Here is a 55,951-nt window from a genome sequence, read left to right as displayed (position 1 = left end):
AAAAAAAAAAAAAAAAAAAACAAGATAAATAATAATTCCAATACTTCTACCGAAATGATAAATATTCGTACTCACATGCTAAAAAATTTCTGGGGACAGCTCTTTCCATTGGAGAAAATAAAACAGAATATAAAAGAGGAGAAAAAGAAAGACAAAATAATCCAAACTATATATATACGTTTTATCCTCAACTAGACACATTATACGTCTAGAATATGTAGCGTAAAAATGGAAGGTGAGTTCGCCATTCGAGTCAGATAACACGTTGGCTGAATTGTAAAAAAGGCAAAAGTCGTTAGCCAAATTGCTACTCGTGTTATCTCGTTTCATATAAGCTGTTTTGTTGCTCTATATGCGGCCGAAAAGAAGCCACGATTAAAAATCGGTTTTCTAAATTTAAATAAAAAAAGGAAAAAGGAGATTTTTTACAGTTGTATGTCTCACCTGTCAACGGATATCATACAAAGATTGAGAATGCTCGCTGCACAACTGAGAACATCAAAGCTCACCCACAGATCACATAGAAATTGTCCAAATGACCAGGTGCCCAATATCTCGTATAGCAGTGCCATTGGCATCACCAAAAGGGCAACACAGAGATCACTCACTGCTAGACTCACGAGTAAGTAGTTACAGGGTTGTCGTAATTTTCGAACTAAACATACCGCCACACACACTAGTATGTTTCCTATTACGGTGCCTATTACGATGCTTCCAAGTACCAATGCAACCACTATTGCCTAAAATTATAATATATATCTTTCTTTATCTTCTTTATCTGCAATTATGATGATATGTTTTCGAGAAATTAGTGTGATTACCTGGGTTGTTGTGTAGGAGGAAGTTTTGCCAGGAAAACCCCCGAAAAAGTTGTTTGTATCCTCTACAACTGTAATCGGCGTGACATTTAGATGCCAAGTATTTTCCGTACTTCCTTCCTTCCCCTCCATCCGATCTTAACCGATAATCCGGAGCATCCCAAGCGCCCCACTCCCACACGACTAGGTCATCCTCTCTTGTATATCGGCCTTCTGCCCACCCCACTTTATCTTGCAATCCCGGCAGCCCGGGCATCTATACTCTTTTCACGTTTGTTCTTTCTCTTCCTTCTCCCCCAAAGAGCCCACCATAAAAACCTTTCTATCACTTTTCACTGCCCACTTCTGCACATTGTCCTGCTACACTTGCTCTATAATAAAATCAAAATTTATCAATTAATTATTTGCTAATCAATACTAAGACAATAATGATTTTTACATTTTTAATTTTCTGCATATCTAGGCAAAAAAAATTCTTCAACAATATGAATTTCTATACAATATATGTATATACCGATTTATGACATATTAAAAATGAATGATGGGATGTTTTGAACGCGAATAATTCCATTTTTCAATGATTTTCAAAACACCCTCGACAGATACAAATGAGAATAATAATGAAAAAATTCTTTGTGCAACTCACCCGTGGTAAAAGAGATTTTTTTTAGCGCCATTTGATTATTCAAAGAAAGCACTAGACAAACAGAAAGCTGGACAGAATACATTTTCATGTCCTCAACGAAGAATCCCTTTTGTTTTTATTACCTACAAAAAATACATGAACAGTGTTATTTCACTGTTTTTTCTTACACTCCAGTTACTCTTCAATTACTTTTGGCAGATAACTGTACGCAGAAACTCTGCTACACTTAGAGTTTCGTCATCACATATACTCCAACAGCCGAGAATGAGAAAATATTGTTGATATGATGTTTATTATTTCAAATAATTATATAGCAATGACAAATGAAATAGCGGTTGTTTCTCATTTTTCATCAACTGTTAGAGATAATTGTCAAATAACGAATAATATCCAAATTTATTCACATACGACGCATAGAAAAAAGACTATATTGGCAACTATATTGCCAATGGGCAAGACTATATTGTCTCATGTATAGACAGATAGCAAGTTGTTTCACTACCTCGTTTCGTGTGGCGGTGGCGGCGGTGGTGGCAGCGGGAAAACTGTGCTTTATCGTACTTCCGTCTGGACGGATCTGTGATAAATATATATATATATATATGTATTCGAGTGAGATGTTACACAAATCCTCGCCGGAGAGGGAAACTGGAGAGGTGGATTATTTTCCCAAAGCGGGAGCTATGTGTCTTTTACGAGCATCCATCGAACCAAGTCATGCCGAATAAACGAACAATAAGCCTGCGACATGATCACTCACTCGTCAATCTCATAAATGGCCTATTAATTCTCCTTGTCATTCATATACATTCGCCATCATTTGCGTGTATTCAAGATTTATTCTATTCAGTTTCACCATTCGTTGAAAAAAATAGCAACAATAATATACTGATGTGTATTCACGTTATTTGGATCCATCCGGCACCGATGTCACTGGATATGGACATTAATCATTTCGAGATATGTTATAGAACAATTGTAAACACGTATCCCGAAATGATGAGAATTTCATGTTGATATTGAATGTAATGTTTACAGAGTAATTGCTCCCAATGCGCGTACAATGAATATTCTATCCAGTTGATGTGACACTGTTCTCATTTATATTTATTTCCACGGCAACTGATAGCGTCAATTATTTAATAGTAGTCAGGCAACCAAGTGGAAAAAATCGAATTTTATTAATTTTATACTCAACATACTCGTATGTTTCAATTTGTCATTCCAACAATTGAAAGAATAAAGAATAAAAAGGATCAAGACTTTCCTGACTATTGGGTGAAATTTATATAGAAATTCTTTGGTTTTTTAAGAGTCAGTAATTATGCATTATGCCAATGGGCATTAATTTAAACTATTTATTACTGGTTAGACTTTTCAATAATGAGACAAAAATGCAATGTAGCTGATAAAAATGACATAAATGATGTAAAAAAAATCATTTAATTGGGTTTTTTTAACGGATTCAACCTCTCTCAATCTTTTAATTGATCGGTGGAATATTTACAAATACTCATGAATTGCAGTAAGAAAATATAATTATGGTAAGCGTTGTTATCCTTTTGGGAGAATAAAAAGTAAATTTCTGGCAGAATTATAATCGAAAATGCCGAGTGCGCGAAATGTAATTGTAATTGTAGTTGTGGTAGCATCAATGCACACACGAGGGAATAGAAGCAAAGCTCTAGAGCTCGTCTGGAATTGACTATAGCATACACCGAGAATAATAGTTTTCCAATAATGTAGGAATCATTAATATTCCACAGACCATTTTACATCCGTCTGCGGTGAAGGACTTTTTCTTCCACAATCAACTCAACATCAGTATAACATATTTAATAGTATATAATAATTCTTGAATTTTTTCATTCTAGTAAGTAAACATCACGTTTATTTCATTATTCAAACGATTAAAGTGATTTTTTTTTTCCGAAAAATACATGAAATAGCTCTTTAAATATTTCCAATACATACGTGTGAGAATTTATTGTCTGGAAAATATTCCGTCGGTTCGAGTTTCGGATTAGACACATTTAACAGAAAAACAAAACTGATCTTGTGCTAATAGAGCAGTACTATCGGATGTATCTCTTTCATATTCATCTCAAGATGATGTGACAAAAAAAATGTGTCAGATTCGTCTGATTTCTTGGAAGACAAATGTTGTACATATGCCCGGGTTTGGGTTGTGAAATACCTACTCGTGGGATTTTCTTCAGCTCTGTATAGTGGGAATCTTTTCACCCAGTTGAAAATATTGCACTCGGAATAATGATACGACTGAATCTTGTGGGACAACGAATGCGCAAAAAGAAGGAAAAAAGAAATGCAATATCCTGTATTAAATGAGATGAGGGCAGAACTTCTCGACTCACATTTAAGTCTCTTCCTCGTGATCCTAGATTATATTCGTGACGGTTAAATATTGACTTCTCCTGTAATATAGTTCTATTTCGGGCTACATAGAAAATTTCCACAATTTACCCCGTAATTGATCATTTTTACAAACCATTCCAAGAAGATGTAGAAATGAAGAAATGTGAGGAATTTGTGCTTAGGTCATATTGAAACAAGTAATAATTTTCACTGTGAAGGGCAATCAAAAAAAAAAAAAAAAAAAAAAAATCATTTTATGCAGCACATAATGCGATGTGTCGCGTTGCGCACCATCCGTGGAATATAATTTCAATTTCATGCTCTATGACGAGATGATAATGAAATTTTACGTCGTAGTATTTTATTCCACCCGTCTCTTTTCATGAGGGTAATATTCGACGGGATGCATTAATCCTCTGACCCGAATACGAATACGAACTGCATGTCTTTTATATGTTGTCGCACTAAACTCATCATGTCTATAGTAATTGGTTTTGTTTTTCATTCACTAATCCGGTGTAGGATTTCATTGTGATTAAAAATTTTTATCGTCAGCACTTCTAATTCGGCAATTTTCACACTACAATTTAATGGAAGAGAAGCGAGAAAAATGATTCAATAAGAAATGAATACTCAATAACTCAAAAAGGCAAAGTAAAGTATTTCCTGCACTTTTTCAACTTGCAGCGTGCAATTTGATGAAAAATACAAACTACAATGACATTTGCCGATATATAATAATACCGAATATGTCACTTATCCCGCGGTTATCCATATAGGGCTGGCTGCTTGCACAAAATTAATGAGTAATAATGGAGAATTTTGGGGACCACTGAAATTTACATGAGGTCAACTATATAGCATACACGCAATAGTGTACATCGTGTATGAAACTCGTCTTGACAAAATATATAGTTTGATTTTTTCTTTTTGACGCTTTAAAAGCATCGCAGTTGATGTTTTGAATAGTTTTCTATTAACATTGAAGATGTAATACTGATTGGAACGAACCCACTGACAGTTGGGTAAACTTTGTGCGGGCTGGGACCAAAATTCAATTTTCCATCGTCACGGGATTCTGTTGGAACCTACCTCAACGGTGTTTCCTTTTCCTTTCCCTAATATGGTATACGAGAAGGGAGCTTTACGAAGTAGCATGTTATGTTACAACTCCCCTGTTGATTGTTAATATATTACTTGTCATCAATATTTTGTCCATTAACAATAATTATTGTTGAATATTAATTCATACAATATAACTTTTGCGGCGCAAAACTCAACAAAGGGTGAATAAATATCCATTCGGAAACATAATCATCCCCTGGTTTGGTGTCAATCAACCCGGAAACTGTGTTATTTTTTTTCTCATCATCATAGTGAAAAAGCTGAAGATTAAAAACCGTTCATCGAATGAATCAATTGTTCGAATCTCGAGGGGTTTCACTAATGGCCAAGAAATAGGCTGAGATATGGTTGAGCCCTGAAGAGAGAGAGAGAGAGAGTTCCATATCCCCTTGACTTCAGTCGCCCCTCTCGTTCATCCAGAAATTGGTGGTATTGAAGGAGAATGGAAATTTGCCATAGCACGAGGGAGATTCCATTGAAGCAGTTAGAAATATATATGAGGAAAATACCTTACCATGCTTGCATGATGCGGTGTTTCTCTATTTTTCAATGATTATCTTTCACTTGAATAATTCAATAATATATCATTATTTGGGATTTCTTTGCTTATATATCCACACTTGGTTGACTTGGTTGACCAACGTAAAACAGGACTGTACTGGTTACCAAATGAAATCATATAATTGGTAGTGCAAAACGTGGATGAAAACCGATGAAAGGTGATACGTTAATTGCAGTAACCGCCTGCGGTTTCTGGTTGTGATCCCTTGTTCAACATGGAAATCCTACTGGACATTATACATTCGTAGTCTTTCATCCTGATCCGGTTCCTCCAGTCATTATAAATTTTTTCATACACGTAGATCGCCGCACCGCGTGCAGCGTTATCGATATTTTCATTATTCAGTATAAATTACAAAATTCTTTCACATTTTCCAGCCAATTGATGATAGGACGATTTAACAAAATCTCATTTTTTCTCCAATTCCATTTCCACTTGAATAAATTTTCACCATAATTTCATTTTCCCACTAAACTAACAAAGTTTCCGGCACTTGCACTTTCAAAATACATTTCCATTTCTACGAGTTCATTAATTCTTTGTTTAAAAGTTTTTCAATTTTTTATTTTTTTCAAATTTGCAATTGCAAATTTTTAATGTAATTTCAAATGATGTAGATGATGTAGATTTGCCCGGCGAATGTTGATTTTTATTTTTTCTCATTACTTGTTCGGCCTTTTTTTTTGGCTTATCGGAAGATTGGAGAACACACCAACTAGGTATGTCATACGTCGGTTTCTCCTGGCGTGCGTCGTACAACTAGACTGGGACGACGTTCTTGCCGTTGACCCGGAGGTGGCTTGCAGCGCAAGCGCGGCGCCGCCAAATTATTACCCTATCCGGAAAACGATTCCTTGTGTGACGTAACGCCCTGCATACCGGTATATTTCGTTGGAGTTGACTGGTAACGCGTTAAGGGACGCATGTTATTTCAATATAAACAAATGCTGAGTGATTACTAGGAGCAATCCCACATCATAACATTTCAGCCAGTTTTTTCTCTCATCTCTCGCATTTCGAATATATTCATTAAATATGTACTCTCTTCTTCAGAAGGAATAAATTACACGCATCCGTGTTTTCGACGTCGATTATCAGCCATGTATTATATTCTCCAAAGCAAGCAATAATATATCATTGGAAATTGAATAAAGCCCTTCATCTCTCCACACCTTATTTCTTACAAAAAATATAGTGGGAGTCACGAAAGGATTTTCATGTCTCTGAATAATTCTGAAAAAAAAAAGATAGTCTGATAAAAGAGAGTGGAAATACTTTATTCATTGGGGGATTGAGTCTGCGATGGAGCCCGCCGATCAGCCCTTATTTAATCTATTTCTACCGCTTCCAATATGGTCGATTTGTTTAGGATTCATCGAGCGATATTTAACATTTTTAAACAGCTCTTTCTAAACTAATTTCTATTGTATAGAGAAAAAAAAGTAGTAGAGGGAATTCCTCTCCCAAGGTAACTCGAGACGTGAGTGTCCTCTTGTGTAGCATTAGGATGGGAGGGACGTTAGCGTGCCAGGTGCATCGCAAATGTACGCGGGGGTGAGTCTTGGCCCATTGCATGCCATACGATCTTAAGCTATTGCTTTTGGTAAACTGGGCAGACAAGAAAAGAGTCGTGCAGTTGGCCTTCAATGAGACTCTAAATTTTACTAATGCCTTTTTGTGATGACTCTGCTATTTCATTGTTTATTCAATGCAAGTAACGTCTCAACTGCTCAAGGGAGAGAGATTTCCAAGTTTATTGCGTGTTCTGCTACATTCTATCTCCCTCCGCTGTTGTGGTGGCAGCAGGCGGAGGATTCACTTTGACTGTGGAATTAAGTGCTCAGACACAATTTGCTACGAGCAATAACTGAAGCTCGCGATACGACTGATGCTGCTACTGAGTATTTTGAGTTGTATTATTATTATTATTATTATTATTATTATTATTATTATTATTATTATTATTGTTATTAGTATTCTCCCAATATATTAAAATACTTGATTTGATACTCATGACCAATTACTCGTGCAAATAACACACCTCTTGAATATAAAATAATGAAATTCGCATTGAAATAGCCCTTGAAAAGTATTTCATTGGTGAAAAAAATATATATATTTTTCAGAGCTTTGACGATCATCAGGTGCTGAAACAAAGGTAAAATTCCCACGAAACATAATAGTGTTGATGTGGCAATCGCTCATTAATTAATGATCGATCCCATAGTCATGTACAGAGTGAGAGGTCTTCTTTTACCTATGAGGTCCTACAATTCTACCTATACTAACGAGCATTTAAATTAGCTGGACTCTGTCTCTCTCTCTCTCTCTCTCTCTCTCTCTCTCTCTCTTTTGGCCAGTTAATTGAATTAAATGCATAGATGCATAGTTGACCCGAATGTTAACAGCTCTGCTGGTGAACGGCCATATTCAGCATCCAATTCAGTAAGCAAACAAACTGTAATGATAATGCTTACAACAAGCAGCGTACACATTGAATAGCAATTACAATGAGTGGAAGCATCAGGCATTTGGACAGCTAGCGTCCCTAAGAATGTCCAAATACCTGGTTGGTAGTGTGAAGGAATTTTGGGTGCAGATGCGCTTTTAAAGCCTCGCATAAATCATAACTTGGGCGTAGGACGTAACTCGGAAGCACACTCCATGCCTAGCTTAGAATAATGGGAGACCGGGAGAATTCATGCCTCCGGCTATACATAGTCAAGTAGTGTGTTTCTCGCGGTACTTAAACTCGATTAAATGACAGAATTATGAGATGATAGTCATGATAGTGTAATATGATAATCTTCACCCGTGAAATGTCGCTGAATGAAATAACGCTCAAAGATAGAATGAAAGCTGGACAAATCAAACTTACCTGACCAAATGTTTTCAATTAATCGGCTTTTTCATATTGATGTTGAAAGTGAGAATAATAATAGCGCTGGAATAATGCATCAATTCCCGCCGGCTAATCAATATTGCATCAGCACTGAAATTTAGACGTCACACAATGCTCTATATATGACTACTAACGATCCTTAATGGCTACAAAATCAAACCTACCGCAAAATTGGGTTTTTGTAATGGGTAAACTGCAATTCGCGAGTTGAGGATATCAAGTGTAGCGTATTTCTGTTTTTTAAATTCGGACGATTCAATTTCCGCTGCAGATGTTTTTCTGACATAATAGTTTTTGGTTTTATTGCCCACCCCTCGTACTACGGATACACTTGAATCGCAAGAATTCATATATTTTTTAGTGCTCCGCATATACGTCAAGGGTCCTTTATTTCCATCGAATGGATTTTTCAGATTAAAAATGTAAACCCTTCAGCATATTCACTTGGCCGATATTTTTATTGCAAAGGTCTAGATAGGTCTATAAACGAATATACGGTATTGTGCCAATTTTTGTTTCATCAACTCCCCTCTTCTTTTTCTTTTCTGCATGATGAAATTCATCATGACATAAATATCATCAAATCATTAAGATGCCACTGATGCTGATTTGATAGTGCGAATCTTGAAACTCGTAAAACTCTAATCCTTACGAGACTATTGCGTGTCGTGGTTGGGGTAAAACTTGCTTGAATAACTGGAGACGCGTCTGTGGTTGCGATACTGACGTGAGTGATAATGGATGATCACGGAAATGCTGTGAACGAGGGGTTAAACACCCCATATTTTGACTGAAACAATTAATCGAACACTGACAAAATGCGACTAAACTCAGGGTCAACTCGGTCACCAATAATAATCTCCGGGAAATTACCTCTCTGATATTAAATTATTAAGCCATCACGAGATGACTATTAGAGAGACCCAACAAGGAAATCCCTCATTTTTTTAGAGGCTAATAAATGATAAAGTTCCGAGACTATTTTCTCTCTTTAGAAAAATACAATGTGGCACTTTCATCCAAATTAGCTAAACAATAATTTATAGCGGTATTGTTTTTTTTTTTTATTCATGAAGAAATTCAATAAGTCTACTGAAACCTCACACTGAATGATATTTTTGAAATATGAATTAAATACTCATCTCATGCATTTTTTTCGTGGTGCAACTCTCTTAAAGAGATACAAACCGGTACACACGTTAGTATTCAATTAGGTCAGTTCTATTATGGCTCTATTCAACTCCTGTCATCAAGACCTTGTTAAAAGTTTATCGCAGTATATTTGCCATTTACACGTCGCTTGGCTTCTACGCGCTGCTTAATCTGTAATTTCATTCATGCGACATACATGTGAAATTTTCTCTTTCAAGAAACATGTTCATTTTTAACAGGAAAAATCTAATACAAAAAAAAAGAAAATTTCCCAGAAACAGAGCAGTTATGAACTTGTTTCATTTTTTCATGAACCATGGCGGCGTCTATATAATGGCGTAGTATTCAAACTGGAGCAGTTAGCAAGGATAAAAAGATGGAAAAACCAAAGACTCGTATCATCCTCGTATAGAAACTTTTTTCCTATATACAGTGAAAAGTTTCAACACGTTGTTCAGTCTCGGGGGTATACGGATTTTCTCCATACTCATCGGATTTATGCAGGGAGATGTGAAGAAAACTTGTCGCAATATATTTCTTTAATCCGTCTGTCAAAACTTTTTTTTCCGTTGAAAATAACAAAAACTATGTACAGTGGAAATCATGGAGAGTCGAGGGATTGAGTAAAACTCGATCTGCAAATACAAAACTCACAGTTGTCTAGTTGAAACCCATTGGTATGGGTGCTGGATAAAGAATATTTTTGCGTAATGTCGTCCCCTTCGAAGGGGTCAACTTTTGCCGTAGAATTCAGAGGTGGTTTTGGCTTGACTCCCCATTTAGGGAGAGGATGACTATACACACTCAAGCGTTTATCTGCCTCAACATTTGAAATAGGTCAATAGAGACCAGACAAACGGACGGTGTATGATGCCAAAAGCAACAATGTTGAGTGAGAAGTAACACCGGCTTGAATGACAGTCGTTGGGAGTTGCTTTTTTCTTCTTTGTCTTCTTCTTCTCCTTTTCAATCGATTGATGGATTCAGAAATGATTTGAAAAAGGGGCAGACCGGATGGAAGTAAGCTTTGATGACGAAAAAGAAACGACAAAGTAAATAAAAGATGGAGGGAATAGAAAAATCAATGGATGGATTGAGGTAAATCCGGCATCAAAACCTCTGTTGAAGATTGATAAGGAAGGGGAGGAAAACGAGAGAAAGCCTTCGATTATTCAAGGCTTTGTAAGGCACATTTCCGTCAAGAGTTTTTAGTTGAAAAACGTTGTGACGAGAGAATGGAAACAATTTCATTCCCTCAAAGTCTCCTAAAAATAACGAATAGCGAATTTGGATAACAAGTTTTGATGGGACATGATGTATAAAAGGGGATGAACAGGGAAATAAATTTTCATTAAGCTCAAAGTTTACAATGATACTTGCTAATACGAGATAGGCCAATTAAGAAACATTGAGATTTCTATTACAGTTTATTTACTTTTGCCACGACAATTCAATGAAGAAAATAATTATAACCAAGTCGTATAATGGGTCGACTTGGTGGAACAGAGATGCGCTTGCTGCGAATGATCAAGGTGTGAGTAAAATAAGGCCTTTGGTAAAGGTAACTCTCTGTTTATACAGCAGTTGCTGGATGACGCAAGAGGGATAACAGCAATTTCCCAGTTTAACCGCGAAATTATGCAATTTACGGGCCTTTCGGATGTAGCTTGGATGCCAGCGGTAACTCATGTTGACGGATAAATCTATCCGTGGACGATATATTTCATATTTCATGCTCAAACTGAATATTCCCTCCTCCAACTTTGTCAAAGTTTTCTCACGAGTTATATGATACAATTTATAAAATGATGTTAATGAAAAAATTAATGCTCAACCCGAGTTTCATCCTCTCGGACATTATTATGTATTGTAATATCAATTTACTCTTGAATGCCATACAGCTGACTAATTTATTAGCAAATTGGAGTAATTATGCTGCATCCTTCATTTTCTATATGGATAATCTCTAATCTAATCCATTTAGTATATTTAATCATGACACATCCAAGCAAACCGACAAATGCGCCAAGTATACTCATCTTCATTAAAACAGCTTTGTACATGCTTCACCAGCCATTACTTGCTTTGCCGGCACTCGCCACAGTCATGCTACATATGAGCTCGTTATCACCTGTGTAATAATCCTAATGATACTGTTACATATATCCATCGAATTGAGCCCGCAACTACTCAATACTGTAGTTAATGTGGCTGAATAAGCGGTCAAATCAAACCTCTCCCATTCGATTCCACAAGAGAGAAATCATTGAATAATTATATTGTTTCGATTAAACCATGTTTTTTAAATATACAAGATCGGCCGCGCGTGCTGCGCACGCGCCTTCTCATCTCCTCGCGTAGTGGCGCTTCGGTTTCAGTCTTACGCTTACGCTTATTCGAGATTTTCGAGATATATCGAGATCGATTTTTTTTCTCCTTTTTACGATAGGAAAAACCGCTGTCTCTCTCTCTCTCTCTCTCTCTCTCTCTCTCTCTCTCTCTCTAATGGTCACACACTTGGGGGCGAAAAAAATCCCAGACACATCTAATACTGTTAGCTGTTGGCAGTAAACTTTTCATCGCCTCGCACAGACTCACACCTTGCCCTTTACTCATACTGAATCCTCTTGTTATACCTCGCACTGATCCTATCTGCGGTGAAACTTTTAATAGACCAATCACCACAAAGTGATGGTGTTCAACATCGGTTTGAAAATTAATTTGCCCTACCATGAAATCATTCCAATTACGAAATACAAATTGAAAAGAAGCCCGAGGTCAAGTATCTACATCAGAGTAGACGATGAATGCTGGAGTAGTCAAGTTGGAATAAATGATGGCTAACATTGAGAAAACTAATTATACAATATTTCATTGTTAGAGTCAGAGTTTGAGTTATTATATTGACGCAGAAATCCATTTGTATCAGCTATAATTGCACAAATTATGAGACATTGCCTGTGTTTACCTTTATATCGATAAACCGATAGTCCTTTATGATGAGTAGATTAACCACCGCTGTGAATAAAGTTACAACGGATAAGTTTCGAAACCGCTGGTACATTCAATTTCGTTGACAATGTGATTAATCCTATGGGATACCTACGGCTCCACAGCCCATAACTTTAGAGTTAATATCCTATACGTGATAAATTACCTAGGACAAAGGATCTACACCTAAAATCATTAACCAACATGATGATAATAATGAAATTCTGATATGAATAGGATACTATCACGAACGGCGGCGGAGTTGCGGGCTACGAGGAGAATGAAAATAATGATTGTGCGTTAAAATAAAAAATTTCAAAAAATATCCTCGATTTTCATATTAATCAAATAATCAACTTGGATGTACTCTTGGCTGTCTAACGAGCGCTACTTCAAGACTCTCCTCATTCATTTTCAAGAGATAAAAACTTTTATTCACAACCCGAATACAATTGTTAATGAGCATGAAATTCGCAAACTATTGACAGTATAGTTGAACCACTCAGTATCCTACGCATGAGCGGTATTCACACGCATTGAATTACTCTGTTTGTGCATTCTCAATTAAGAGACTAAAATTATAATGTATTAGAATTGATATTCGACAAACTATAATAAACAGGTGAATGTAAAAGATTTTTCACGTTATGTGCATTCGCTTATTCGCCACAGAGCGAATTCTGAAGTGAGTTTTAATTAATTGTGGCCTTAATTGATGCGAAGGTTATGAATGACAGACAGATAAAAGAAGAGTACACCAGGGAATTTAATTCATAAACCATTAAACCTTATTATCTCTCTATTGTGCCCATTAAAACATATGCTTCATCAATGGAGCATATATTCTACATATATTTTTTTTTTTACCTCTTGAAAAACCTTTTCTTTTCCTTCAGAAGTCGTCGTATACGAATGAGACTAACATTTGAACAGGTCTAAATAGATTAGTCTCATATTGTTCTGTGAAAAGCATTAAATGTAGACCGAAATAATCAATGTCCATAAGAGAAACTGTCAATTATCAAATGACCTCCTGTTTCTGAACTGGGCATGTTAGAAAGGTCGGCTATTATCCAAAATAATTGACGAGTTGAATGAAAGACTCATGAGAGGTTTACCATTTTCACCTATCGTATTTATACATGTGAGTATGTGCACCCTCCCTTTTCCCAAGCGACAAAACTTTGGTGCTTCTTGTTACCGGTAGTCATGTATGAGAATATGAGCTACAATGTTTCATTCCTTTGTGTTTTTATTTTTTTTATTTTTATTTTTTCATACATACTGAAGCTCTGCGTATTGGAGCTTTTATAGCTTCACTCTCAACTCCGCGAACACGACTCGAATATACCGGCAACATCAGCATCTACTCTCTAACATTATGAAAGTATATTTTGTGTCTTATTCATCTCATTGGAAATGGTAAATATTTGTAATAAGGAAGAAAATAGGAGGGAAAATGTAATTTTGAGAAGCCATACGGAATTTATTTAGCGATTGACTCGAGACTGTAGCAATTTCGTGTTGGTGATACTGTCATGGTAAAACCACCACCGCAGAATTTTTTATTGGTTGGAGAGAGGGATGGAAGAGAAGTGTCGCACGTGTCCTTTGGTACGATCGAGTCCCTTGACTTCTGGTCTTTCCTCTTCAATGTGTAGTATTTAATTTTCAAGTCACGCAGCTCCTTCATCGTACTTTCCAACTCGTACTTGTACTCATTTGCACGTGTCTCCCACATATTGAGTTCTGCTACTACACACTATATCGGATAATCAAGTGTTGATTATCCCTTTTATTTCACACATTTTTTTCAGTTTTTTTTTCTCCAAATGAATAAAAATTAAAATAACTGCAATTTATGCACCACTCACCTTCATCTTTTTGCCACGTTGCCGCAATGCTTTTTGAGTTTTATCAAAGTTTCCAATTAACTCGGGTCCCGGTTGCTTTGAGAGCATTTCCCGCAGATCCATATACAATTTTTCCATTTCCTTGATTCTTCCATCTTTTTCTATCAACTCACTACTCAATTTGAGGATGCGTTTTTGAAGTATCTGAACTTTCTTGAGCAGTTCCATGGTACTTGGATCTGAAGCCTTTATCAACATCTCGAGTTAGAATTTCTATGAGAAAAAAAAGGAGCAAAAAAGTAGGTAAAAAGTTGTTTCACTTCACCTCTAGTTTTCTCCAACGGTGAATGTTCAGTGGATTCTGTACTTGCTCCTCCAATGCTATGACCTTCCGTCTTTCCCTCGTTAAATCTCGATTCAAGTGAAATATCTCAACGCGTAGGTCGCTAATGTTGTTTAAATTCTTAGACAAGATATCTTTTTCAGTTCTCAACTTGGTGACTTCGGATCTCAAGAGTTTAATGTCCTCCAAATTCCTAACATACTCGGTTTCACCCCGAGAAATAGTTCCATGGAGAATTTTAATTTTGCTGTACTGCAGACTCAATTCGTCATTCCTTCTCACCAACTGTGTTCCCAAAATATTTCGTTCATTCATAATTGTATCGATTTCCTTCCTCAAACGACTTATCTCCATGTCTGCCATTTTGACACTATTCCTCAGACACTTTTCCTCCTTTATCCGCTCTTCCATTTCCCTTTGCAAGTCAAATAGATCTTTACGAAGAGATTGCGACTCGTGCCTCGCTGTTTCCTTTTCTTTTTCCGCTTTACTCAGCACTAATGAGGATATCAAACGCCAAAGCATTTATTAATACGCCTGCTATACAATCGGCCTTTTTTCATACTTACAAAATTCCGCTTTGGTAGAATTAGTTTCCTTAGTTGTTAAATCCTCTTTGAGTTGTTCAATCTGTCCATTCATGAGTTTCATTTTATCTCGCAACTCTGATATATCCTCTTTAGCTATTGTCAAATTTTTGCTGTACGTGTTTCTCTCAGCCCTGATGGCTTCAAAGAGATTCTGTTGCTGTCGAAAATTACTCTCCAAATCGGATAACTGGCTCTTGTATTCCAAGAGTTCAATGTCCTTCAATTTCACTTGATCCACATAATGACTCGCCTGTCGATTGATATCATTAATCAATTATTCACATGAACAAACTTTCTTTTCCCCGATTTATTCGATAAAGTCCACCATTGCTAGTGAATGAATTATCAAATAATGGATGCGGGTGCAATTGTGAAGGTATCACAAAAGATTCATGCGCTGATGGATGATGGAAAATTTCTCAGTGACGAGTTAAATCGAATTATCTGGGAGAATGGAAACTCGATATATTGATGAGTCAGGGTTTTAACTTTTTTTTTATTTGTTTTTTGCTTGAATGAAAATTACGCGGATGAGTGGGAAGAATTTATGGAATTTATCCGTCAAACAATAGTCTTGCCACAGTGCACAATTTAATTGAATTACGATAAACAATCTACCTGCTGAAAGAGTTGCTTCATCTCCTGACTATATTTTTCACGTTCTGTCTCCAGCGTTTGGATCCTCTTATTGGAAACATTGAGTATCTGCATTGCCTCCTCCAATTCCGATTCAATTTTTCGCTTGCTTTGTTCACATACATCTATCACTTGCTGCATCCTCCTGAGGGTCTCTTTCAAGTTACGTACAACCTTTGCTGTTGCGTCTCTCTCCCGCATTACCGCTTCACTTGCTTTCTTTTCATCCACTAGCTGACGTTTGAGTGAGTCTACCTCAATCTCCGTGTTCTTGAGTGTGAGTCGTAGAGTTTGAGCGTCCTTCTCAACTTTAGAACGTGCAATATCAATTTTCAAGTACTTGTTTGCTGCCCAATTGCTCTCGGCTTTACACTTTGCCGTTTCCTCTTTCAATCTAATTAACATAATTAACATAATTCGTACTCGATGGTCCAATATTGATTTGACAATTTAATGAAAGAATTAAAATGTTGTAAAAGTATAAGCATTGACTCTTCACCTCTTTATTTCATGCTCCAATAATTTATACATTTTGTTCTTTTCATTGAGTAACTTTTCCATTTCCTCAATTTTCCGGTGTGCATTGTCCGTTTCCGTTTGTATATTCATTCTGGCGACCATTAGTTTACTCACTTCCCTCCTGAGTTTTTCATTAATATTTTTTTGCTCTCTAAGTGAGTTGTCGAGTTTTGCTGCATTGTTCGTAATTGTTTTAATTGTTGCATTTGCTGTCTAATTTNTTTTTTTTTTTTTTTTTTTTTTTTTTTTTTTTTTTTTTTTTTTTTTTTTTTTTTTTTTTTCATTAAAAAAAGAAATAAAATTCCACTGAACGAAACTCGTAATTGACTACTCCACCATTAGTATGCTTGAAAACAATTTCAACTCACCGCTAATTGTGTATTCTTCACTTTACCCTGCTCGTCAAGACTTAAAAGTTCTTTTTCAAGTCTCTCCCGAATGATTCTCTCCTTTGATATTTCGTTCATTTGAATATCCATATTCTCTTGCATTTTATTCATCTGCTGATCACAATCATTGGTTTTTTTCTCGAGTTCCTCGGTGTACTTTGACATACTTTTTATTCGTTGTTTTAGTGTCTCCACCTCATTTGTCAGTCTCTCTTTCTCCTTCACGAGACTGTCTTTCTGCTTGGTGACCGCGCTACTGCAATTTCACTTACTTAATTATTTCAAACGCAATTTTCCTTCGTCGCAAATCTAATAACCCCCCGGTCATGTGAAAGGGTACTGGTTCCTCAGCTATGTACAACCCAGCGGCTAAATATTCTATATACCTTTCTTTTTTCCCATCTCTCCTTTGTTCCACCTCTCATATTACCATAAAACCACTCATTTTTATAGAGTCAATCCTACAAATCGAATTATACTACAAGTCGTTCTTGAAATGAACCTTGAAATAATAATGTCGAGAGAGGGAGAGAAAGAGAGATCAATTTTCACCTCTACTTTTATCAAGTTTTGGTCGAGTTATAATTACGAAAAGTCATCAAATTACCAGGGTTGCCAGATTTTGGCTATTTATAGCCAAATCCTGTACAATTTTAAATGGGCCGACGTTACGATCTGGTAACACTGCAAATTACCTAATTCTAACGGAAAATTTAATTATTTGAAATTTAATTCCCTGCGAATATCAACACTTGCAGCCTTCATTAAATTCTCAATGTAACTTACTCTTCATCAAGCGCTAGCTGCCTATTTCTCTGTTCAATCTCTTGATTTAACTTAGCAATAGTCAGCCGGGAATTCTCAATGGTCTCCTGAGCATTCTGTTCACGAGTATGGGCCGCATCTGCAAGCTTCGAAGCCGCAATGATCTCTTCCTTGAGCTTAGCTATCGTTCCAACTTGGCCCTCAATTGTTCTCTCAAGCTCGTAAACCCTACTTGTCTTATCTATCACGTCATCCTGCCCACAGTAAAAAAGGAATGAAAGACAAGAATTGATCATTCATACAACTAATGCCGTTTTCCTACCTGCAGTTGGCGAAATTTTTCCATCATTTCGTCTTCGTCCCTCCGACACTTGTACAACATCTCAAAGAGTCTTGTGTACTCATCTGCATATTCTCTCAGTGCTTCGTTGACTTTCATCTCCTCCGTAATCTACATGCAAGACGATAATTATCGAGTTATGGAGAATAATATTTTCCTCAGTCAAATAAATTTGCGCGCTAGTAAAAAATGTGCGTCGTTCATAAAATTCCTCTATTGGATTTTCATCTAATATCTGCGCGAGAATTTCTCCTTGCTTCAACACAAATTGATGGGAAAGATGGTATTTCCGGGAGCTCTCGAGCATACCAACCAGTGTTTTATCGGAGAATAAAGTGAGCCTTGTCTCGTGAAAAATTGGACGAAAAAAAAAAACAAAAAAAACGTAACGGAGTGTGAGGTAAAATGCTCATACGGTGAAAGATGATTCTTACTCTTGCATAATCGCGTTCGAGCACACAAAAGACACTGCCAGCCGAGCTTCCTGCTGTTGATGGATCTCCATTCTCACTCCCGTCGTCCTGTAAATGAGATTGAATTTCACAGAAATAATTCGTACAGTTTAACCTCGTCCACTATCGTAACAAAATCGTCTTGAGGAAAACTTTTCTCCATGGGTGTTTTCTTTTAATTTAATTTTAATTAAAATTAAATACAAATTAGTTGGTGGTGCCATTGAAACGCTTTTGCAAGTGACATTTGCCAGCTCTTGTTCTCATCTCTCATCATTACATTTGTAATTTTCTTGATGAGTGTAATTCCATCTTGAATGTTGATTTGCTTTTCTAATAATTCAACCATTTCAACCACGCCGTATGTCCTACTCTTCTCTCGAAGATAAAGTGGATGTAGAAGAATTTTGATGACGTAGGAATTAATGAGATTTTATTGAATAGTGGGCAAGGCTTATGAACAATAGCCTATCGCAATTGACATTTCGGTTCAGTTACGGGTGCACAGCACGACAGGACAATTGACGAGTTATCAAATATTACAGCCAAAAATACAAATGCCCCAAAAATCTAAATGTCCGTAATCTCTCTCTCCCTCTCTCTAATGCATCCATTAGAGAAGAAAAAAAAGGTAAAATTCAAATACTCTGAATTGAATCTGCTATACTTACTCTATCATCAGCATTCATTTCCATATCCATCGTGAAAAGTTGATGTGTATTCCCCTCCGTAAACTTTAGACTTCAGCTTTCTGTTACTTGTACGATAATACTAGTTCAAACTCTCTCGATATTAATACGAAACTAATACATGACACAATGTCCAACTTGGAAACAAAACTTTACTTCCACCTTTCCTGGACTAAGTTCCATGCAATGGAACGTGCAGTTTTGAGGATGACAGATTGTTTACAAGTATCCATGGGAATGAAGGAATTTTGTATTTGTATTTCTCTCAAAGGAGATGGTAAAATCAATAGTCTCAATGATTTAATCCCGTAATATTTGTGGCAAATGATACATTAAACTTGAGAAAATCATTTGAAATAACAAATTTTATTCATATTTACATGATTTATAATTTATAACCATAATTCATGGCATAAAGATAAGATTAGTGAAAAGAGATATTTTCACATTCGTACCAGCTGCAAGACTAAAAAAAACACGTTCATCGATTAAAGTTATTTCCTTCCAGATTGATTTATATATTACACGCATTAGTGTTATCTAACTTTGTACAGTTATTATCGGTATATACATTTTTCCATTGTATACATAGGTATAATCGTCACTGATTTGCGCCACACAATAAATATATGACTTGGTGCGGAGAGTCTCTTAAATTATTAATTACATTCTCTCTTCTTCTTCTTTTCATTGTAGAAATTAATTAAGAGTGCGCTCTTACAGAATAATGCGATTACTCACGAAACAAACGATATAAAAATAATTACTTCACGCACGACTTGTATCAACATTAACTGGAGAGAAAAAAGGGTAGAGAGGGAGAGAGAGATGAAAACATACTCTTCATTAGCGTTTTTTTTTGTTTTCAATCAATAAATCATGAGAATATGTGGCGTTTGAATTTAGGCACCCAAGGAAAAATATCCACACCTGTACACATCAGCCAAAATCAGTGTTGTGTCAATCGTTAAAAGTCCATTACCGAAACCTTTTTCCCTACAATAAGGCATTTCGATCGTGTAAAAAATAATGTTTCTCCATCTAATTGTTTCAACTTTTAGCGATGTTGATTTACCAATGATGCCGCTATATATTAATCTCTCAATGATTCAGATAATCACACATTTCAATTTAATAATAAAGGTTGCTAAATCTATAGACCCAATCGAGTGAGCAGTAGAATGTTGATTAAGTTGATATTACCAAAGAATCTTTAATTCAAGAGTGATTGGAGTACATGTATAACTATTAATAATATAGACAGATAGTTTTGCATCCTTCCATGGGGACTAAAGCCCAAAAATACATTTTTATATCCATAATAATAATAATAATTATATAAGATATTTATGTAATGTAGGGTATGTGGAGAAATGAAATAGGAAAAGACTGGATACATGTTCAATGGAATAAGAATGTCTTTCTTCAGTTTTATTATTATTTGTTATAAAACACGTGCGTATATATATATATATACATGTATATATATATGCATACATATCAGACTTGGTCATTGCGTGATCTTATTCGAACCTTGTGATTAGCTCTACACAACTCGATAATTTCATTAGCATTATCAGATAATTAAAATCAAAGTATTTCATATAAAATGTGATTCAACAAACAACTCAAAAGTCACAAGTTTCTTGTTTATTATAAAATCAGTAATTTAATTGTCTTGTTATTTAAAATGATATTTCCTTCATGGGCTAAAGTAACAAATTGAATTAGAATATCATATTTAACGGAGTCATAAAAATTCGGTAGTTAATACTCTGACATGTAGTAATTGAACAGTCTTCTTTGTATTTTTCCTTGTTTTATCATCATAATTCACAAGTATTTACATTCAAATTATCCGAATTGAGGAATACAATTAGATGCTACTGCGTTCCACAAAATGAAATTCCTCCTTCCATTTTTGCCAACTCTCATCAAATAATTTGCCTTATATTTACACTATATGTTTGGAATTACATTTTTATCTTGAAATGGACAGAAGAAGCTTTATTGTCTTCTGAATTTGGCACAAATAGATAATTGTGATGCGTTTATAATTCACACTCTCTTGTAAGATATTTATATACAGGCAGTTGTGTGATGCTTGAAATAAGACCAATTCATTATGATTATTATTATTATTATTGTTATTATTGTTATTTTGACTGACCTTCAACTACATAAACTCCCCCTAGAGCTCTCATAAACATAGTAAGTAGCAAATGGCGAAGAATGTTGTTAATAAAGTATTCTTGTTGAAATTTTGTCGGAGAAACTCTTTGAATATAGCGAACGTGACTACAGTTCGAATGAAGGCATTCAGCATTAAGTTTATATTAAAAAATATGTGGTTTTTATGTGGTGGTGGAGGTGATAAAAGTATTCAGCTATTTGGTGTTACTTGTGACACTGTGAATGGTGTCACTTGATAGAGAAAACACCTGTTGCAAACTCGTACAGGTTTTGTATGTCCATAACGTGGCAAGGGCACATTATTACTGCTGCACCGGCCACAGAATACTTTGCCACAGTTTCTGCAATGATGTCGACGTCTGACGACGGTAAAACCTGCATGGCATGCCATACATCTTGGTGCATCATTATCTGGAATCCATGCGGGGGCCCTCTCGACACACTCCTCACCTCTCTCTGTCACTGGGGAAGCTGTAAAATAAATAAATAAATAAATATATAATGAATATTCATCCACTCAATTGATGGATTGTCTTAAAGTTTGTTTACTAGGTAACGTACTTCGTTCATTAGTTGTAGTTGCATCCTCGAGATCGTCATCTTCCTCTTGAAGAGAATCCTGTCGCTCAATGTCAGCTCCATTGTCTAACGTCTCAACGGAATTTAATCTCTCGGATTGAGTTGGTTGATTAGTGGAATTAAGTTCATCGCTACTCTCAACTTGTGTACTATTCATGAGGAAGACACATTTCAGAATATTTCTCAAATCTGATGCAAAATTTGTTTGCAACTGATCAGCAACACCCGCAATGCAGACAAATAGTCGATGTACCAAGTCCTCAGAAGATCTGAATATTAAAAATTAGTGTATGTGTGTGTGGGTAAGAAATATGATGATAATTAACAAAGAGACATTGGTCTTGCAACTGAAATATAAAATAATCTCACCTGAATTTGGCCCTAATTTGATTTCTATTGGCAATTTCGGCGGCCTGCATTGCAAGTGCAATTTCCTCATCATCCTGACAGTCGCTCTGAAATTCACTCGTCTCAGAGCTCGAATCACAGCAACTAGAGCAACTAGAACTCGATCCAACATCTGTCGGAGCTCTAACAGATGGAAGTTCTAGAAGGGATGACGTGGTGCTGGCGGCTGCTACGGCTGCTACTGCTGCTCTGGCAGCAATAACACCAGGATTAACTAGACTTGCCGAATTAGATCCTCTAATTAAAGTCTGCTCTTCCATAGTCCTGGTCTGCATGTCCTGGTGGTATCTACCGGCTTTGTGAGTGCTTCCCGGAGGAGAAGTTTCAATGGCTAAGCCACTTTTCTCCGTTCTAGGGCCAAGACCATCATTCGGAAGTACTTTCTGGGGTTCAATAACATTTTGACGTTTTGTATCTTTCTTCCTCATTTTTGCCAACTGTTCTGATCTCGATCGTCTGTGGTCCAATAATTTTCGATTTTGAGATGATGAATTTAATTGACTTCTGTGGCCATACATTTGATTGTGAGAATTTTCCGATCTCGGCTCAAAGTGACACAAACGAGGACTTCTCTGCGGACTGTGGCTTCCAAAATTGGGCATTTGTCTAGTGTTTTGACTTGGATGAAGACTAGCTCCAAAGTGTGACAATCTCGGATTCGATAGACAACGATCAGTCGAATTTGAGCGAGAACTTTCAGTGCTTGGGGATAAGGGCCCACCACCACCAATACCAACACTACAGGAGAGACTTCTCTGCATATCCTCATGAACTCTCTTTCCAATTTTTCGGTCAAACTTGCGCTGGCGCTTCTTCAGTTTATTCTCCTTAGTTTTTCGTGCCGATATCCTGTCCTGTGCGTATTTTTCAATATTATTACCAATTTTGTTGATGTCTTGGGATGTAGATGGACAATTTTTGGATTTCAAATCCCTCCAAAATTGCTTGGTCGTTCTGGAACCCTCAATATTGAGATTAAGGTTCTCCCAATTTTCCGAATAATTTATTTGGAAGGTCGATTGATTAGAATCACAGACTGTAATTTGTCCAGTTCCATATGCCAAGCCGACAAATTCCTCATTGGTCCCATTAAAATTTGACGATATCCTAGGTAAATTTTTTGATGTTTCACTAGTACAATTATTTTGACTCGATGTTTCCATTTGGTTATCTAGCAATATGGTTTTTTCATTTTTCACACGCATACACAAGTTGTCACTAACATTGTTGTCCCCTGTTGTTGATGAACTTGAGAATGCAATACATGTATCACTTGATGAATTGCCTCCATCTCTATCTCCATCAATCATCTCCAAGTCTTGTTGTTGTATCTCATTGGCAAATGTTTTCTTCTCCTCAGGACTCTTATCATACAAACTAGTATTCTCCGATGATATCACTGTACAAATACCGGAATCTGTTTGTTCTGATATTTCATTTGGACACTCACCCTCGAGTAATAAACTCGATAGTGTTTTATTAGCTTCGGAAATGAGCTTTTTCGAATCCATGTCAGGCAGTGAATTGTCAACGTGAATGGTTTCACCGGTTACATTGTTCTCATGAGACACTTGATTCAATAGATATTGTGTTTGTGGAATTTCAATGTTACCAGTTGCCCCAAGAATCTGTGAAATGTCAGGACTTAGAAAACCTTCTCCATTCCTCCTGTCACCCTCATTTCTATCAAATTCACTACTTTCTGGATTTGCCGAGTGTACTGAATCAGCAAAATATTGGCTAGATGGTGAATCCATTCCTCCATTCCTCTGTTGATTGCCCATTATTTCTATCTGGGTATCATCACTCGACTCTTGCACACTGCTCTCTTCTTTCGGAATAATAACTGTTCTAGCATGGGGACAACTATTGGAATGTTCTGCTCTCACCTTGTGTTTTCGCTCTTTTCTCTTATCTCTGTCCGACTTATCAATCAGGTACTCTATTCTAGCATTGTCTTGCTCCAATATTTCAACTGCATCGTTTGCCACTTCATCCATATTAGAGCCTGTATTTTTTGTCACTGTGTAAAAGTCTACAATAAAATCCTTGCAATTTGGATAATCTGTGTAGAAATTGTGTACAAATTCCTCAAGATCTTGTTGACAGACATTTCTCGTTGATTGAGATATCGGTGCTGAGGGTTCTTCATTTGAACACAATAGCTTCTCCAACATGTAAAGTTCTCGATTGTTTAGAGTCCAAAGAAGTTCTCGTATTTTCAATAATAAATTCTGAAAGAAAAAAAAATTTCTCAACGGGAATTTGGAGTATATATATATATTTATATGAAAGCTAAACACTCACCCTGAATGGTCTAAACATTTCACTGATTGTATCAGGAGAATTGAGACAAAGAGGACCTCCAGGTGGTGCTAGTAACCCCGAAACAATTGCCAGTCTTGGAATGGTAAACATGAGGGCTGGCTCATAATTATCAACATCGGCTTGACTCAACAAACCCCGTTCAAGTGCTCTTTGAAGTGTCTCAGAGAAGAGCACACAAACGAGCTCTTGTTGTTCATACTCCTTGGTTGATTTAACAGGCACCATTGCCGCAACATAACACAGTTCAAAGTCAGCAAAGAGACGATCAAAAATCTTGAGTGATTCAATAAGTTTTTCTAACGTCGGCTCCAATGGATTCTGCGCCTGGAACAATTCCTAATGTGGTAAATGAAAAAAATTAATGGAGCTCTCGTCAGTTTCCCCAGAGTTATCACTCTAAATGATTAATTACCTTTAAGTTCATGTGGCCCTTGAGAGCGTGTTCTCTAAGTAAATTCCGTACGATTTCTAGAGACTTTGTGAGAGCTTTGGCAAGGGGTCTCATCGCAGAACTCTCAACTTCTCGATTCATTATCGATGAACCCGCAGCCAGGCACTCGGCGCCAAACCACAATTGTCCGGCAAGATTCTCCTGCATAACATCGTCCGGAAACTTGACTCTAAAGTCTCGATTTGCACGACTTTCAGGTATCAACTCGTCCATTATTTGATTGCATATCGTCAAAACTTTGTCCTGGCAGTGGCGCAGTTGATTGACAAGTATCGTGCATCGTTCTGGTTCTTGTCTCCCATCAAATGAATCCAATTCGCAGGCAACAGCCGTTAGAGCCTCGTTGGCATAGAAGAACTGAGCCAAAAGACTTGTATCATCTCTCTAAACATGAAAATATCAAATACCATAATTTTTAATTGCATTCCACTTCAAAGGAGGAAATACTATTCAAACAATGAGGTTGATTGTAATTGTAATTACAGACTTGTCAATGTCTATCATTAAAACTTATGATATATCCTTCAAGTTGTTGTCTCAATTCAACATTTCCACAGTCTAGACTCTCAATTACGAATTATACCAACAATATTTCTAACTTTACAATTAAGGCAAAGCCTGTTGGATATTAAAATCCCTCCATTGTACCTTGGTACCACCTGGCTAGATTTCATCGAGTACCAATGTCAATGAAGAATCTTGCCGAGAAGGATAGTAGGCGATATTTTATTACCCCGTATATAGCCTCTCTATCATGGTCTATTGTAAACTCATGTATTCGAGTTACTCACTTTAGATCTGTGTATTTTATCGAGTTCAGTTATTCGAGACGCAGTTTACACATACCTCAACGATTCAACGCGTCACAACAATGCGAATATCCAGTTACCCCCCTTTGAGGTGATCTACTATACAATACTGGCTATATCGACTTTTTCTTCTCTATCTATCATCATTCAGGAAAATTCAAATAAAAGAGAAAAATATTACCAGGAACGCTGAAGTTAACGATTTATATAGTAATTTTTATTTTCTCATTGTAGAGACTATTCCTATTCCTTCTCAGAAATGTCAAAAGATTTTCAGACCACGTGTGATCGATGAAAATGAAGGTTTCACAATTATCACAAAAAATCCCAAGGTGAAATATTGTGAAATAACAACAAACTTGTGTTTTATCGTTATTTCGGTTCAGTGGAAATTATATGGCGTTCGACATTTTCGATGATATAATAATGCCGCCATAAATAATGAGAATGGAAAGACTGAAATTCATTTATCTACACGAATATTCTCCCAATTAAGATAAGTCGTAAGTCGGATTGATTGCAGATAGCAGTATTTTTGCAATATCAAAGTCATTTTCAATGCGTTGTTGCATGGAGCTAATTAAGACCGATTAGCTCCAACTTTCTACTTATTTTTGAAATTAAATTTTTCTCAATGTCCTTTTACTCAACGGAATTGAAACACTTGCATATACACCCATCTATGTTTCTTCCCAGGTGTTTTTTTTTATCGTTCCTGAAATCTCCAAGTAAACTCACTGATAAAGAATTCCAAGGTTCTTTTTCATAATCAAGACTCAAGCTAAAAGATTCTGTTTTTGGCTTGTATTGCGCATGTCTTTTTGTTATGCCCACCTATCGTTTTATTTTCTTTTTTTTCCACTTGCAGCGTTGTGAAGCGAAAAACCTAATGAAACTAATGGCTGATTCGGCCTAATGAGCGCTGATCAGTCTAGCATGAGTCATCTATATTTTTTCCCATCCTGTCGTTCTCTGTTGATTTTCGTTACGAATTCTTAGCTGCGCATAAATTACAATTATCAAGCGTTTTACTTTGTTTTGTTTAGTATAAATTGGAAGGTGTTACTGTCGATACGCATTTTAGGGAAAAATAGATTAATAACAACTGGGAAACCTCAGGTCGAGGCCACGTAGTCTGTCTGACTATCGTACGCACTTTTACTTTCTGTCCGTCATGTAGGGCTACTACTACTGTGTGGCTTTCCCCGGAGGAGCCAATGAGAGCCACATGAGATATTTGTTTGTCTATTTGGTAAATACGATTGGAAAGCTGCGGAAAATGACAAAAAAAATAGATAACCGTAAAAATGATATTTTTCTAATTATAATTATTGGACTGATTTTCATGGGGATTACATGGATCTCTTCTATAGCTTGATGAGGTAAATTATTTTCTCCTATCTGCTGGTGTGCGGGAATAGCGATGAGTAAATAATTAGGAGCTCAGTTGGCTCCTAACAATGTATGATAACAGCCTCACGCATTTGAAATAATAATTTTCCCATGCGGAAAGGCAACAACTAATTTCCATTTATTCCAATACACAATTAAACAGGAGGAGAGGTGATTACCAGTGACACGATTTCACATTATTACAACATCGATGACAAATTGGAATAGGAAAAATTGACCACTCATTAATCTACAATTCATTTCTCCATATGTAAGAAGAAATGGAATGAATGTTCAATTGTAATTTTAGCCTCATTGTATTATTCACCTAGCTAGAATTTTATCCAAAGATGATCTTGAAGTCTATTCGCGAACATCTATGTGCCACACACAATGGATTCAGCTTGTGCACGTGAACGGCCCTGTCATTCATTTAAATAACCCCCTTCCGTGTTGTGAAAAAACCAATAATCAATTCATTGAATATTCATAGCATTGGCAAATACAAAACAGTCTACATCTAATTATTTTCTCATTGATTGTAACTACTCGATATTGTATTTTATTAGATGAAGAAAAAAGAAGAAATGAAATCTACATTATGACTGACTGCTCTATTACCATGACATTTCGTTCCGACTGACAGCCGTCGACTTATCGGACATTGTTCATGAAATGTTGCCATCGTTTTATTTTTTACCACGAGAATAAAACTTTCACGTAGAAATAAAATTTTCCTACTTTCGAACAGGTGGCTAAAGCGCAGACTCGTGTGTCATTTGGCTTTGTTCAGGGCTGGCGAATAACGACTTGAATAGGAAATATCAATTACCACATGATTGTCAAAAAAAAAAAAAAAAATCGAAATCAGTATGAACATTGAAAAATAAGCAAACATGACAGAGAAAGATAGATGGAGAGGTGGACTGAAAGCGGGAGAGAAGGGGAAGTTGAGTGATTGTTTTGCAGAATAAGAAGATGTAACAGGCATATTGAGCAGGCTTCGACATTCATAGGGAATAATCGATGAAGAATATCATGAACGGGGTTGAATTCTCACCTTAGGCCTGTAGAACCATTTTCTTATAGACTCCATCGTACAGAGAACAGCCTGTCTCGATTGATGTCGAGTTTCCGCACGGATCACTGCGCCTTTCGCGCACCTTGCACTTGCGTCATAATGATGTCCGACATTGGAATTAACACAATATCTTTTACATCTATCAACCAACTAATTATCACTGAATCGGAATGAACAATTGTTCCATATCCTCCTCTTTGATTTCCTTACAGTGAAATTCACAATGTTTTTTTTTACCAATTGTCGTTTTACACCAACGCAGTTTTGTCATCACTCAACTACTGCATGTTTAACAAAGTAACCGACAGGAGTCGCGCTCACGCGTCGTCTGTCAGCACTGACACCACACTGCACCACACTGTGCCACACTGACTGACTGACGAATAGGAGATCATGCTTTCGTACTGTCGCCATTTTCCCTAGAACCTGTCCAAAACGGAATATGTATCCCCCCGTTATGTAGACAGGCGCTCTCGCGTTCAAATCGACCGTTTGCATTGAAATTTAGTTCGAAAAGTCGTCGAGAGAGATAATAACCGGTAAGTAGATTTCCTTCTTATCCACCAGGTCACGGAGAAAGGGCGCAAAATAATGAAAATAATGAAACGAGGCAAATTGCCAATTCTCGTAATGAAATCCCATCATTCGCTTGCCTCTTTAAAGATTGAAACTTGTTGTTATTCAGCTATGGATTGAATGTTAATTTTATGGAGGGTAATTGTGAGTATGTAGATAAGACGAGATAGCATGGTATTTTTCACGTGGAATTATTATTTTTTCAATGAAAAAGGGAAGAGGATTGTATAGAAAATTGAATTAATCTTCAATTTCAAGTTGAGAATAGTCGTAACAATAATTTAAGGTTCTCCACTGAATTTGAGGATTTCAATGGGTCTAGTTCGTTCGTATGCATTGTTTCTGTTTCGTGATTCGTGATGGGATAATAACAATAATCTCGATGGTCCATAGAATGGAACAACGACGCAGGGGCTGTTTCCCGAAGAATACGGGTGGGATTCGTGTGGGGGGATGCGTCTTATAAAGGCGCGAACCAACATCCCCGTGTACACTGCTCCTCCAGAATTTAAGCTTGCAACAGGTCGACGTGTTGTATTTCACTGTTTAAATTTACTCAATTTGGGTATAAAAACTAGCCAAATTGATGCTTGAATTATTTCTCTTGTGTGTTTAATATTTCACGAATAATCATTCACTACTATATACATTGGCACTTGAAAAAAGGTAAAGTTGATCAAATTACTATTATTTTTTAATTCTTCAATTTTCCAATTATTCAATTGTTTAAAAATTTCATTTGCTTATTGAAATTGTTGAGATGTCTGTGTACCACCTGTATGATTTCCTTAATTGATGTATTTGCTCTCCAACTTTTATATCAAGTAATTTATCACTCCTACAACTGTCACAGTGCGATGACATATCGAGTTAATATTTCATATCCGTATTCATTTGAAACAGTGTGCAATGGGAATAACTCGATGTATCATAGCATGTCAACCCAGAAATTGTAAAAAAGTATAAAAGTAATAGAAAAGAAAGGAAATCAAATCAGCAAGATGATGTAGCATCAGGTGTTTTTCAATTTTCCAAAGTATATCAGATAATCCACATAATATTTTCCTTCATTTCAACATAGTTTGAGACAACAGCAGTTATCTATATTGCCCACTGGAGAATATAACTGACGTCTTGGCAAATATTTTCCTGTAAAAAGTTTACCGCAGCTTTGAATAATTAAACAACTTTAATGTAGGTAATTTGCCATTCAAATTTAATATTCAATCTCCATTGGAAACTTTTGAATTAATTATTTCCCTTCGAATCCATTATCGGTAAAGACTTCCATCCTTTCAATAACAATGAGCCTTGGAGACTCCGTAAGATGGCGTCGTCGGATAATTTGGCTCTCTTATTCGCACAGTCTATCGAGTTGTAAAAATTAGCAAACATTGAAACTTTATCCATTAATTTTTTTTTCTTCGGATAAGGTCAAACAATGTTGATTGTCATTATCATTAATTTAATTCAATTTTTTCCATACTCTGATGAAATTTTTAAAAATGTTTTTGATAAATTAACTCAAAGATTTCAATTATACTTGTGATTTTTCTAGTCAAAATTTGATGCGAAGGGATGAGAATACTTTTGAATTTTGAATTGTAACCGTTGCGATGAGCGAATCAATATACCGAACGATACTTCAATTCATGTGAGAAGTGAGAATTGCAACGAGGAACTATAGCGCAACCACATCACATATGATCATGATGGTTTATAGCCACACTAAAATGTGTGAACCATCAAGATTCTTATGAAATATATGTCCCGCTTAAAAGTCCAATAAAAATGAATAATATTGAATATTTACTCGCATTGAGATTGAAAATCGGAAGTATCGAAGAACTCTGCTGTGACCCATACCGTGGAATAATAGTCATTTAATATACTATAAGATTGCCACTGCAAGTATATGCATTCTCCCCTTGTCAGATATTATCTGACGTCAATTTGAAAATCGATAGTTCCCTATCAAATCATTCACCTATTCTCGTTATTCTTCATCTCTCAAGACTAATGGTCCTCTATGAATAATGAAGAGCATGACTTTGTGCCATTATTATTGGCATTAATATTGGAATCGTTTTCTACAAAAATAAAAATTACAGAATAATTGTTGCAGAGTTGTTGGCTTTTTAATTAGCCGTTTTACTATTTGAATTCAATTTCCGGACAAAAATCCATCAATTGGGTCCTTACACAATATTGGCGCATCGACAACTGCATGTGTATAAAACAGAAAATAAAACCTACTCGGATATTTTATCCGACGCTCTAACGCATTTGAATGGAGAACGCCCAGGCTGAATACGCCCTTGTGCAAGCAAACACAGACACTGGGTCCTGTCTCTTATCCACAGGACACTTAGTAGCACTTACTCTTATCTTAATGACCAGGGACGCGCGTAGCGTTAATGGCCTCTTAAAATTAGCGCCAAGAGCAAGCACCCTTCCAAAAATTTTCAATATTTCGTCTCATTATATACATATATAAAATTTTCAAGTCTCATTGATAAATTTATTGTTGATTTGCGAAAAATACCGCCGAGTCAAGAAGCGTATCATCATCATCATTATAATCATCGATAAAATGAACAAAAAATATCCTCACTCCTCTCCTGGACGAGTCATTAATTCACGGATCGTTGATTTAACAAGTCAACTGTGACACAACTCGACCATTCCATTGTTTCGCGTTAGCACTTGTTTTACATCGCATACTCTCTTTCTTCTTCTGTAGTTGGATTATCATTTTCATATTGAATGGAATTATTTGACAGATGGCAAATGCAATGACTGTATTGGTGATCCTCCTAGTGACTATGACCGTAGTTACCTATGGCCAGATGGTGCAATACAGTCGCGGATGGAGGGGTGGTAAGCGTGCCGATCTTGGTGCATTTGGCGGTGTTGGCGGTCTACCGTCGGAATTCAAGATGAATTTTCCAGCTCAAGGAGCCATTCGGCGAACAAATGCCCCAGACACTATTCATTGTGGTTTGCGCAAACTGAGGATGCTTCTACGTGGCAACACCAATGATCAGGTAAATTTACATTCTTATCGAAACAACAATCCTTATTTTCAAGTACTCCCTTACTCCTCTTTTAATTTTTCAGTTGTATCATCTGCCCTGTGAGCTCTTGAATATTCTACCTCGGGAAGTAGAGGGCAATCAGCATGTTCAGCATGAAAATTCTCATCACTTGGATCTCTATGATGATAATAATAATAATAATAATAATAATAATTACGATGACAACAATTGAGAGACAAGAGAGCTGATAATTTAATATACTCATAGGAGATTTTATTTGCATCAATTGAATTGATTAATTCCAAGTAATAAACTGTTATTCACCTGGAAAATGATAAATGTATTACTGAATATACAGTCGTTTATTAATATAGAAATAACACAAGTAATGGGGCGGTGCTGCAAATAAACTGAAAAATTGATGAGAATATAAATTTAGGTATTGCAATTACAGTTGAGGAAATTTGGCCCGACGACAGTAATTGCCAGGACTGCAGCCGGTTAGATATTCTAAGGCTTTTCACCAGTCATTTGTCATGCGCATAAACCGGTGCATCTTGCGTCTGAATAGCCCAGTGCATCATCGCTGCAACCGGGGAAAATTTTGCGGATGAGAGATTCAGTGAGTTTTCATCGATTCTATCCACCGACTGTTAATTAAGTTTTCGTCGACCTAATTGGACATTCTGAGGACCGTAAAACGGCAGAGAGACAGAGCGCTGGATAAAAGAGAAGACCGATAGATGGATCGACGGTTGGCCGGCTGGGATTTTCTCTGTCAACGGCAAGATGGAGTGAAACGCTGCTGAACAGAGACAAGTGGTGAGTCGACGGATTATTCCGCTCCTGACGACGGCGCACAAACTGCCTTATCCAGCACCCTCTGGGCAAATCATTTTTTTCTCACAATCACAATTCCAACGTTTAATAATAAACTGCCTTCAGTTATATTTATCCCAAGACAATGAACTCACACATTAATCATTCATTCTTTAAAAAAAGCTCTATTTCCATTATCATTTGAATTACGGTGAACAACAATTATCCACAAGATTTCTCATCCATAAGATAGAGACACGTATCACGCCCGTAACACACTTAAAACTTGTCCGCTAATCAGAAACCAATTACCAAAGGCGCATGCACTTGGGGACGAATTTAATCGCATCAAATATTAAAGCACCAGTGCCAAAACTAGTGTGTACGCGAATCGTTTTACCACCCCTCCGCCGCTCTTTTATTTCCCCCAGGAGCAAATACATGCGTTATGTGTGTATTGATAATCAAGATAAAAAGGCACCCAACATGTAATATGTAATATGACACTTTTATTGCACACTGTCCCATCATGATTCTCTCCTGTCTCTAGGCAATTGGAATTTTTATGTAGATATTGATGATGATATTTTCAATTTAACACTCGGCCTGATGAATTACAGATATCCTTTAGTGATCACGAGATTCCAATAAAAGAATTTTCAAATGTACTTTGATGGTGAAATTGAGGTGTACATAAATATCAATCTTGCCAAGATTTTCTTAGACCACAACTCTATGGATCGCAGCCGTGCATCGGGAGGTGGGGGTAAAACAATTTCCTGCCCTGCGTCCATGGCCGAGATAAGAATCACGATCCAAAAGCCCATCATCGTCATGCTAGCGGGCAAATTAACGAGAGCTCTCGTTGCGAAAGGGCTTTTCCAATTTTGTGCCGAAGATGCATTCGTAATTGACAAATATTGTTGGGCATCTGCGAAATTATAATCGAAACAACACAATTCGCGCTCAACAAGATGGACGACGGAGTGTATAAAGCAAAAGACTCAATCTTTGCTGTATGAAAACGAATTAATGTGAGAGAGGCACCTATCGTGGTTCTGTACCTTTTTTGCGTATAAATACATAAATCGGGCAATCATCCTAAATGGTCCTGGTGACTCCAGGTCGTTGTTTTCTTCCCGTTTTCCGCGCCTGTCGAGTGTCGTTTGCGTCGTGGTGCTTGAACTCGCACCATCGAGAATACACGTCTGTTTCATTCAATGTCTTTCAGTTTTTTTTTTTAACCCTTTCAGGAATATATAAAGGGGACATTCCCTTTCATGTTGGAAATTTGAAATTTCTTTAATATACCTGATTACTTGCAATTGGAATTTTCTCAACGATAATAATTGTAAAAATGAATAAATGAAGACGATCATCTCGAGACTAATAATTCAGAGGCTTATATCTTGATGGTAAAGCATTGACAATGGAGTTTCGACAGTCGATAATGCATTCTCATCGTTGTCACGAGGATTAGTCCTGTCGGTGAATCGAGTAAGTATCGAACAGTATTTCCAGAGGGGATTCTAGGATTACGATAGACGAGCAACAATCAGGGAGATCGGGTTTAGTAAATCCATTGGCGTTCCCACGACGAAATTAGAGTACAAAATAAATGCGAGAGAAGGCAAACATTGATTCTTTCATAAATCCATTTCTCTCGTCATTATTATTTTTTCTTTGGATTGTGTTAGTTGTATGAGAACCATAAGAACCTGAAATAGGCCGCAAATGACATCGATTCTATTCCAAAACTATTAGGGAGTTGGTGGCTGACCACAAAACGATCGGAAATACAGAAAAGACAGGGCCCGAGTTCACGAGAAATACATTTCTCTCTCATTTTTACGAGCAGGAAATAGACGTATAACCTCCACACCGAAACTTCAATCGCCCACTTATTTTATTGTCAGAAACGTCATTTCACGAAATACTGTCTGCCGTCTGATGGTTGAGTACCTATAATCGTACGAGAAAATTGATTTGTTCTATTATTCAATCGTTCATTTTTCCAGCAAACGTGTCAATAAACTTAAGGTAATTGTCTTATTATCAATTTTATTTATTGGGCTGTTTGTCCAAATCAAACGAAATGCAAGTATGAGAATGTGAAAATATAATTGTCAGTATATTCGTTGGCAGACCAGACTGGAGCTAATATTGGATTAGTTTTTAATTCGAAGCGCCCTCCTCCTCCTCCTCCAGCACCGCCAAGCATTGGCCTTTTCGGTCATTGAATGCAAGCGAGAGGGTGGGGGAAGAGCATGTGTGGTCTTTGCGCAAACGCCCCAGAGGGTTGGGTTGGGGTCGACGGGGTGCGATATGCCACTGATGTATGATTGAGGATTAATACCAGCAGGGGGGCGTGTGCTGCATCCTCTCGCCTCTGGGATACGTTTCTACGCTCTCCCCATCCCAGGTACAGCGTACTTGATCAATTAACAGTTATCATGTGTCAAGGAATATTGAAACATTGAGTGTGGTGGTAAAATTTAAAACCATCTCCATTTCAATTCAAATTCCTCACTTCTTATTTTTTTTTCTCTATTTTCTATTTTCTATAATAGAGTTGTCGGAATAAAAGGAAAATTTTCAAGACATCAAACGCGTGGATACCTGCGCCGGTGGTCCCCCGACAAAAAGTCTTTGTATATAACAACATATAGAGAGGCTCTTTCTTAGAGAGAAATTGAGTTTCAAGAAGCGGTCTGGAACATTTGTCTCCAAATAATTGACCCGGACTTGGGAGTAGTGGCTTCTCTGCAATTATAGGTAGTAAACGCGGCCACATCCGGCATACAAGTGAAACACACTCTTCTAGGATACCAGAGCTTCATAACTTTAACCTGCGAGATAAAGACACGAGCAGCAATCGTTACGGGGAAATAAAACAATTATGAGAATCGAAAAAAAGAGCGACCGGATGTTGTTATATGATTTGAGGGGATGATGCACACGATAATGTAGGATGCCACCTTCAATTTAGACACCCACTAAAAAAATCTTTGGCAACTGTTGAGGGACACAAAGGTGGGAAGGATAAACTGGGAGAAATAAAAAATATTGGACAGGTGTTGTGCTGGGTGAGTTGAAAAAACAAAGAAAAAAAAACAATCTCTCACATAGAGATGTCAGTAATTAGTCTTCATTTTGTTTTCCTGAATATTTATATATGTACAATATTACACGTACATAACATCACATAGCTCGTTATACATCATACTCAATATTCCTATCTTTTAATCGGAATTTTTAATGCATATTTTTGCCTATTGTATTTCTCTTCTCGCAATTCTTACACTGATATTGAGTTATAACCACTCGTAATATTATTACGACAATATAATATATATCATATCCTACGCTACTATTAAGAATAATCTGGGTTCAATAATCCAAGTGGTATTTACATGGCATACCTCCTGACTCCCCTCCGCTTGCACTAGAACAGTCCCTATATCTTACAAGTAATTTCTTTCAAATGTATGGTATTATTTACATGAGTGAGATATGTCTTTGTTGCCCTTGTTCAATCCATTACAATTTCTCTCTCTCTCTCTCTCTCTCTCTCGCTGAAAATTGGTTATTTTTTAGCAGATGGGCTCGGTAAGGGGTTGAGGTGGGCCATAGGGTGAGGCCCATTGGTTAACCGTGTGCCCGAGAGGTGGTGCTGAAGATTGCCCATCTAGATTTGCAACCGATGCACCGCCAGGATGACTGCTCACCCCTCCTGGATAACCAACTTTTCCCAGGGCTTCTGCTTGCAGTGATAACATGAGACGATTCGCCGCTTGTCTCTCTGCTTCTCTCTCTTCTGCCGTTTGTCGTCTGAAAGGAAAAAAATCATTGAATAAGAAAAATTTCATTTTTCAAATTTTTCGAATACATAGTATATGCGGCACATTTTGATTGCGCCGGAGCAGAACAACTCGACGTCCGCGCAGATGTATATATGAGAGCCAGGCGGGGCAAAGGAATCTTTTATTATCTATTTTTCTACCGGTTTTCTCCGGGGGAGTAGACCTGCATATGTAATTGGCTGATATTCCGTAAATCATTACATTAAGCTTATACACATCAGTAGTAAAATTCTTACTGAGACAGTAACAATGTTTATTGAAGAATTTACTAGCCCGCCGATATTTCGATGAATGTCTGAGGTGATTAAATCGTGAAATTTATTCGTCTGAGGCGCCAGTCTGACCTCGGACCGCAATCAGGTATCCAGTTGGACATTCTCGCTCCATTAGGGCTTAATCTCTGCTACCGGTAATTAAATGGTTCTGATGTATATAAACCGAAGAAATCGCCCATAGACTTTGTGCCTTTTTTATACTACTACGTTGTCCTCTATTTACATAACCTTTTTTTTTCTCTATTTAACAAATCGCTCCGCGAACCCATGATCAACTACCGAAATCCTGCGTTACTGAAAAAAAAAAATAAGAAAAAAAAGAACGAAAGCATGATGAAACACTCGTATAGTATATGAAAAAATCTCGTTTCCGTCCCCGTTTTTGTCCAACTCGTATTTGTGAACGCTTCGAACTAATTTTGAGGTTTTCCAAGACCAATCATTAGCGCAAACTGGTTCTCCGAGTTGAGTGTGGATGAACAGAGAGAGAGAGAGAGAGAACTCCTCTCTTGTCTTCTCTCATCGTAGCTAGTTCACGTATATATATTTCTTCTTTGACGTCGCACACACAGCACTCGTTCCACCCATGAAACAGCTTCCTGTAATTTTACTTAGCTCTTTTCGGCGCTTTTTCCTTTCTTTTTTTTTTGTTTTTTCGTTATTTTCATCATGATTGCGTGCTCATATTTTTTTGTCTCTTCAGGTATAAAACCATCATTGGGTATTAGTTGAAATCGAACAGTACATGTCGGAATGAATTCCCAGAAAATTAGAAATTTCGTTAGTAGTTTTTGTTGCGTTATACCAAACATAATTGGACGTTGGAGCATTGGGGAAATTAAATTTCAAAACACGTGCTTTATATTCCACTGTTTGCTGTGACATTATATCCATTTCTCCCTTCCATCCCCCTCACACGGGCGTGTAATTAATGCGGTTAGCAATTAATAATTGAAAACCCTGTGCCGATTACATTTCGCAGCCCCTGGTGCCATCGCACCATCTACTCTATCGTATAGAGTATAATACCGAGGGGACAATTGATTCAGCTCTACCATCAGGCACATCCAATGCACCATTATCTTTATCGTTCGTACAGAGTGAAATATAATACCCAACTTGGTTGATTTCAAAAAGCTTATTTTGGCTCTTTGTAAACAAATTGAACGACAGAGACTAGAGATATAAAGCCTCTTTTTCAAGAATTATTCAATCCATCGCCACCAAACACGGTGAAATCGTGTAGGTAGGCAGCAGTTACATACACACATTGATAAAGGGCCGGAGAAGGAGGGGGCAATAGGGGTATGAATGAATGTTTAAACAGGCAGAGTGGGGTGTGTAAGCGAGACGAGAAAATGGTATTCCGACACGAGGAGATCGAAGCGATTCAAACGTTGGATTTCGAATGTTTGACAGTTTAAAAGCCAAGGAAAAGCGTAGCCGCGGAAGTCAAATGGAGTTATAGTGAGGAAAGGGAGGTTGGGAGAGAAGTGAGCAGTGGGGTTATGTGCGAGGAGATGGAGGGAGAGGCGGTTTTGGAGCGACCGAGGGAGCTTGGGGGTGGCAGGACGACTACATAATGTACGGGACAGGGCTAAGCTGTTAGGAATCTGAATTATTGAAGCTCGAGTTATCTCGTTCGTGCCTACGGTCATCTCGTTATTTTACATGGCACTCGGTACTCTCTTGTCGTACGAGACGTGTCTCCATTGATTATCGACATTTTTTATTTTTTTGTTAAATCCATGGATCAAAGTCACGGGTTCTCGGTAGAAAGGAAAATGAAAAAGATGGAAGAGAGAGAGAAAAAAAAGAAATGGCTAAAAAGCGTTGAAAGTGGTGTGACAGTATCGATGAACGGATCGTGTAAGTATTTAACTTCGAAGGCACATCTGATGATTATCTGGTGTGATGTATAGTGTACAGGGTTAAATGGAAGGCAATTTAGTACGGATGCACTTGTCGTTGTACTCTATAATTGCAATGGGAAAAACAGTGTAGTATATTTTTAAATGACACATGCTGTGAGTCACACTGATATTTCCGGAATTCTAGAGTTGTCCATTGGAGAAGATAAAGCCACCGAAAATGAATAAAAATAAATGGGGGAAATTTTTGGTATATGACCTTGAACCACTCCAGGGGTGGCTTTTAAATATTTACATCGTTTTTTTTTTCCTCGATACAGTGATATCGTCCGGAGAATGCCGGGTGTCTCGCCGTATGGCGCGCCTACCATCATCTTCCACTTGAGGACACCCGCGTGGGTTATTCTTTTATCTAAATGACGTGTTTTCGGACTGTGCTTATCTTGAAGAGGGAGCCCGGTTTAATACGTGACGCCTGGACGCTAAAAATGTTAACGTAAAATCTTCAAACTTACTATTAACATATACCGCCGAGGACAAGTGAGACTTTTTAAACATCTCCTCAAAGTATGAAGAGAATACATCAATTATTGGGGTTTATCACGTTATCAAAATGAAGCAAACGAAAAGTGAATGAAAAGGATGATGAGAATGTCACGTACCTCCACTTTGTTCGCCTGTTCTGGAACCACGTCTTCACTTGGGCGTCTGTCATCTTGAGGGACTTGGCGAGAGCTGCCCTCTCTGCCGACGCCAAGTATTTCTGTTTATGAAAGCGTTTCTCCAATTCCGCAATTTGTAATCTCGTAAAGCTCGTTCTCGGCTTCTTTCTCTTGGGTGGAGTTCTGTTTTGATAAGGATGGCCAATTCTCCGAGGAAAAGCTCCGGCGACTGAAATAAACAATGACGATGTCTCTTTTTGCTTTCTTTCTGTCAATAAATTCATCTTAGGATGAAGAGAATAAGGTGGTGGGCACAGCCCGCGGTGAAATATCCCGTCCCTGTCGAAAATTGAATTTGACGGGTGACAGGGTTCATAGTACACCTTCAAAATGCCATGCAATTATCGTAAAAGATGAAAGGGCCATAGAGTGAACAGTCATTCTTCCCCTTCACCCACATTATACCTTTTTCATGTCTTCGTTCTCTGTACATCCGCAAAAGCTAGCATCCCCATTTCCCTGCAATATATACTGATGTGCTGGAGCCGCGCTTCCACAATTTCAGTTTATAATACGATTCCTCTCTAACCCATTGCAATGGCCTCTCACTCGCCTCTGCTCTCTCACCACTTGCGTCACTATACTCCCTTATTATTTGGATGATAATCGCGTACTGGCTCTTATGCCAGTTATATTATCACGCTCATAACCCCATTCGTCCGTGAGCCCATGTAATTCATTGCTAATTACTTTTCGTTATAACTGGACATGATTTTATACAACGCCCTCAGACATCATCGATATTCCCTTCATTGGCTCATGTGTATGAATCTTAAGAAGCCAACACATTATCATTAATATTTCTCCAAACCTTCAACAATGGAATTACCCTTTTTATGACATAATGGAGCCCATTGTTTCCAGAAGGCGAGCACCTTCATCAATTAGCCCTCAGGCCTATTGATTTTCAAGTATGATAAAGTGTCATTGTTGGTGAAGTCGCGCCATGTTGAAACAAGGTTTTTTTTTTCTCACATGTATACAAGTGTTGTGAGCTTTCGTGGTTTGGGGACATGGATTATTCTGCCTCAGGTTAACCGCCATATACGAGGTTGGCGTGTCTAACGACACTCTTGCGACTTAAATTCACCTGAGGAGTATATCGGGCATATCAGAGGACACAAACACGCGTCCAACCGCACGCCAGCATATACTTTGCCTCCCTTTGAATATGATTTATTCCTCAATAATCAACAGATCTCGAGCTATTACCACCCCAAGAGTATCATAAATTCAAGGAAATCGGCTCATTTGCCAAAAACAAAGAATAAATAATGAGAAAACATTTGGAATGCAGAGTGTACCTAAGACGCAAATAGGACCGATAACAAATGAATAAGGAAAGAGGGTTGGTTCCCGACAGTTCTCATCACTAGGCAGACAGGAATAGAGAGGGGGTGGCAGCAAGTAGAAACAGAGAGAACAACGAACTCTCATCCCTCAGTATCATAATACGAGAAACGAGCGGAGAGAATCTGCATTTGCAAGACGAGTAACTCCAGATCTTTCTCGAGGGGGGTTGAGGGACGTTTGGAAGAACAAGATGGCGTACGACCAGCGCAAAATGGCCAGCATAAATAAACTGGGGCGAGCCGGTCGTGGTCGGGTCTTGGTTGTATGTGAATGTGTATGAGAATTCATGGCAATGCCTCCTGGGGTATTTACGTAAACACAAATTTAGTCGCTCGAGTGTACATTATCAACAATACACGTGTCAACAATGTAGATGATAATAAATGATTCTTCATACGACTATGGATGAAACAAATGCAAGAGCGAAGGCCATGAAAGAGTATAATTTTCACAGGGAAACCTGTGACCCACTGAGCTTGAGACATAACCTTTGTCGGTTTTCTGCCTCAATCATAACTGACGTTTAAAATGACTCAGGCGCGAATTCGTGTGACGCAACCTCTTTCCTTATAAACCAGCCACTTCTAATCTCTGTGACAGAAGTCTTAGCGAAAGTCATTATTCCACTGCTCACGTTCGAGTTAGCCACGTTAATGGAGATTGTGGCCTTCAAAGTAAATTGTTTTTCTGCAAGGATCCATGATATTGTACTCCACTGTGGCTCATAAAATTTCAAATATTAAATAAATTCTTTCAAAGTGGAAAAAAGAAAAACAGCAACAACAACAAAATTATTCTATCCTTTTGGTCGTGCAGAGCAGAATGATACATTTCTGAAATTGGGTTGAAAAATCATGATATTGCATGATGATGGAGGGGCTGCAATAATGTAGACACATAAAGCAGCGATGATTGGATGAGCGAGTAACGACTCACCGGGGATTTAGCTCATGTATATACACACATCGTCTGACAGGCGGATGTCATGGATTTTCCGGCCGCTTGGATTTTAACATTATTGTATTGTTATAGAATGTCAGCCAGAGAGAAGAAACAAATGAAGGAAATTGTACACGACTCGTTTGCCGCAATTTACCCAGTAAAAAGAAAATGCCACATGACCATTCATGTTGCGTGTAAGGCTTGTGCCATACACTAACATCATTTTAAAATGGTTTTTACGATTGACGGCTCGAGGAACAAGTGTGTCCATATATGGGCATCAACTTAGCAGACACCCCTAAGAGGTTACCGAGAAGTTATACATGCGTATATCCAGTAAAATATTATTCATGTAAGAAAAAGTATAGAGATGAATACTCTCATATTCTTGAGTATAACCACCACCTCTATTACCCCCGTATTCTCCTTCATGTGCACTTGAAATGTCCTTTATTCCTACCCTTTCACTTTGATGGAAATGTAAATTTGGAAAATACCAAATACTTCATCATTTCCTTCCACGTTCTGGTGAAAAATAGTAATAATCCTCGAAGAGGGTAACTCTGATCATTTCTCAAACTCCTGCATAACTCGATGTAAAGTATACTCCTCTCTTACAGTTAGCTACCCCTGATGGTAGGAGGAAAGTTGGTGTATGCGCACCGGTGGCTCCACATTATCGATATTACGAGGCGTCGATAAAAAATCGCATAAAATTAAACAAACCCCACGTATACTATCCAGCCAATAAAATTCCCAGAGATCTATCTACACGCCCCTTATACGTATGAATATTATTTTTTCTTTTTTTTTTTTGACGTGAATAGAGTGTAAGGAGGAAGGCAAATTTTGACTTTTTTTTCTTTTTTTTTTCTTTACAAAGTGAAGATGAAACATTTGCTAGAAATATTGCATACCTACACACGGCAGGAGAATGCAGAACGGAATGAAATTCAAGAGGTGAGAATACCACAATCACGCGAAGCAAGGACACCTCTGAAATCTGTTTGCTGCGGTCAACCCGTATACTTGGTGTTAACGGCACTCTACCCCTCACAGCTCCCTCCTAATGCTACGTCTATTTGAAAGGGTCTCGTTTTGAAAATTGAAATCTCACGAATGAGGCATTGACAAGGTGATTTAACCACTTTTCCATTATTACCGAGAGACAAAGCAAACTCTGAGTACCAACTCAAGTGGTTTTGTGTGGTCTAACGCTATTTTATTTAAATATTCATCATCAGCGTTGTTCATGCCATTTAACAAACACAAACGATCCATCAACTAACGAACAATTATCAGGAATAAAGTACTAGGCTGAATTTGCCATTCTCGGAAATTTGTTGCACTCATTGTGACATAAATTTTTCCATTTGAGAGTTAAACCTGTAGTGGCACATGGCAAAGGCCAGTGCGAATAACACGGATTTCTCCAGGGGTTCGGAAAAATCGCAAATAATGCGTGTGGGTGAATTCCAAGTGAACAAGTATTGTCCTGGCTGGAGCGAGGGTGAGTTAAAAATACTCGGCAATACTTTTTCATTCACAGCAGTAGACTATATACGATTTCATCCCCACAGGGATATTTCCACGCCATCGTTTACCGATTTCTCATGCATATGTTAGAAACAGACCAATATGCCAAGCAAAAAATTTCCAACAATCCGCTCAATTGAAATTATTCTACCCTTTAATATGGAGGGGGAAAATAGTTTGATAGCCCTAATGTGTGATATATATAAATGGGCGTTATGATCTTGTCGACGTACACAGACACTCAGCTAATTGACTGGAGCAAAATTAAACTGAAGTCACGTTAATAATGTAAAGCCAACCACCACTCCTCTGCATCAAAGTGAGCCTTCCTACACAGGCATATCGCATACATTCCCCTGTAAACTTGTAGAGTTGTATTTGGTGTAACAATGATGGACGAGCTGTGCGCTCAACCTCAAAGTTGCCAACCTCGAAATACCAAAATCCCCCAAAGTTTTACGCTAACACGATCAGTCAACACCAAACCCCAAAACTCGTTGCTTGGCAGCATAATCTCTACCTCCTGATTAATTATTACGCAATAAGAGAATGCAGTATAGCTATAGTGTCAAATAAGGCGAGAGGAATTCGCAATAGTTTCTCTTTCCAACGGAGTTGATGGAAATTAAGAGGGGAATGGGGGAAATATTGTTAAAAATACTGATACTGTAACACCTCCAGTTATTCTCAGTACTATAACCATCAACTAAATCACCGCAGCACTTCCTCCCGTCGGCCTCAAACAAAATTAAATACGCGGTATAATGTAACGTATTGCATAGTAGTCGGACTGATCATTGTCTACCGAGAAACACTTTCACAAATAAAAAAAAAACATAACTGTCTTGTTTACTATTCAAATGGAATCGTTACCAAGTACTTGAACGTCAACCATCAGTGAGGCTGCTGTTCACCGCAATTGGTAGCTAACACAATCCACATATTTTTTCGCCTGAAAAATCATATCTTCGAGCACAATATCTCAAAGCAGAAAATCATATTGATAATTTCCGGCTTGAGAGAGAAGAAAAACGAAAAAGAAAAAAGAAAAAAGGTGCAGAGGGAAACTTACTTACGATAATGTGTATTAGTGAACATTTGGATTGTAGTTATTCTGCGAATAGGGCGATAAAAAGGCCAGTTAACATTCACCATCCATCTTTTCTAGCCAATAGCGCTGACAGTTAAATTTATGGATTTACGCGATCAGTTTGCACTCGTTCATGCGCGATTATATGCTGTCTCTAAAAGTCTTCCGGCACTCCTTCCCTTGCATTATCATCGGTCATTGCACCTCTAGAAGGTCTCTTTACAGTCGTAGAAATTCCAGCCGTTTCGCCTTTCGCAAACGAAGAAAAAAAAATCAAACGGATATTGGTATACAGTTCTAATGCATATTGGACAAAATTAATCTACACCAACGATTATCCTTTTTTTGCTCGTTTTTTTTTCCCCCCCTCAGTTGCCCGCAACGAATTATAATTCATGATTAATAATACATTGTGATCAGTGAGGATATGTAGGAAGAAAGAAATGAAACATGTCAGTTTAATGTTTACCAATAGATGATTAGACTTTATACCTAGTAATTAACATTCCCCCTGCGAGAGCGACTACCGTGTTACACACGGCCTGTGCACCATAGCCGTTGAGTAAGCGTGACAGGAGTCTTACTTAGCGCTTTCTTGTTTCATCTTTTTATATTACAACGGATCGGCATACCACATGAAAATTATTCGGTATTATAATTGAAAATACTTATCTCTGGGCATTTATATGCGCTGAAGAATTCTTCACGTACCAGATTATGAGCACTAATTGAGATTCAAGTATATTACCGTGCTACTGTATGATTTGCCTTGAGTTGATTTTTGTGAAAGGCCTGAATCTCCCTTTATAATTTTTCTCCTTGAGTTGTACAAAAAAAATGAAATAAAAGAAAGAGGAGGGGAGGGGAGGGGGAGGAAGAGCGAGAAAAAAATTAGAAGAAATGAAATCGATTCCCACGTTGAAATAAGTAGTGGAACACGTCTTAAGAAACGGATAAGAAGCATGGGATACATTCGTTTGAAGTGGATCTATATAGTCACCTTTAATTGGACCACTGTTCCACTGATTCTGTTGGGCTTACCTGAAGAGGGGCACGAGGCGTAGTTTAGAAAACGCGTGTGAGTCGATACCAACAAAACATTCAACATATATATATATATATATATATATATTGTATTGGTGATTGTCATATATATATATATATGTTAGTAAAGGATAGGGCAACTCATCCAAAGTATGGAGTTAGGTTGCAAGAGATTCTATTTCAGGTTTTGGTCACGCGATGCCTTTTTTCTCTGATTCCACGTACCCTGTTATCTCTGGCCGGAGGCCAAAGCCACTCTGCGCTATACACGGACACATCTCCTCTTGGTTATTGCCGTCGGTCACTCATGTGTGTCTATTCGTGTTGTTAGTGTATGCTTGTTGTTATGTTTTTCTTTTATTTTATTTTAGTTTTTTTCTTTTTTCATTTTCAAGATTTTTCCCCTTTCAGGGAAAACAACACTACTCTTTTGGCGAGCATGGGGGGGGGGGAAGATTTTTTACTTTTATTTGGCTGCTTGCTTGTCAGTACATTAAAAACCTTTTGGCGGGTATTTAATGACTAACGAGTCGAGAAGCCACAGTCATTTCATCTGTAAGAAGTAGCGAGAAATTAAACGACACTAAAGATAAAACGTGCCAATGCGCTGAGAGATTACTTGTGCATGCACGCGTGGTTTACCAGAATCACTCAGTCGTTGAATAACTACTTGTTTATATGGCTTGTATCTACAGTACAGATACTGAGGTAAGTTGCTGGGATGATTGACTTACTCGCGAAAAGTCAAGTCCCAAAAATGTCATTTATATTGAAATTGAAATCAGATTAGAGAGAAATGATAATAACAGCCCTTTCGTATAATAGACTCGAATGAAAAGGCAACAGAAACCAAGTAATGACCTTTTCCAAGAGCTGTTTAGCGTTTCAACGAATTGGTATGAGGAAAGGAGTCTTACAAGTGTTGGCGATCTCATTTGGAGGAATATTGTTCACCGGTAAATTGAAATCTACACTTTGCGTTTACCCGTAAATTGCACAATGTTGTTGAGCTAAAGGCCTTTTTGCGACAACCCATCAGAGCACTTTGAGCTCCATCATTGCTCAATGTTCGATTTAGCCTCATAAAGTGGGATGCTTTGATTTGTATCATTAGGAGTAAAGTAAGTGATCACGTGTGTACAGCATCATAGCTGATATTGGACTGCATGTAGAAAACGTGACGTCATTTTCATTGGCAAAGAATACCGCGGCCAAATCATTAATATGATAATTCCAATTAACGAGGCTATCCTGTCCATCTGTCATGGTTTATCAATTCACTTTATCAGCATAAATTAAATGTTAATCATGCAGAAACTTGTCACGCCAATTATCCCACCCACTTGGATAGATTTGAGAAAGATAATGTGGCAAATGAAATGAATTCAATGCAATCTTGCGCTCGGAACTTGATAATGCTTGATTGTATTTTTCGACTTTGACGGCATAATTGAATGGTTTTTCGAGTGTTTCTTTACAAGTAGTCGGATGACCGATTGAATTACGAGTTTGAGTGACGAGCAGGCTGCTGCTTTCCTTCTTTTTTCCCCTATGAAATATCAAAAGACATTACCGTATAATTCAAAGATTCTTCATTTGCTCTCTGCTCTGTAGCGTGCTCAGGATTTTTCCTTCCGGCAAGTGAAACAGCCGCACCGGGAATTACTATCAAGCCAAGTATAATATTGTACTCGCACCGGCGAATACATTTAACTCACGCTATGGCAATATAATTCTTAGCTTTCATTATCCGCACGAAAAACACGACAGCAGGGAATTCGTTTAAGTGTACTCTAATTACGTACTTCACACCGAGGTGCGGCGTCGGCAGCGGCATCTCAGTGATACTCTTATCCTTCCTTCCAGTGTCTAGCCCCCCGCTATATTTATATGTGTGCATTTTGAGTAGGCATTTGTGTATATCCATTTGTTGAAATTAACTTAGCAATAAATGAAATAATTTACAATAATGATGGACCTGTGATTTTACCTGCAAGTCGATCCTTGAGATGTGGATGGGCTTGAAGTGGATGCGCAAGATTGGCGAGTAAACTAGCCCTGTGGAGACCAGCAGCAGCAGCAGCAGCAGCAGCCTGCTGCTGACTGTGTTGAAGCGCCTGAAGGCTCCAGGGTGGTATAAGACCTGCCTGAGTGGTGAGACTGTTCCCAGGTGGGCCATTTGGTCCTGGTGGCCTGTGGGCCGGGACCCTGATGACGCCACCACCCGTGTATATTAAACCAGAACCACCTGGGAAAAGTCGAAATGGCGCCAGGAGATCAGCTGGATGCATTTGACCAGTTGCATGCATATCTGGAGTACTGCCTGTGTCATCATCATCTTTCTCCGACATTTTTTCCTCCAATTCGACACCCCATGATCTCCTCTCATCCTCGTTGGAGTTGCGATTGTTACTGTCCTCCCAGACCCACGAGGATCTTCGTTCTTTATCACTGTCTGGATCATCGGAGCTAGGACTCTTTGCCTGATTCCTACCACTACCATCACCCAGGAGACGACTTATACTAAACGGATGACTGCGGGGTGATGTATCACTCGGTGTCTTAGTGTGTATCGGTGGGGGTGATGTTGAACATTCCGACGGTGCTTCATTCTGTTGATTGTCAGTTGAGTTGATGTAATTACGCGGAGAACAACTTCGCGAGTCAAGTTCATCAACGTTGATCTCCTCTGAAGGATCAACTTCGCTGTCGCCGTGATCAGACATGTTGAATTACTCCTCTAATCAATCAGTGAGTTGATATTGTGCTAATATGAAAATACTGCATCCATTGAATTATATTTGATGAACAAGAGCATCAGGTGAATGTCAAATTAACGAAATTTATAATTTCGGCGGAGCTATCTTCCTCTCAAATTTCTCCCACAACGATGAACATCAGCCTCGGTAATTTGGAAATTATGGAGCACGTACGCGGCCTGCCGCGAGCATCTCCTTACGTTCGTATCCGTATCTCTGTCCCGTTTGTTCGTCGGCCATTTTATGGGCCATAAACATTCACGAAGGCTTTTCCAGGTAAGGTGGCCAACATTCTCCTTATACCTCTCCCCCTCAAATTTTTTTTTCTTTTCTTTCCCTCTTTCTCTCTTAACTTTTTTACTTTTTACCTGGTATCAGTACCAACCCTGTGCGATAAATATATACATATACGGTTACCTCGTTTTCCCTACCCTATCATTCAGATGATCGGTACGGCAGTTTTGTGTAATTGTTGTTGTGCTCAATTTCCACCGTTTATTTTTTTCATATTCCAGTGTACGTGAAGCAGGATTTTATGAATATTCGCCCACACACATTAGCAGTTTTAAGAATTCATTAAATATAATTTCCATAGTTTTCAATATATTTTCTCACAAACTTTTTCGATTTCTCCTCTCTGTTGATGAACACAAGCACTAACCAACAGTTTACCGATCGAGTCCATTTCCACCAGTCACTTTCAATTAATCATCACAATTGATTAAATTCCATGAATGACGAGTCACAGAGCACTAATACATGTTCAATCGATCAAACACCTGGTTGCAATTTAAATCGACAAATCGGCAGGAGGAGTGAAAAAAATAAATAAAACAAATCACAGACCAATCTCTGTCGGTGAACCAGCGTGTTCGCTTCGTCGTGGTAGAGTGAATCAGCTCGGTGATTCTGACTACTCGGGACTCGTGATACCAGGTGGTTATCCCCACCGTGACGTTACCATGTAATCGAATGGCCCGCGTTCAACCAACCACGCCTATTCTCCGTCTCCATCCAATGAAATCCCACCAAGGCACGCCTACACCCTCTCCCATTGGTCCAAATCAAATTGATACCTATTTAACATTTGAACAGAATGTTGCAGGCGATCGCCTTTTTCCCCTGTATTATTTATTGGCCTCGTCATTTTTTTTTCTTCGTTGTACTCATTTTTCCTTCTTTTTTCTCCCTCAACCCTGCGTTCCTCCTCCTGCCTCGCACATTTGCCCTGCACTGGGCCACACTCTCTGGCTCTCCCTTTCTCACCAATTCGCCAAACTAACTCCGATCCATTTCTCTCTCTCTCTCTCTGTCTCTTTCTCGCGCTTTCAACCGCCCGCCGCTTCGTCGCATGCCGTAGTAGAAGCTGTGGGACTTAATTACGTGAATGCGCGCAAGTCGAGCCAACCTCCAATTCTCCATCTTTCTCTTTTTATTCCACATATACTTGCCTTGGTTACCTCTCTCACTCTTTTTCTCGCCTCTTCTGCAACACCTCACATCATCCCACTCGCACCTCGGGCTTGTGTGTGTTTTTTTTTCTCTCCCCTTTCCATTATCTCTTGTTCTCTCTCACCCCAACCCCTCTGTCAGCTCTTCAAGTATCACCGCAGAGTTTCTTGCTTCATGAAACACAGCTCTGAGCGTTTTAAATAATTCACAGACAATTTCTCATGCGTTTAAAAGCACAGTACACACACTGTCGATTGAACGAGGCCTCTGGGATATGACTTAAAATCATACTGTAAATATATAATTTCCGTTGATCCATCATACCTCCACTTTTATGTGGCCCACAGCAATATATGTAAATGCTTACAATTCCACTGATTATTCAAGTAAAAGCAATCCAAATGTAAGCAATTTTTTCAAAGCTTTCATCATTTTCCACGTAAGACAGCAATAAAATTGCTGAACTATAATTCATCTCAATATTTACTGCTGCGTAACGGATTGATATTTACGACTTTAGAATCATCATAATGAGAATATGCATGCTGATATACCTTCACGTACGTGTATAGACGTTCACTTACATCCTTTTTTCCATGATGGTCCTTTCATGAGGTTTGCAAATAAGCGTTTGCGAAGCCACGTAATATCCCAGCAATGATCCACCGATAGTTTTCATGAGGTTAATTACGAGAGCTATGCCTCCCTTGCCCCCTCCCCATTCCCCTTCGTACATATTCCGGGGCCTGAGGCAATAACCACAAGAAGAAGAAGAAGGAGATGAAGAAGATGAAGATGAAGATGAAGATGAAGAGGTGGGGGGAGAAAATGGAATTTCAATCTCATAATTGTCCCATCATTCCTGAGCCAGCACCGTGTGCCGGCCATCAATTTTTCTTTCAATAATCTCGTATTGGATGCCAGTTATGTGATTCAAACGTCGATGTAACAATTAATGGTCTGTAAGAGCCAGCTGGGGGTTGTTTTTCTTTTTCTTCATTTATTTATGGCAATTGTTCTCATCTCGAGGGTTGGGATTAGGGATCAATTTGGGCCGGTATCCTCACGTCACTCGGGTCTTTTCACCGGCCTGAAAATTATTTATACGCAGGATATAGGATCACCCCTTTTGTGGGGGGGTGGGGGCGCTTGAGGACTCAAGCCAAGAGAATGACGCCCCTCCATTCCTATTTATTAATAAAACAATTTTTTCCCTCAGTTAATTATAAACATTGCGTATTTAATATTCAATTAAGTGTATTTGATTAATAAAACCGAAAAGTAAGTGATCAAATGGTGAATGAGGGATGTGAGCAGCATCACTGATACAAAACAGACACGTCAATTTCTCATGAATGCCCGCTGACTGTGCGACACCTCGTTGCTCTAACTACTTCAGTAATTCCCCAGTGACATGCCCAGGGGAGTTGCAACGGGGCGTGTGAGAGAAAAATGCCCCCCCCGGTTACTCTTTCGCCCATTGTGTATGTCATAGTTTTTTTTTTCTCCCCTGCACCCCCCCTCGAGTCGTATTGGAACGCGCCAGAGAGCATGAGGGGCCAATATAGCTTGATGAGCGATATGCTCGACTGGCACTTGTTGTGAAATTTAATCGCCAAGTGGGAGATCGATTAAGGGTGCTCGGCTGCCACGAGTCTCAGTTACAGGTGATTGTTCTCTATTGTATATGACAATGAGTTTGGGGACAACTGTATCATTGTATTTGACAGAGGGAGTAATCACTTTTTCATCAATCAGAAATTATTAATCCTTGGATCAAGCATGACCAATGTGATTTCAACTTTCGCCTTGGTTTTTGCATAAAGAAGAATAATGAAGATCAGCTCCCACGGCGCGCGGTAACCCATATTTCAGTGCAATATGTAATGTGTGAAAGTAACGACCTCTACGCTGTTCTCGAGCGCTTGAAAATGCATTTAAACTCATTATACGCACTGCACACTTCAACCTTGGATTAATCTAGACATTCTGTATTACATCAAGCGGCTGCTGGCATTTTACAAAAATTTCAAGCAATCTAATTCTCTCCCAATATTGGCCCCCGATAAAGTCCAGAAAATGGCCAATTACGAAGGGATGCGGTGGTGGTGGCGCAGTCTCAATGGACTGGCGCGTGAAAGTCAACGAGAGCCAAAAGTTGTATTCCCCAGTGGGCCTAGAATCTCTCGGTGTATCTCGGGTTTCGGAAACCAAAGTAGAAACTTTAAAACTGCCAAGTCGCTGGGATATTGGCCGAGGGAATTGGTAAATATATATATATATATACACCAGCGGTCACATTCAGGTATTCTTTAAACATTCAGTGACACAAAAGTTGTCTACGATCATCCATACACTCTATATACATCTAGACAGTAAGAAGTAAGTGGATACTGCGTTGTAGTTCAAGTTCTCATGGCCACGAGGATGGAGTTAATACTGGGAGAGTGCCATAAGGGCCACAGCATCAGAGAATAGTAGCGTATAGAAGTATATCCACAGGCGCACCGCATACGCGTAGTGCCTAATATATAGGTAGCCTCACGGGTGAAACATTTATTTAGTACCGGGGGGATTTTACCGAATGGCAAGAGAGAAAGCACAGGGGGATGAGAGGTGTCTGTACATATACGCAAGTAGAATGTAAGAGAAAAAGATACTGGGAGAGGTGAATACAATGGAGTGGTTTTCGCTTGGCACTTGAGGGGGTGCGATAACTCGGTTAGCCGGCCTACTTGCGATCTGTATTCTCTGTATTCTGTCCGTAGCGAGTCATTTATTTTGCTAATTGTTTGTCTCACTAGATTCCCATTGGTGGGGCATTACAGAAAACAAAAAGCAATGTTCAATGAATTAGAGGATAGAATTTGACTTTTCCTGTTGCTTTAATAAGCTTATATCGTTGAAAAAACAGCAGCGCGGCGCTGTTAAATTCCATCTGGCACGGTTTAATTCGTTTCTTCATGATTTTTTGATTGATTAACAGAGGGCAAGAGAGGAGGTACGTCGTGAACGAAGAGGCGGTAAAACGACGTAAGAAAAGATAAAAGAATGTTTAATTCCAGCAGACGGAGAGGCCTCATCCTCTCTTCTCCGAAGGGTAGCGCCATCCCCCTTGCCGCTTCTTAACCGTTATCCCCGACGTTTTTTCATCCTCCTTGGGATAATTGCCTCTACTCCTGTTCAAATTTAATTCTTCTTTTCTCCACAGGATCACTCACTATTCCTCCTTCATATTTACCTTTATTTTTCTTGTCCTTTTTATTTTAACGTTCCCTCTTATTGACGATTTTTTCTCGTCAGCGAATCACGAGGCAATTTGTGGTGAGTGGCGTTGAAATCGTCATCTATAATGTTAGAAGGATGATAATGTGCTTGAACCGTCTTTTCAAATTGTACACATCTTGGATTATTAAACTCATTATATCTATCCTCGCGCATATTATTTTTATTTTCCAGTGTGGAAAGATTAAAATGAAATATGTTTGCGCCGTTAGTGAGAAGAAAATATGTAATTGACGTTGAAGTGTTGCCTTTCCCTCTGCTGTGTGGCGCAGGAGTATAAATAATCAGGCTCCTGGTGTTACGACGGAATTAATCCATCCCCATGAATTTACGGCTCTTTAGTTTTAAACCACCGAGCAAGAGGGTCGTCATCAACTCTTTTTCACTGAAGGATATTTTTTCCTCCAATTCCATTATAGTTAACTGTCGCCGACGTCTAATTAATTAACCAGATAATTACACAAAAAATTGAGTTGATTAATTATTTTTCATCAGCCAACGCGTTAATTGCATTGTATTTTTCTCGTTATGCGTTTAAAATAATAATGATTAAATCAGAAAATATTGTACGAGGGAATAAGTGGCGTGCATGGGGTGACTGTCGGACTTAATAGAAATACAATAGAGTACGACCGCCCCTCGGGATAACTCGCCTTCCCCAGGCAGCACTCTGACATTCAAAAATAAATCAAACACCAATACAGTAAGTGGTTGCGCTCGACATTAACCAGACTCAACGGCAGAACAACGAGGGGCCGGTGAGTTTTTCCTGCGTGATTAAATTCTATTTAATTCCCGAGGTAGCGAAAATTCTTAGGAGCATCCCCAATGTTTTGGACAATTTCTGGGACTGTCTTCTCTTTCTCATTGAGCTTCATCTGTGTGCATTGGTCTCGCGGGAATGGTCCAACTGGTCCTGCATCGTTCTTCTAATTTTGAGTTGAAAGGAGAGGGAGAGGGGGAGAAGGGAAAGAGACAAAATAAATAAGGGATCCTCTTGTGCTTTTACTGCCACTTTGCCGTGTCTCTCTCCTTTGGACATTAAATCTCGAGGTTTTTCTCGAAAAGTTATCGAAACCCCTGTGCTAAGCAATTTATTGCTCGGTGGCTCAGCCATTTGACCAAGAACATTTTAACAATGTAAAAGCCAAGTTGGTTGTTGGTTGACTCTCACCAGAGGCGCCGAGAATAGTGCGGGCTATAGTCTGAATACTTTATGAATCGACCAACGATTTTTCACTGGTTCGTCCGACGATTGCCCAGACGAAATCCTAAGTGGTCTTTTCTCTAACCTCCCCCATTCTCCAGCATACATATTTTCTATCTCGATTTAGCGCTTTATAAAAGTATCAATTATGCAGTGACACCTTGGGATGAGAGTCCCTCGGTGAAACTTTCAAAATTTGACATTTGAAAAACGTCTTTTGGTTCGCATTATCTAGATGTCACTCGGCGATACAATTGAGGATGGCACTTTGTCATCCGCTCGAAGCTATTTTCTCGGCATTTTATCCGGCTTCTGTGCGCTGTTTGCAAATAGCTGTAGCATCAGCAGGTCACGAAGATTGTGGGCTGGGATGGAGTCGGCCATGTTTTCATTACCACGAGTATTCTACCCCTCTTAATCATAATGTCTTCCGTTTCTCTTTGTGGAAAGCTATGATTTTTCAACGCAGCTTCTAATTTTCTACAACCTCTCGTCCTGCCCTTGTGCCTTATTTCCACCCTGAATCATTGCCTGATGACAGATTTATTAATTTTAGTTGCAATAAAAATAAAAATAAATTTCATTCATCCATTTATTTTTCTTGCAGCAAACAAATGCATCGCAAATGTTTTTCTCTGTGGTCCTGCTCCCAAGCGGCACCAACCAGATATAGCTTATTGGCCAGTAAAACTATACCAATTCTCTCAAAAGCTCTGGTACAACCCCCCTTTGACCAATAATGAGGAATTAAATATTGAAAGGTCTATACCGCACTGCACAGAGTGTGTTTCTTTGTTTTACGATTGTACGTGACCAGAAAGCCAAGATGGCGGCCACTGAGGAGACAGAGGGAGGTACACGAGTGTGTTATAACACGATTAACCTCCCACCAACTTTATTTTCCTAGTGTTGTCCAAATGCTGGAGCTATTGGGCTATATTGTATATATACGTTTTCATTCCTCCCCTGGTGATTTGACATTAGTCGTACAGGTGAAATTGGGGCCATTAGTTTCCGCCTGGCATACATGTATTGTGAATGTATTATTCTAAAATTAACAATGGTGATAGCTAGGAATCGATAGGAGACATGCCATTGGGACATTAATAATGCCAATTGGACAATTGGAATCCTACCAAACTATCTGGCTTATTCTGTTATATAAATTCTCCAAAAATTTGTGGATCAATTATTTGAGCCATCAATGGAACTAATCTAATTTTTATGTCGATGCATTTTAGCGAAAAACAACAACTTGTTATTTTCATTGGAACGGTAAAACTATTGGCTTGATTAAAAATTTAGGAAGGACGAGGCTGCCGACGAGTCATTCGTATTAGGCTAACAGAGCCGCCAACGACTCTAGATCAATAATTCAAAAACACCCTGGTCGCATCGATCGAATAATTCAGCCTCACAAGGAAAAAAACAGCCGAAGCCAATGAAATAAAAATGCTATAAACAAAATACGTTGTTGTGATTTGAGTTTTCTCTTTTCCCCCTCAACCCTCAAGGGATTTGATAAATTCTTCATCAAAGAATTGGTGATACGTGTTGAGCACACATGAGATGAACGGAAAAGGCAACGGGTACTGAGCTAGAAACTCATTACGGTTTACGCTCCGCCCCTGCCGTTCGACGTGGCGTTGGCCAATCGGATACTCCTGGGATCGAAATCGCGCGCCTCTCCAACGGTTTAATCTCAGCTCTTTCGCGAGGTGAGTCAGGGC

General features: G+C 38.3%; 5 protein-coding genes across 9 annotated transcripts in view; 1 reads left to right on the top strand and 4 right to left on the bottom strand.

Moving 5' to 3' along the window:
* Nucleotides 1–6,268, bottom strand: part of LOC107042964 (5-hydroxytryptamine receptor 1) — a 22,140-nt gene extending 15,872 nt beyond the window's left edge. For 2 of the 4 annotated variants that reach the window (XM_015264232.1, XM_015264235.1), the window contains exons 1-5: nt 5,480–6,268; nt 1,967–2,041; nt 1,465–1,586; nt 822–1,189; nt 445–740 (exon numbers count right to left, since the gene is read on the bottom strand). In XM_015264232.1, the coding sequence (XP_015119718.1) occupies nt 445–740; nt 822–950 (425 nt within the window). In that variant the 5' untranslated portion in view covers nt 951–1,189; nt 1,465–1,586; nt 1,967–2,041; nt 5,480–6,268. Of the gene's footprint in view, nt 1–444; nt 741–821; nt 1,190–1,464; nt 1,756–1,966; nt 2,409–5,479 lie in introns of those variants that run through there. The other 2 variants (XM_015264233.1, XM_015264234.1) reach the window with 2 other exon arrangements.
* A 7,764-nt stretch (nt 6,269–14,032) lies between these two features.
* Nucleotides 14,033–19,160, bottom strand: LOC107042982 (cilia- and flagella-associated protein 58). Its single transcript, XM_015264260.1, has 11 exons — nt 19,131–19,160; nt 18,442–18,528; nt 17,990–18,118; nt 17,689–17,921; nt 16,882–17,158; nt 16,494–16,726; nt 15,977–16,388; nt 15,338–15,608; nt 14,751–15,265; nt 14,447–14,671; nt 14,033–14,334 (listed from the first exon to the last, which is right to left on the bottom strand). The coding sequence occupies exons 1-11, from the start codon at nt 19,158–19,160 to the stop codon at nt 14,059–14,061; spliced, it is 2,688 nt and encodes an 895-aa protein (XP_015119746.1). The 3' UTR covers nt 14,033–14,058.
* A 335-nt stretch (nt 19,161–19,495) lies between these two features.
* On the bottom strand, nt 19,496–28,743 carry LOC107043011 (lateral signaling target protein 2 homolog). 2 transcript variants are annotated; one of them, XM_015264306.1, is made up of 6 exons: nt 28,369–28,743; nt 25,069–25,491; nt 24,636–24,992; nt 22,290–24,562; nt 21,903–22,189; nt 19,496–21,812 (listed from the first exon to the last, which is right to left on the bottom strand). In XM_015264306.1, the coding sequence occupies exons 1-6, from the start codon at nt 28,402–28,404 to the stop codon at nt 21,532–21,534; spliced, it is 3,657 nt and encodes a 1,218-aa protein (XP_015119792.1). In that variant the 5' UTR covers nt 28,405–28,743; the 3' UTR covers nt 19,496–21,531. The 2 variants fall into 2 exon arrangements, with proteins under 2 accessions (XP_015119792.1, XP_015119793.1); XM_015264307.1 differs by having other exon boundaries at nt 24,636–24,980.
* Nucleotides 28,744–29,472: 729 nt separating this feature from the next.
* Nucleotides 29,473–32,521, top strand: LOC107042983 (pro-corazonin). The gene is made up of 3 exons (XM_015264261.1): nt 29,473–29,631; nt 31,749–32,012; nt 32,086–32,521. The coding sequence occupies exons 2-3, from the start codon at nt 31,749–31,751 to the stop codon at nt 32,233–32,235; spliced, it is 414 nt and encodes a 137-aa protein (XP_015119747.1). The 5' UTR covers nt 29,473–29,631; the 3' UTR covers nt 32,236–32,521.
* A 3,894-nt stretch (nt 32,522–36,415) lies between these two features.
* On the bottom strand, nt 36,416–48,244 carry LOC114841468 (retinal homeobox protein Rx2-like). Its single transcript, XM_029126461.1, has 3 exons — nt 47,509–48,244; nt 39,494–39,722; nt 36,416–36,653 (listed from the first exon to the last, which is right to left on the bottom strand). Exons 1-3 carry the CDS (start codon nt 48,242–48,244, stop codon nt 36,416–36,418), a joined length of 1,203 nt encoding a protein of 400 aa, XP_028982294.1.
* Nucleotides 48,245–55,951: the final 7,707 nt, after the last annotated feature.

This window comes from Diachasma alloeum, unplaced genomic scaffold (assembly GCF_001412515.2).
Source record: "Diachasma alloeum isolate Michigan unplaced genomic scaffold, Dall2.0 Dall_scaffold_00540, whole genome shotgun sequence".
In the NCBI taxonomy this organism is placed as follows: Eukaryota; Metazoa; Arthropoda; class Insecta; order Hymenoptera; family Braconidae; genus Diachasma; species Diachasma alloeum.
Note: the sequence above shows the minus strand (reverse complement) of the source record. Positions and strands in the feature narration are given on the sequence as shown.

Excerpts from the sequence above, each read along its gene's own strand:
- LOC107042982 (XM_015264260.1), bottom strand. The coding sequence starts at position 19,160 with ATGGATATGGAAATGAATGCTGATGATAGA. Across the intron at positions 18,529-19,130 it reads AAATGAATGCTGATGATAGA|GACGACGGGAGTGAGAATGG; the intron begins GTAAGTATAGCA and ends TCTCATTTACAG. Across the intron at positions 17,922-17,989 it reads AAAAATTTCGCCAACTGCAG|GATGACGTGATAGATAAGAC; the intron begins GTAGGAAAACGG and ends TACTGTGGGCAG.
- LOC107043011 (XM_015264306.1), bottom strand. The coding sequence starts at position 28,404 with ATGGAGTCTATAAGAAAATGGTTCTACAGGCCTAAG. Across the intron at positions 24,563-24,635 it reads AAATGTTTAGACCATTCAGG|AATTTATTATTGAAAATACG; the intron begins GTGAGTGTTTAG and ends TTTTTCTTTCAG. Across the intron at positions 22,190-22,289 it reads CAAATTAGGGCCAAATTCAG|ATCTTCTGAGGACTTGGTAC; the intron begins GTGAGATTATTT and ends TTTAATATTCAG.
- LOC107042983 (XM_015264261.1), top strand. The coding sequence starts at position 31,749 with ATGGCAAATGCAATGACTGTATTGGTGATCCTCCTAGTGACTATGACC. Across the intron at positions 32,013-32,085 it reads GTGGCAACACCAATGATCAG|TTGTATCATCTGCCCTGTGA; the intron begins GTAAATTTACAT and ends TTAATTTTTCAG.
- LOC114841468 (XM_029126461.1), bottom strand. The coding sequence starts at position 48,244 with ATGTCTGATCACGGCGACAGCGAAGTTGATCCTTCAGAGGAGATCAAC. Across the intron at positions 39,723-47,508 it reads TCTCAAGGATCGACTTGCAG|TCGCCGGAGCTTTTCCTCGG; the intron begins GTAAAATCACAG and ends TGTTTATTTCAG. Across the intron at positions 36,654-39,493 it reads AACAGGCGAACAAAGTGGAG|ACGACAAACGGCAGAAGAGA; the intron begins GTACGTGACATT and ends TTTTCCTTTCAG.